Source organism: Chlorocebus sabaeus, chromosome 4 (genome assembly GCF_047675955.1).
Source record: "Chlorocebus sabaeus isolate Y175 chromosome 4, mChlSab1.0.hap1, whole genome shotgun sequence".
In the NCBI taxonomy this organism is placed as follows: Eukaryota; Metazoa; Chordata; class Mammalia; order Primates; family Cercopithecidae; genus Chlorocebus; species Chlorocebus sabaeus.
The window spans coordinates 78896420-78968508 of record NC_132907.1 but is presented as its reverse complement, the minus strand read 5'-3'; positions in this window follow the sequence as shown (position 1 = coordinate 78968508).

The window sequence follows — 72089 nt, the reverse complement described above, 5'->3', positions numbered from 1 at the left end:
CTTGAGGGACTGACATGCACATTTATAGTAAATCTGTACTCTCACCTTCCCAACAAGACAATTGGCTTTTTCACATGACTGTGACTTCAACTGGAGAAACTGACTTATTAGGACCCTTGCTGATTTTTTTGGACAGTTGCCTTGAGCTGAAATGAAAATCAAAAGGCAATGCTCTCCCACCAGTCAGAGAGAAGACTTACAGAAATCAATGGGGTTTTGATCCAAGTCTGTCTCTTGCATAGATATGGTTTTGCAAATCCATATCTATTGCAGTGGATCTGCAAAACCATAGTGGTTATATTCTCTGTTTCTGAATGCATACTTCATTTAAACAAAGTTAGCAACTAGCAGAATTTCCACACAGAGTCGGGGATACTATGCAAGAAAGTGACAAGAGAAAGTCCTACAACCACTACCAGAAAGTAAACAAAAGTTAGTAACACATTCCTGGAAGAATTGCAGAAATTAATATTACCATAAAAGCATTGAAAAATACCAGGGAAATGAGTACTATTCCATCCTCATTTAGTTTATCTAATTGACCTAGGGAAAAGACTGATAGATCTTGGAGAGTGAGTGGATCATTGTAAACTTTAGCAGATATTCACTCTAATTGCAGTAACTTCTGGCACCTGTTATTCAACTACTGACCCAGAGAATGGCTTCTCATATATACTAATTAATAAAGAAAATTAAAGGCAATTTTCTTTCACTCTATAGGAAGAGCAAAACAGATTAACTGATTTATCTCAGAGCTGTGTTAATTTTCTGGTATCTTTCATAATCTAATCCACAAAACCTTGACTGCTTCACTGACTCACAAAATGTTAAGGTTGTCACTGGGTTGATAACATCATGCAGATAATACCTGATAAGCAGATGTAGAAAATACTCTGGATGCCTTGCTGAGGAAAGATATAGGGCAATCATTCTATTAAAAGCCTCCCTGAACTTTCTAGTGGCATTATGGCCTCAGAACTTTGAGACATCACATTTTAATGTGAAAGACAATTTTCTTCACCTTTTACTCCCAAGTCCTAAGAAAGAAATGAAATACTTGGAAGCTTCTTTGAATTTTAAAGACAACCTATACTATATTTAAGTGTGCCGCTCTGACCCACATACTAAGCATTTCTTTCTTTTTTTTTCTTTTTTCATGAATGACTTTGTTTTTTACTTTACACAGTTTAAAATACAATATGAAATCATTTTTTCTTAAGGCTGCCAGCTTGCCCAGGCCTCTCTGTCAACTGCATCTTATGACCACAAATCTAAATGGAGCTTGAATTGTCTATGGTGCATACAGGAATGCTATACGGAGTCACTACTGACAAGCTCCCATGAGAGATTCACTGTGAAGACTTTAGAGCAAAGCCGTGCCCTCTTCTGCACATAACTTTTTCCTTTTCAGAAACAACTCCTGATACTGTACTGGGCCCTGCTAAGAATTAATCACCTGATCATGGGACATTACATGAAAACATGGCCATAAAAGGTGTATCTGATATATCAAGTCATAGTGATGGGACAGTATAGAAGCAGTTTTCTTCAAGTAGAAGTCCACCTACAAGATCAGACTTAAGTAGGTTCCAAAGGCTTAAGTAAATTTAGTATACAGATGACTCACACTCTCATGAAACCTATTCCTAATGGACTGCCATTCTCACTAAACACACTCTATCTTCATAGAGAGTTTCCTCTGACCATTGAATGAGGGAGAAAAATGATTGCTCTTGCTTTAAGTTGGTTCCACAGGATATGCTGGCACTCTTCACATTTGAATGGCTACAGCTTCACAGCTCTCTCAGCACATGACCTGCACACCAGGAGGAAGGAGAAATACTTTTAGGGGAAAGAACTGCCAGCATCTTGTTTTTCATTGTGCATAACAGGAGAATGACCAGAGATAAATTTCTATACTAATTTATGGGCAGTGTCTAACAGTTTGGCCAGTCAATTTTGGAAGAAATTATTCTAGAGGATAGATGACAAGAAGGTATAAGAATGGAGCTCTCAGAATGCAAAGAGAGTATGAAAATGTTTATTTCCCATGGGAATGCTAATCAAAGGTCACTCACTATGAATGTCAATCATCTTTTCTTAGCCACCTCAGTGCTTGCTTTACAGCCCCAGGAACTAAATAGTCATGGTAATAGGATTGAGGTTATCGCTGGGATCAAAAGCATAGGCTTCATCCAATCAAAGATGATTTGGCTGTGATCACTGCTGAGTGTTCAACATACCACCAGCAGAAGCCAACACTATGAACCCTTAACATGGTGCTATTTTCCAGAAGAACTAACCAACATCTGATACTAGGTTGATTGCATTGGAACTTTTTATAATAGAGGAGAGAGTTGTTTCTCCTCACTGGAATAGATGTTTCCTCTTGATATGGATTAACCTTCCCTTCTGTCAGTGCTTCTACCTGGACCCTTATCTGTAGAATTAATGATACTTTATTCACAATCATGATGATAATGAATTCATTACCCATGAATAAGGAATTAATTCCACAATAATAGAAGCTAGGCTGATAGGAAAATGGAATAGCCTATTGAAGACAGTTTTATTTTGGCTTGGAGACAATACTTTGCAGAAGCTAAACGAAATACCTATGCTTATGAATATGATACAGTGCTCTTTCTCCTATAATAGGAAATCACAGCTCTGAGAAACAAGGAGTGGAAGTGGGCATAACTCTTCTCAATATTTTCACTTAAAAAATGACCCTCAAAATCATGCTTCCTCTTCTCTAGCGTTGGTCTCTACAGACTCTGAGATCTTGGTTCCCAAGAAAGAAAAGATTCTACCAGAGGGCACGTAGAACTTGAAGATCAGATTGCAACCTGGCCACCTTAAACTTCCAATGCCATTGAAATAACAAAGAAGAGGGTTACTGTACTGACTGGGGTAGCTAATCCTAATTATCAAGAGGAAACATGGCTAATGCCATCAGGGAAAGAGAAGTATACCAAAAATGCTGGAGGATCGTCTGGGTGTGACTCATATGATTTCTAACACAGTTAATGAAACTCAGTTACCCAATAGAGGCAAGACTAATAATGGCTTGGAACACTCAGAAATGAAGCTTTGGATTTCTCTGCCAGGCAAAAGTATACATCCACCTGAGATGCTGACTAAGGACAAAATAAATATGAAATGGGTAATAGAAGTAAACTTTATGATCAGTTACAGAAGGAAGGACTTGAGTAACTATGCTTACATTCTTTCTTCATATTATATATATATATAATGTATTTACCTTAGCAAATTCTTTTTCTACTACCTTATATAAGGAGTATTGTTAGTCATTAAACGTATGTCTCTGTCTGCAAAATTATAGGACATTGGGTAGGGATTGTGACCAAGACAGAAAAAGAATGGATATCCAGAAATGAATACAGTGGCATTAGGATTATTGTGTCTTGCCTTTTGAGGGAGAGATTGAGCACAACTTTATTAGACTAAGGGATAGTTCTCATACGTTAGTTAAAAGTATATTATTATTATTGTTTGGAAATTTAAATATACAAGTATGGAGAGCTAAACTAGATATTGTGTCTTGATATGTAATATGATCCCTGCTTTTTTAAACTCTGTCTTGTTACATGGGGCTTGACAGTTTGGAAGCTACATTAAACAGATTTACTAGCCAGTAGGGAATCTGGTTTAAATTCTGCCAGTGAAAGGCATTTGTGTGAGGCTTGGAAGTGGAAGATATAGAGAGGCCATTATTCTCCAGGAGCAGCTGGGCATCTGCAGATGGCTGACGGGGGGTTCCGCCTGTGGCTTTCAGGTGTCCTCTTGCAAGGCTGTAGGCAGCATAAATCATTGGTGGAAGCTTATTAGGATCCTCCTACTTTCTTATTTTTTGGTACGCTTTTCAGCTTTCCTGACCTTGCAGTAATTGTCTAAGACTGCTTTTCTGTGTTACACCCTTTCCTGCTTAAAATACCCAGGGTGGTAGCTGGTTTTCTGACCAAATCCTGAGTGGTATCTAGACTGCATCTTTATTTCTATATTTGGCTACTTTGTAAGGTTGTGTGATGTGAACAGTGAAAATGTATGCCTATAAAATACTTCAAAATATATGCCTAAATAGGTGTTTATCTGCAGCATTCTCTTAAAATACAAAGATAGCCCATAAATGGAGTCCCTCTGTATCCGTGGAAGATTGGTTCCAAGACACCCCCATGGGTACTAAAATCTAAGGATGCTTGAATTGTTTATATAAAATGTATAGCATTTGCATATAATCTATGAACATCATCTTGTATACTTTAAATCATCTCTATGTACTTATAATATGTAATGCAGTATAAATGCTATATAGTAGTTACACTGTATTGTTAAGAAAATAATGGCAAGAAAAAAAGTCTGTATATGTACAATACAGTTTTATTTTTTTAATATTTTCAATCAGTGGTTGGTTGAATCCATGGATGCAGAATCTTTGGATACAGAGGGCTGATTGTATATGTAAATATACCATATGTTATGAAATATAGCTCAAGTGGTTCAGCTATAATCAAAACAGAATAGATTTAATTGGACCGCTCGAACACTCAGCCAACTCATATTTATTATGCTGGTGTTCCAAAATGTTACGCTGCTGAATTTTCTGCCAGTTTAACTTACTGTGACTTTGCCAACATAAATGGGAATAGAAGAAGAGGTTTAGTTGTGTGAAAATCATCACAGAGCCAACCATATGTTTATGCCTTTTCAAAACATTATTATTATAAATTTATTTCTATCTTACTTGAATTCCATACTCTTCTGCATTGCAAAAGAGGAAGGAAATGAGAGTGGTAGCTATTTTCAGCAGGGAAACCATATTTATTTTTTCTTTTAGTTAGACAAGTAAACTCTTCTAATGTGCTTTAGTCAAACTGCCTGGAAAAACTTGGTATTTCTAACGATGTGTCAATGTTGTTTGAGTGACACTATGTAGATTTAAAAGAACAGAAAAAAATATTTCCAGGGTAGAAACCAAATATCTCAAAATGAGGTAGATTCATTATGGAAAATTGAGAAAATATGTTAAAGAATGAATTGGTCAAGAAAATACCAAATGATTTATAATCAATCCATTCTATTTCTAGGCAATCTTTCTAAAACAACTTTTTAAAAGAAGAAGAAAAGCAATTTTGATGATTCTCATTTAGAGAATAAAGTCTAAGCTCCTTGGCATAGCACACAGACTTCCAGGCCACTCGTTCCTTCCATTCACCCTCCACCACTCCATGGATTGGCACACACCGCAGTGCTTCCATATGAGACTATTTGCTAACCCGGAATATGCCAAGTACTTAGCACTCTTGCTTGGGTAATACTTGGATCTGAATTCTTAGCAGTTTTAAAATATCTCTAGCTGTTTATATGTGTCTCTTCAGCTGGACTGAGTTCAATTAAGTATATTGATTATTTTTACATCTCTTTATCAAAGGTGCTTAGCAAATATAGATGGTAGATACCAATAAATTGTCGATACATGCCATGAATAAATGTATGGATAAATAATAGTTTTGATTTGAAAAGAATAGGAGGTGTTCTTTTGTTCAGGTTCTATGTTTTACAAAAGGAAACTGAGGCCTAGTTAACTCTATTTTGCTCCAAAGTACAGCAGTAGCACTGCTGGTACTGGAACAAGGGTGTCTCTGCTTTCCATTCAGAGATCTTTCTACTGTTTCATTCCTGGCTAATTTGGAAATTTGTTTGAAGGAATTGTGGTTCGTTTTCTAACTATTTGCTCTGTAATGCTCCTAACATCCTTGGGGACATCACTCACACTTTAAAAATAATTGAGGAAAAATACCTGTAACTTCAGACATTCGAAGAGCTACATTAGCCTTCTAGTTTTTCAGCTGGCTCCTTGCCTGCCTAGCATTTCATCTCTCATAAAACAGCAGGCCCATTGTGGCAATTATTTACAAAGCACAAGCCTCTATATTGGGTATAGACTCTATATTCTATTTCTATATTTGACTTTTCATTTTTGAGTTGTGGGGATTCTTTATAAATTCTGGCTATAAGTCTCTTGTCAGAGAAATAGATGATAGATAATTGATAGAGAAAGCGATAGATACTAATAGATAGCTATTTCCTACTAGAATATGACTTGTCTTTTTGTTATCTTCCTAGTAATTATTGAAAAATGGAAGTAATAAATTTGGATGAAGTCTCATTTATACATTTTTTTCTTGTGTAGCTCATTCTTTTTGTGTCCCTAAGAAATATTTGCCTACCCCAAGGTCATGAAGATTGTCTGTGATGTTTTCTCTGAGAACATTTACAGTTTTTCTCTGTAAAGTTTAGACCTATTTAATTCACATTAAATGAATTTTTTGAATGGTATGAGGCAGAGCTTGATCTTGTTTTTCTGTATACTCACTTACTTGTTGCAAAACTACTTTTGATATTTTCTTTTTTTTTTTTTTTTAGTAGATTTGACATTATTTTGAAAATCAATTCACCATATATATGTGGGCCTATGTCTAGACTATCTATTCTGACCCATTGATATATTGGTTTATCATCTTGCCAAACCCACTCTGTCTTGATTACTGTAGCTTTAAGTATTTTAAATCAGAAAGCTTACATCTTGCAATTGTGTTCATCTCTTTCAAGACAGATTTTGCTATTCTAGATCCTTTTCATTTCCATATGAATTTTAGAATCTGCTCACAAAATTATACAATGCAATACATTGGGTCTATAGATCAACTTCAGGACAATAAACATCTGGACAATATTGGTTTATGGTCCATGAATGTGAATATTTTTCTCCATTCATTTAACTCTTTATTTCCCTCAGCAATGCTTCATAGTTTTTAGTAGATATATTATGCATCTTCTAAATCTCTTCCTAAGTATTATATTTTTGCTGCTATATTTTTTAGTTGAGAAGACAAAATCCTAGTATTTTATTTCAAGATTTCTAAGTCTCAGTTGCATTCAAATAAATTGTAGAAAGAGTTTATTGTTGGACAGTGTTTAGATCTTGGAATGTAATTCTGCACTGATATAACCGTTAGAAAATGAAAGTTATTGATCCATGCTAGGCCATCCAAAATTAATTTGATATTACTGGAAAGAAATGAGTCATAGACCTATAAATTAATCTGTAGGCACATAAATAAATCTGTATTAATATTTGAATATTAATTCTAGAAATTAACTTCTAGAAGAAATTAACTTCTCACTCGATAGTTAATTTAGCTTTCCAAATTAATCATGTGTTGTTTAACTCTTAAGTATCTATACTGATTAAATGTGTGCTGCTTATTAGCTCTAACATATGACATATGGATGTCAAGCAGGACTGGTGATGACAACAGAGACTGCAGCTTGTTACTTAAGCCTACAGTTGGCAATATGACTTTTCTACAGAGGTGGAGTGACTAAAGGTAGCTATAATATCTGCAAAGGAAACCAGAGGAGACCAACTGGACAAAGAGGCAGTACAAACTTAGTTACCATGAGCTAGAATGCAACTGTGCGTTTCATCAAGAATGGGTAAGCGAAAATTATTTATTGCTTCCATTATTTACTCAAGCTAATAATGTATTTGTATTCCAAAGATCTTGCCAATGGTCACATTTCATTTTACCTAGTTAAATGTAAAAAATCAGTCCTAATATCAAAACCATTCATTTTTCAGAAGAAATAATATACTCAGTATACATATCAACACATAGCAATTACTTTTTATTCATCTTTTGTTTCCCTGAATGTGTAGGTGTTTGAGTTCCTGGTATTTCTTCTTTTACACCAGATAAGGACTGTTTGAAACTATTTCATCATCACTATTCACTCCAGTCATTCTGATTTTCACTGCTACAAAAATATTGGTGTACAAACTGCTGTGTGATCCTATCTTAGGAGAGTCAGAGTACTTGAAATCTTTTTTCTTTTTTGGTAAAATGCCTATCTAATTCTGAAGAACTGTACTTGAGATACTTTTTTCCTTTCTTTTCTAAGACCAATGAAGGAAAATCACAATCTATTCCTAGTTTAGCTACTTTCTTTATATTTTTTCTTGGTTTTAAAATCTCTTCTCCATTCTAAGCTTTTGTGTAAGTATCCATTTCTTCTACCGTTCCACTGATTGTATATTCAGACTCTGCAGCATACATCTGAAGATGATGATAAAGGCTAGTGGCCTGCCCCTCCTGGGAAGATACTGTAGCCCTCAACTCAGACCTGAGAAAAGAAGAAACCCTGTTTTCTTGTCTGCACCCACCTAGTGGGCTTTCAATCATTCTTAGCTGGAAGGAGTGAGTGAAGGTGTGGGTTGTGGTTCAAATGTCATGTACTCTCGGTTGTCTGCAGAGTTTTAGTAGATTTTCTTGAATTTTTTTTCATTTGCTGTATGCCTTTAGGACAAATTTCCAAGACCTCAAACAGTTTGTTTTTCCTAGTTTTTCACCAGTTATGCTTTTTTCTCTGGAAAGTGCATCCACGGAGCTCCTCATGCTACCTGCCCAGAACTAGAACTCTACAATCCACTTTTAATCCCATCTAGTACCTTTCAAATTTTTAAGTATTAAACTATTCATCCTAGAGTTTCAATTTTGTTCTTATTTATAGTTACCATTACTCTGGTGGTATTTCCTTTATGTTTTCTCATTATATTCATATTTTAAAAATTTTGAACATCATTATGATAAAAGATTTCACATACTGTCTGCTAAATCCAACATTGTGGTCATTTCATGGTCTGTTTGTATTGCCTGTTTTTTTCTCTTGGTTGTCAGTCACATTTTTAAGGTTTTCATTTGCATGCCTATTTTTTTCTGTATGCAAAACCTTATGAATATTTTGTTCTAGGATATCTGAAATAGGTAGTCTTTCTTTGAAAGGTGCTGAGTTTTGTTTTGACAACAATTAAATTACTGGAACATCCTCTGATCTTATCTGACTTGGTTTATGCTTTGTTAAAGGAGACTTACATTGAATTTGTCCTTTGCCCTAGAATGTCCCTTATTCCCAAAGCATCACTTCTCTTGGGTCTACATTGAATGTCTAAGTTGCCCCCCGTGGCATTACTGAAATTACTACATGTTAGAGCACTGCATGATCTCTGCATCTCTGTGGCTCTCATTCCAGAAGCCACTCTCTGCTAGGCATCATGTTATTTTGCACTGTGCATGCACAGCTTACTCCCAGTCAAGAGGTCAAAGGAAACCTCTGTGCAGATCCAAGGCTCTCTCTTTGCATTTTCTCCTCTTAACCATGCCAACACACAAGATTTCATCTGACTCAGCAGCAAGGGATTCTTATCTTTGCCTTCTCAACTTAGCAAAATGAATTTTTTTGGCTTATGCACTATTTCCCTGTGCAGTCATGAGGAAAGTATTCACAGTCTGAATGTTGAAGAAAATGTGGAATTAACTTTGCATATTTTTCTTTTCTCAAGAATCACTGTACTGTGACGCTCGTTGTCCAATGCCAGAAAATGGTTCTATGATATATTTGGATGTTATCATTGTTTATGTTGGGAATGCAAATCTGATAACACTTTCTCCTTCATAACTAGAAACAGAATTATTGCCTCCTCCTGACCGCTTTTAAAGATATATTAAAACTTATTTATAGATTCTTTAATATTTTCAATCTCGTTTACATCTATCTATATCTCACCTAGATGCCAGAAGTTTGCACTATTGTAGTCAATTAACTCTCATTTATAATGTCCTACCCTAATTGAGAAACCACAACACTTTGTGATTCAGTACTCAATAGTGTACAAGAGAATTCTAGCAGATGCTGCCATGGAGTCTAAAATTCTTCTCATTCTTCCTGTGTAAATCAGCAACTAGGCAAAGTTTGTCTCAACTTGACGCACAAGAGGAGATATCTATCTGAAAGGGACACAGGTTTCTGAGAATTTTAAAGAACATAACTTTACTTCAGGAAGTTGGAAATCTGAGAGTGAAGAGACAGTAAAATTATCCAAACAAGTTGTACAACCAAAGTTGGGCCATTAGAAGGGGAAAAATCCCCAACTGAAAGAGAATAAATTTAATGCAATGTAAACAAATAACAGCCAAATGTTTAGTTAGCATAGCATTGCTGCAATGGGGTAAGCTTTATTTATTATTTTGGTTTGACAAAGTATGTTGGAATTGATATTCTCCAGACATCCTAAATGCTAGGAAAATGTTATTAGTGATATAACATATGTGAATTGACCTAAAAAATTCTCTCACTTGTATACGTGTTAAACATATTGCTCAAAAAATGTCTAGTCAATATAATCACACTTCATGGTTAGAAAACATTTCAATATATAAGATTGCCATTAAATTTGAAATGGAAATGTTAAGCCTGCCAAAGTTAAGATCCCTTCCAAAGGAGTACTTCATCTGTGGCATCTTTCAAAGTGGTATAGACTAGCTGAAATGTCCTCTTTTTTTGGTGAATGTGGCAACTTTTACTATGAGTTTCTACTTTAGGCACTAGAATTCTCAGGTGAAAGGAGGAGGAGTTTTGCCTTGAACCAGTGTCTCCTAATGCAATGCTCTATCATGTGACTTTAAATTTCAATTGGTTGCCGGGCGCGGTGGCTCACGCCTACAATCCCAGCACTTCGGGAGGCCGAGGTGGGCAGATCACGAGTTCAGGAGATCGAGACTATCCTGGCTAACACGGTGAAACTCCGTCTCTACTAAAAATACAAAAATTAGCCGGGCGTGGTGGTGGGCGCCTGTGGTCCCAGCTACTCGGGAGGCTGATGCAGGAGAATGGTGTGAACCCAGGAGGCAGAGTTTGCAGTGAGCCTAGATCATGCCACTGCACTTCAGCCTGGGTGACAGAGTGAGACTCTGTCTCCAATAAATAAAGAAATAAATAAAAATAAATAAAAATAAATTTCAATTGGCAAACAGATTCCATCAGGTGATCATTTCTTTGCTCATGTGAGTTGGGTGGACCTAGAGGTAATGAAAACACATGCCTAGCTCTTATCATTTCAATGTTGTGGAAACTCCTCCGCTACATGTGATATCTAAAGCATAGAGTAGGCCATGCCTATAATCCCAGCACTTTAGGAGGCCGAGGCGGGCAGATCATTTGAGGTCGGTAATTTGAGACCAGCCTGGCTGACATGGTGAAACCCTGTCTCTGCTAAAAATAAAAAAAATTAGCCAGGTATGGTGATGGGCGCCTGTAATCCTAGCTACTCAGGAGGCTGAGGCAGGAGAATTGCTTGATTCCAGGAGGCAGAGGTTGAAGTGAACAGAGATCGTGCCATTGCACTGCAGCCTGGGTGACAGAGTGAGACTCCATCTCAAAACAAACAAACGAACAAACAAACAAAAGCAACCAACCAAACAAACAAAAACCAATAAAGCCTGGAGTATTCTTACTTAACTAATCAAACAGAAGTTATAATCACAGGCTAGAAAATTCCATAATGATATGATTGATCAACTCCTGCAAGTTACTTATATAATAAACCCAATATTTTAGGAAGTTATTTTCCAGATTGCCCAAGTGCTGCTCCTGTGTTAAAAGGATATGTATACCACTGCACTCCAGCATGAGCAACAGATTGAGACCTTGTTAAACAACAACAACAACAACAAAAGGATATATAGCTAATATTATCTGAGACTCCTCAATAAATACTTTCACTGGGTAAAAATTAAATAATTATGTGCTCAGCCTATGAAAGTAAAAAACTGAGAAGCATGCATTTGGTCAGTTTTTCTGTATGTTTTGCAAATATGTAGTTTAAAGTTACTATCTAATATGTCATTTAGTGCCCCTTAAAAAGGAATTCATCTTTTCTCTAATTTAGTTCCTGGGGAAAATGTAAGTTTCTACAAAGTGTTTGACTTTCTTTTCTTTTTCGGGCAATGAATAATAGAAAATTCCGTGTGTGTGTGTGTGTGTGTGTGTGTGTGTGTACGTTTCCTTATTTGCTTGTTTCACCATATACATGTCAGACAAATCAAGGGCCCAGGAGTGATATAGCTCATCTCATATGTCCGGTAGGATCATATGACTGGTAGGATCATATGACTGGTAGGATCATATGGCTATATTGATATTGTGGGAAGAGCAGCACACACAAATCAAAGAACTTGGGTTTAGGTTCTTGATTCTGCTTCTCCCAACTTGATATGTTGAATAAGTTACTTATTCCTCTGGGCTTTAATTTTGTCATCAGCAATGTGTGGCTGATTATACTGATCCCAAAGGATTACTAGAAATGCCAAAGGATCCACATCAGGGAAGTTAAATATTAAATGTCAAATATCAATAATATGCTATTATATAGTAAAAAACATATGCAATCCACATTGTACAATGTAAACTGTAAAAGGTTGAGGGATATTATTCACTGCTTCCTCTGACCTGCTTTCCGTTTCTTTTTATTCTATAGAATTGTAGAATTATAGGCTTGGAAAAGACATTAGAGTCATCCACCTCCATGGCCCAAAATATGTAGAACTTTTCAAAACTACTATATATAAAGAGTGATTGGAAACACAACATTTTCAGTGCTTTGAGTAATCCTGGTTTGTCCCAATACTTTAAAGTACATTCTCATTCATCTCTTCCCACCAAGGATCTTTTAAGAAGTCACAGTTTGTTTCCATAAGCACCAGAAGTTATGAGAGAATATCTGACCACAGCTGCTACCTGGGAACTTGTCATAGAGCCATCAACGTTACCGTTCAGCCCATGCAATTTCTAACTGAAATGAGAGGAAACAAGACAGAGACACTGATTGTAGCCTGCTCGGTGGATGTCAACATGAATGCCACCCCTTTAGCGATATCTCTTCTGACTCCCCTATTAAAGTATACTCTGGTACAAAGAAACCAGAGGACATAACAATTAGTTTCAAAGTGGGAGACAAAGTAAAATTCAAGAGACTCAAAAAGAGTCATTTAGAGTGGTTAGCAAAACAAAGATACAGCTAGAAATCATTCATGTTGTGTACATAACATCAAATATAAATATCAAAATATATTAAGATTGCAGAGACACACTGATAAAAACATTTTCTAGAGATGTTCAAGAGCATGAAAATAAATAAGAATATGAGATTGGAATATGGATATTTAAAGAGTAAAAGAGATAACCAAGGATGCAGCTTTTTATCCTGTGGAAATTACATATTTTCTTCAAATGTACATAATACAGTTATAAATGTTTTCGTATACTACAACACAAATAAAATTATAGTAGGAAACAATTCTACAAAGCACAAATGATATATACCATATATTCTGACTAGACATATATTAGACATATATTAAGACAAGAAATTCATAAAAATATTCACCAACTTAGAAATTTTTGCATGGCTTCTCCACTTAACAAATGTCTTTTTAAAGACATATTAAATCTATCATTTTTATTTTTAAAATATTACAGAAAAGCATTTCATTTAAAAGTATCAATATGTAAATATGACGGATGAATTGACCTAAAAGGTAATAAATTGGCCCTCATTAAATATTAGCATTAAAGAACCATGCCCCGAAAGCGAAGTTTAAAACTTTGATGTAGCATATTAGATCCTCCAAATTTTTTATTCCCTCTTCATTATTAGAATTAAATATCCATGTGACTTCTGAGTACCTCCTACTACAGCAGACAGCTTATATTTCCTTGCCCCATTGATCTTGAGCTTGCCCTGTGATTTTATATCCCAAATGGAATGCTAGTAGAAGTGAAATGAACAATGCTACTGCTAATCAGCGGTTCTATACATAAGGAATAGGTAGACACTGAGTATTAGGGCTGTTCATTATGCAGCATTATTGCAGCAACACCTGATGAGTATACAGTAATCCTCCCTTATCCTTGGGGGATATGTTTCTAGACTCCCCGGTGGATGCCAGAAACCAACAGATAGTGTGAAACCCGATTGCCATATATATATATATATATTCCATCAATTGGATGTACCTGTTCCATCAACTGGAACATGTCTCTTTCTGTTCATGTCTTCCACCCACAAACGCAATGCCTTTTCCATCTTAACTAAGCACTTAAAACACTGTAGCTATAACTTTTGCAGTTAGAGATGTCACAGCAAAACTAGCATGAATTTATTTTCCTTTCCTCACAATTTCACAGACAGAAGATTCATTCTTATGATAGATCTTAGTAACTTCAGCATACAATTTATTTCTTTTCTTATTAAGTGAAGAACTTCTGCTTTTTCATTTAAAGACAGCACTTTATGCCCTCTCTTTGTCATATTTTAACTGCCAGCATCACTGCTCTTGTACTTTGGGGCCATTAGTAAGTAAAATAGGGGTTAGTTGAATACAAAGCATTGCAATATTGTGACAATCTGATCACTGAGATAGCTATTAAGTGACTAACGGGGCAGGTAGCATGTACAGTGTTGGATATGCTAGACAAAGGGAGGAGCCACACCCCAGGCAGGATGGAACTAGAGGGCACAAGGTTTCATCATGTTACTCAGAGCAATATACAATTTAAAATTTCTGAATTATTTCTGGAATTTTCCATTTAATAGTTTTGGACCGTGATTGACCATGAATAACTGAAATCACAGAAAGTGATCTGTGGATAAGTGGGGAATGTTGTACTCAATCAAAGGTTTGTAGGAAATATAGCCAAGAGTGAATGTTTTAAATCATTGAACAAAAGCCTCTTTACTCCACAATTAAAAAAATAAACACCACAATTAATGAAGACATTTTAAAAGCAAATAAATAATTATATAAAATTTTTAAATAATGCAATCAAAATAAGTTACAAAATATGAGTTTGATTTTTACATATTAAGGAAACCGAAATTTAACATTTAAAATGCTTAATAGTGATAAAGGTGGTACTTGCAACATTCTACTACTGAAGTTTAAATTGGTTTAGAAATTTTATGAATCTTTAACAAACTTATAATCTTTGATTAAATAATTCATTTCCAAAGATGCTTCCTAAAGAAATGACAGAATATGAGTTACTTTTAAATAAGGCATATATAATATTATTTTATATGCCAGTGGGGCAAAGAAGAGAATTTAATGCCCTACCATAAGGAAATGCTTCAATGAGCATCGTGATATATATATAAAGAAATATCATTTTTGAAACATAAATAGTATTTTCAAAGAATTTGTGATGACATAATATATTTGTAATAAAAATTTAACAGCAAAATACAGATTTTTAAAATAAGAGTCTGGAAGAAAATGCTCTAAAATATTACCAGTGACTATTTACTTTCTGTCCTTCAATTTTCCCTTGACTGCTTTATAATTGGTTTCTTACCACACTTTGCTACACATCAATTTTTTTTTGTTATTTTAATTTTTATTTGAGATTCAGGGGTATTTGTGCAGGTTTGTTAAAGGGTACGTTTCATGGTGATTCTAACGATCCCATCACTCAGATAGTTAATATAGTACCCAATAGAAAGCTTTGTAAGTGAGAACATGCAATATTTGGTTTTCTGTTCCTGCATTAATTTGCTTAGGATGATGGCTCCAGCTGCATCCATATTGCAAAGGATATGACTTTGTTCTTTTTTATGGCTGTGTAGTATTCCATGGTGTATATGTACCGTATTTTCTTTACACTAGGTACTGATGGGTACCTAGGTTGATTATGTCTTTGCTATTGTTGATAGTGCTGCAATAAACATAAACACAGTCGTTTTTTGGAAGAATGATTTATTTTCCTTTGGGTCTATACTCAGTAATGGAATTGCTCGGTCAAATGATAGTTCTATTTTGAGTTCTTTGAGAAATTTCCAAACAGTTTTGCACAGGGCTGAACTAATTTACATTGTCGTTCACAGTGTGTGAGTGTTCTCTTTTCTCCACAGCCTCACCAATATCTGTTATTTTATCAAATTCCAAAGCTAGCAGAATAAAAGAAAAAACTAAAATCAGAGCAGTACTAAAGGAAATTGCCACCCCAAAACCATACAAAGGATCAACAAGATGAAAAGTTTCTTTTTTGAAAGGAAAAACAAGAACAATAGATAATTAACTAGATTAACAAAGAAAAAATGAGAGAAGATCCAAATAGGCACAATCAGAAATGACAAATGAAATATTACAACTCATCCCACAGAAGTGTAAAAGATCATCAGAGACTATTTCATGTTTTCACATTTCTATGTGAACAAACTAGGAAATCAACAAATGCATAAATTCCTGGAAACACACAACATCCCAAGATTGAATCAGGAAGAAATGGAAACCATGGACAGATCAGTAACAATTTCTGAAACTGAATCAAAAATATAAAACCTACCAACCAAAGAAAAAACAAAAGCCTGGGCCAGATGGATTGACAGCTGAATTCTACCAAACACACAAAGAAGAGATGGTGCCAATTCTACTGAAACTATTCCAAAAAATCAAGGAGGAGAGATTCCTCCCTAAGCCGTCCTATGAAACCAGTATCATTCTGATACCAAAACCCAGCAAAGGCACAACAACAACAACAACAACAACAACAACAAACTACAGGTCAATATCCCTGAAGAACACAAATGTAAAATCCTCAACAAAATACTAGCAAACTGAATCTAGCTGCACATCAAAAGTTAATTTACCACAATCAACTAGGCTTTATTCCTGGGATGCAAGGTTGGCTCAACATACAGAAATCAATAAATGTGATTCACTATGTAAACAGAATTAAAAACAAAAATCATTCAATGTTCTCTTGAAGTGCATTAATAACCAACTTTTCAGATATTAAGGATGCCATTTTTTGAGTCATTATGCTTTTTGAGCTTTTCAAAGCCTTTGACACTTTAAGCCTCAACAACCACTTCAAATATCTCAAAAGTTGTTTTATTGCTTTCTGGTAGTGTTTTCCCTTGGGCCTCTTGTCCCTATAATCGGTTTGTCCTTTTTCTTGATAGGCTTCTCTACCTCTGCTTAACTGTAGTGTTCCTACAAGTTTTGGTCCTTGGTCGTTTCTGTTTTCTCAATGCACAAATTTTCTCTTAGAAAATTATAGCTTAATATTTCTAACCTTCTAACAAAACACACTGGTTTCATTGGAGCCATCTGTTTACTTCTGGAGCCTAGGGTAGAATCAACTACACTTGAAGTACATTAACTGGAAGTGCTGTTCCCTAAAGGGAAACTGAGGAATTGTTATCAAAAGAAAGAGTCATTAATGTTTGATGTTGTGCTGATGGCAAACACAATGGATCTTCTCAATGGAGCATTCTTGTCTCCAGGTGTTCTCTACTTAAATTGTCCCCCCATATACACTCTGTCTTGCCTGGTGGCATCACATTCCTGCACACAACTTGTATAAGTCACAGTTGTAAGCAGAACAGGGGCCACAATCTAAAAGTTGAAGTTCAACGTACTTAGTGACTTGTTCCCTAACTACTTTTCCAGCCTTGTACCACCCTCACCCACCTGGACAGGCATACAAACCTTCACTTCAATGATGTTGGTAGTCCTTTCAGATCCCCTAACAGACCCTGCAACTCCCCTGGTCCCATTATTGCATTTGACATGCCTTCGGTCTTTTAGGGCCTCATTCAAATTCTCCCCTTAAATCATGCCCCTCCCATGGCTTGTATCACAGCCTCATGTTGTGTCAAACACTTATGTATTTACCAGATGCTGAGCCTCTGGAGGATGTAGGTAAAAATTCATCTCTGTATTCCCCAGAGTAACTTACACACCACCTTTCAAATAGTCAATAAATGTTTGTTGAAATTGTTGACTTGTAGAATTACACAGCCTTAGGCTGAAGAGCAGAAGTTGGGATTGGCACAGAGCTCAGTATTTTCAGCGTGTAATTTCTTCAGGCCTCTACAGGTGACTGAATCCTGACAAGCTGCTGGGCAGGAAAGGTGATTCAAATTACATATTTAAGGGAAGACGTAATTTAGCCCATGTGTTGGGATAAAATAAGCAAGCACTCAGAAACTTCACACAAATAAGAAAGAGGCCCAGTGTAAGCTACAGGGGCCCCGTTGAAGTGTTTTTAAAACACATTTCCCACTATTTGGGGGAGTTTCTCCAGTATTAGGAAAGAAAGAGTTCCTGGGCAGATTGGAACACAACTGATTAGTGGTTAGACTCTGAATAAGAGGTGCGGAAATTTTCCTACCTTGTAAGCATGTCTTTATTTGCATAATGTCCTAACAGCTTGGAGAATACCTGAGATACTTGTGACTTGTGAGGGAAACATGAAAGTAATCAGAATTTTTTTCTTTGGAGACAGTCTTGCTCTGTTCGCCAGGCTGGACTGCAGTGGTGTGATCTCTTCTCACTACAACCTCCACCTTACAGGTTCAAGTGATTCTCCTGCCTCAGCCTCCCAAATAGCTGAGATTACAGGTGTGCACCACCATGCCCTGCTAATTTTTTTTTTTTATTTTGATTAGAGATGGAGTCTCATCATGTTCCCCAGGGTGGTCTCAAACTCCTGAGCTCAAGCAATCTACCCACGTTGGCCTCCCAAAGTGCTAGGATTACAGGCATGAGCCACCCCACCTGACCAACAAATGTTTATATTAAGTGGTACTTAAAATGCTTGCCTTTTGCCTATGTCATTTTTACGTAAGCAAATACCCATAGCAATTAGCCTAGGGTGGTTAGAAAAGAGATACATTGTGATCATGAGGGTCACATACACATACACATATGGGGCAGTATCACTCTTTGAAGTAGTAGAAAGAGCATCAAACAGAGGGTGCTAATATGTGCTCTCTAGCTTGAGCATAGGACTAACTAGCTCTGTGGCTATGAAAGTATTTCCTACATGCTCTGAGCCTTTCAACATAATCTGAGAATCTAAGTCACAGCTGCAATTGCCTTTAAAGTCATCATAAACTTTTTGAGATCATATTATATGTAAGATATAAAAAAATACCAAAAAGGGGTTAGACGAATCTGATAATAGACAGTCAACAATGCTCTTCAATTATCTTGGGCTTCAGGGGCTCAGAACTTTCTATTATCTTGGGGTAGAGGACTAAAAAGAATACATATTATCCTGTCTTTTGGTTATGAAGCTCTTTTCTTGTTTTACTAGATAAAATAGCCTTCAGTTCTCATGTGAAGAAGCTATTGCACTTGTCCTGGCAAGAGATAATATTTCATTAGACTAGGGTAGAAAGAAGTGAGGGATAATCAAGTTTTGAATATGTTTTAGATATAGAGCAATATAATTCATAGAAACATAAGTTGTGGGATATTTCAGAAAGAGAAAAACCAACGGTGATTCCTAGATGTAGGCCTATAATAAACGGGTTGATGATGGTGCTATTTATTAATATGAGCAAAGATTAGGACCCAGGAAAATTTGAGCAGGAGTGGAGATAATGGCTTTTTTAACACATTAAGTTTGAGTTATCTTTTAAATATCCAAGTGGAAATACTGAGTAAACAATTGAATATACAAAGTCTAGGGATATACTTAGAGAAGAATGTGCTTTAAGAAGGGAAGTGTCAATAGTGTCCAATGTTGCTGAGGTTCAAATATGATGAGTATGTGGAATTCAACACAATTTCCATTTGAGAATTGTGGTCATAAATTCGAACTACATTCAGTAAATTTGACTTGTCACTTTCTTCACTAATATTTACTTACTCAGAAGCAGGTAACATGTAACAGGACAGGAAGTTTAGACAGGTTTGGGTTCCACTACCTGAGTGTATTAAAGGGAGAGAGGTAAAAAGGAGATTTTGCAAGAGTGTGGTTTCACTTGATGTAGCCAGCAATACACTTATACTGAACAAGCTACAACTACATTAACTCTTCTGTCCTATGTCATACTTCAGTCCACAGAGAGTGTAATTACCTTCTATTCCATGAGACGTCACACTGACCTAGTGCATACATGATATTATGCTGACTGGACCTTGAGAGCAGGAACTAAAGGCCACTCATCCTAAGACACATGATTGTCAGAGGGTAGGAAAAAAAGTTTCATAAAAATTCAAGGGTCTGCCTTTTTCAGCAAGAGTTCTAGGAATCTAGCACTATGTGGGGTATCAAGATATCTCTTTCAAGGTTAATGACAGGTCATTGCACCTGACCTTTCTAATATTAAGAAGGAGGCATAGGGCTTAATGGCCTTTTAAAATTTTATTAGCAACATATACCTCATTTGTATGTGTGTGGTGACCCATTTACTGAAGTTTCCAAAAAGCTACAAAGTTTGAGTGGAACACAGAATAAGGGAATGCACTATAATCTGTCCAGGTTGCTCTGAAAGTTTTTCTGCCACTATGTGTGTGACATGTAGGGATGTTGTATGAACATCCTTGAAAGGACGGTCCAGAGAAAGCTGGTCAGTGTTCTAATTACAGTGTGTAGAAATGAGAGACAATTGTCCCAACACAGTCCAGCAAAACAAAAGCAATATCTCACTACAAGGAAAAGGTCAGGCAGATTTTCTTGCTGCCCATTATAAAGTACTTGATTTTCCCGCCTTGAGATGTAAACTCATTGTATATGCAACATCTACCTGGGCCACTTCACGATACCTTAGTAGAACCTGGAGCTTAGGAAAATTGATACAAACAATTCATGCTGCTTGTTGTTCTGTGAGTAATAAATGTTTTCATCTTTGGTCCAGGAGACTCATGTCTTCTGCTGGTGCCCAAGAAACTATGGCAGGCTAATTTCTTAGCTTGGAAGTATGGTGTAATCTCAGACTCTTTACAGCTGCTAGAAATTTTTGGTGAGGAGGATGGGATGCTTACAAAAATGTGTCCTTCTGGAAGAGAAAGAATAGTCTTGTAGGCCTGGTTTGAGAATCTGAGAATACCCTCTATGATCCAGTAGAAAATGCCCTCACCCAAGCATGAAGTAATGGTCGCCCATTATCCTACCTGTTGCTGCATGTTTGGAGGCTGAGCTCAAGGAGTAGAATTAAAACAAGCCTCTTGAATAGTGATTTCAGTTTTGCGTGCTCTCTAAATGGCAGAGCAGGAGGTGACATTTATCATAACAATGTGGAAGCAAGTCCTGAGACCCCAGACAAACGGCCATGTGACTATAGCTACTGAATCAAGGAGTCCCTAAAGCAGAAATAAATGATGTCAGCAATGGGAATGAAGAGCTTTGGGTGGATCAGAAACATCGCCTGAGCCATAAACAGCCTCTACAAGAGAGAAAGTCAATGTGTGTGCTATATGGCTGGCATGGAGCTGCTTCCTTCCTCTCTACCACCAATCCCTCCCTCTCCTTTTACCCAATTTCAAATGCTTTAAGAGAAGGATGATTAGGGTGTGGCTGAAGACTGTTTCCAATGGCACTAAAGCCAGATGCAAACAGCTGAACATACATGAAAATTCTGTGAAGGGATGGAATGCTGTGGTTGAGACCTCTTGGACTAATTTAATATACTCTCGCTGTTGTTTCCACATCTGAATACATAAGAGCAATTGCTGTGTTGACGTGACTGTAAGTGCTTTAAGGGATTTTCCCAATCAGGAAGAAAAGTGCTGATGGTACAAAAGCTCTTGCCACTTGCCATCAGTGGGAACCAGGATTTAGAATGAGTGCCTCTCTCCTCTGATGTCTTGTTTGTCGGCAAGTCAGAAGCCTCAGTCTGAATTACACTGACTGTGATGTTATCACACCTCTACCAGCTGGGGTGGTTGATAAACCCTGACAAAATTCAGTCCTGCTTGCCAAGTTGTTTCTTAGAACAATGTGGATAAATTCAAAATGCTTAGTTCCTCTGGGAGTCAAAGAAAAACTGCTGTATCTTCAATGTCCCCAGCACCTAAAAGGAGGTCCAACACCTTATTTGATTCTTTAGGTATTGGACTACATGTGACTCACTTGGGCATTCAGCTTTCTCATTTATATCAGCTGCCCATAAATTAGCATGCTTTGAGTGGGAGCCAAACCAACCAATTGTAGAGAAAGTTATCCAGCAAGCTGTGGCATACTCTTTTTACCTTTGGGATCCCATAACCTCAATGATCCCTTTGAACTGTAAGTCTGTGTGACTGATGATTTTAACATCTGGCAAAGGAAAACAGCTTCCCCACAGGCACCTCTTGAAATTATGGATTCATTGCCTACCTGACACAGCTACCATATAGCCCTCTAAGAGTACTTATTAGCTAACTATGGGTGTCTTGTTAAAACCAAACTTCTGACCCATGGAAACCTTGTGACCCTCAAGCCTGATGCTCCCATTTGAGGATGGTTAACTTGGATTTCATGAGTAACCAGGTGGGAATGGCCCAACAAATATCACTTGTCAAATGGAAATGGAATGTTCAAGAACATAGTTGGCCTGCCCCAAGTTGGCCTGACTGACTGATGCCAAGTCAGATACTTGGGCATCTGACTTCAAGTAGGGCAGAATCTCAAAACTTGCACAGTTATTGACAGACAACAAATGAACACGCCATCTACTCTGAATGGAGACATTATCTTCATCTTCCAAAGTTGTTTATACATAAACATCATTTAAAAATAGTCAAAACCAAAAGCCATCAGCAACTATGCTCACAAGGTACCTAGAAATGCAAGCAACCCATACATAATTGCCGTCCAACAATATGCTGGCACTGGATAAACGTGGGCGGCTACATTTCACTTGAAGGACAGTGAAGGAAAATCCTCCTGGTGAGCAGAACTTTGAGAAGTATACATGATGGTTTATCTTCCTTAGAAGGAAAAAAACAAAGATTCAGATATATATTGATTCATGGGTAGTGGCTAACAGTTTGACTGATGGTTAGGGACTTGGAAGGAAGATGATTAGGAAAATGGCGTAAGAAGGTCTTGGGAGGAGCTATTTGGATAAACTTTTCAGAATGGACACATAATGAAGACATTTGTGTTCCATGTGAGTGCTCAACAAGGAGCAGAGTAAGATCTGAACAATCAGATAGACAAGACGTTTTGTTCTGTAGACATCAAGCAGCGTCTTTCCCTGGTGTCATATTCCATTTTGTGCTGCTGTAACAGAATACTAGAGAAACAGAATACCAGAGACTGGGTAATTTATAATGAGCCAAAATTTACTTGGCTCATGGTTCTGGAGGCTGGGAAGTCCAAGATCAAATCACTGGCATCTGGTGAAGAACTTCTTGCTGCATTATAACAAGGTGGAAGATGTCACATGGGGAGAGACAGAGGAAAGTGGACCAGATTCATCCTTTTACAAGGAACCTGTCCTGTGATAATAAGCCCATTGCTGAGATAACGTTAATCCATTCACAAGGGCAGAACCCTCATGACCTGATCACTTCTTGAAGGTCCCACCTCTCAATACTGTTGCATTGGAGATTAAGTTTCCAACACATAAACTTTTGGGGGCACATCCAATCCATAGAACCTGAGCTTCTGTGTCTTGGCCCAGTAGGTGCATAGACAATGTGTCCATGATAGCAGGGATAAAAGTTATGTATGGGATCAAACAGATTTATTTCCAGGGCTGATATCACTCTGGCACCTACTGAGTGCACCATTTTCCAACCACAGATAAGACACTAAGATATTGGTGGCACTACTCCCACAGGGTCATCAGTTAGACATTCTAATGGCAGGTTGATTCTATTGGATTGCTTCCATCAGTAAAAGGACAGCACTTAGTTCTCATCAGAATAGAGATTTTTATCTTTCCTGCCGGCAAAGCTTTTGTCCAAACCATTATCTATGGGCTCATAGAAGCCTTATTCATCATCATAATATTCTACAACATTGAATATGATCAAGAAACTCATTTCACAACAAATGAAAGGTGGCAATAAGCTCATGCACACGAAATTTCTACCATAGTGTGCACATTTTCATTTATCCATTGGCTGTTCATATATATGCTCTTGTAAAGTGTTTTTTGAAGTCTTTTGCTCACTTTTTAATAGTGTTGATCATTTTTATTATTGATTTATAGGAATTTTTATATAGTATGAATGCATTTTAAAATAATTACTATAATAGCATCTGCAATGATAATCTACTCCCAAAAGAGATTAAATTAGAAATTTACTTATTTGAATCTGAGACTGAAACTATATGTATATTTTATATGAGTTGGTGTATTAGTCCATTTTCACATTTCTATAAAAAATAGCTGAGACTAGATAATTTATAAAGAAAAGAGGTTTAATTGGCTCAGGGTTCTGCAAGCTGTACAGGAAGCATGGCATCATCAGCTTTTGGGGAGGCCTCAGGGAGCTTTTTCTCATGGCAGAAGGCAAAGCAGGAGGTAGCACCTCACATGGCCACAGCAGGAGGAAGACAGAGAGGGAGGAGAGATGCTACATACCTGTACTTATTTAATTACTTTTAAACTTTTATTTTAGGTTGGGGGTTTGTTAAACAGCCAGATCTCACTAGAACTCACCCACTATCATGACAGTCCCAAGGAGGAAATCCATCTTCATAATCCAATCACCTCCCAACAGGCCCTACCTCCAACAATGGGGATTGCAATGCAGCATGAGATTTGGGTGGGGACACAGAGCCAAAACCTATCAGTTGCTTATATCAATAAGGTCCAAAAGGGTTTTCTTCTGGTGAAATGTGCAGTGGAGAGGCTAGAGGAGGCGATTTGCTTGGTAAGGACAGAACCCAAAAAGTATATCTCAACCCTGCACTCTCACAGAGAAGGGGAGGAACAGATTAACTTCCTGGCTTTCATCTTAGCTTTCTCCAACCTCCAAAATGCTAACACATCTTATTGCCTATCTGAAGGCACTGAACTGGAACTCAGTTATCAATCATTTGGGATTTTAAAAGAAGACAAATTCAAATGCTTGTTTTCTTACTTGTCTTTAAGAACCTGAATTGGCAACTCTGAATCCAATGGCAGAATTGTGAATAAGATATTCCTTTCTTTAGTTGTTTAGAAGACAAAATAACAAAGGTAGTTTAGAGCAAATGTCTGTCTCCATTGTTCTTTTACTTGTATACAGTTTTCATAAGCTTTGGAGACTAGTGATAGAATTGGGAAAAGGGTGAGAAAACTGGGATAGATGGCAAAAATGCCCACTTATTTCATAGCTTTTCCAACAAGAGGTTGAGTATACTTCCCTTGCCTTTAAATCTGAACCAAAATGATGACTTCCTTTGACCAATTAAATGTAGCAGAAGTGAGATCATACAAGTTACAATCCAAGGCTTCATGAGGCCTTGAGTGTCCTCTTTTGAAATTCTGAGGCCACTATAGGAAAAAGCTTGGGCTAGTCCACCAGATGACGAAAGGCACACTGCCCAGTGATGCCTCTCGCTCTGAACCACCAATGCCAGTAGCCAGACATCCAGCAAAGCCATCCTAGATCATCCTGCAGTGATCAGCAAAGCCAGCCCAGATCAGAAGGATCACTCAGCTGATCCATGGAGTCATGGACAAATCAATGCTATTTTAAGCTGTTATGTGATGAGCTGGTTTATGATGCTAGAAAAGCTAACTGACACAGGGCCCTTTTTTAACAAACTTGGTGAATTGTAGAAGCCCGGAACTACATGACAACTGCAGACACACAAACATTGCAGCCATTCTGCAAATACGGAAGACCGATAACCAGGCTTTTATACTCTAAGATTTTATGAAAAATATATCCTGAAGTGGCCCATCTGCTTTAGAAAAGGTTATGGTAGACTTTTTGTTGTGGATTTCAAGAACTATCAAACAGTAAAATGGCATATTTTAAAACTGAAGAAGACAAAATAGCCTATGTCTGCTCAGGTAAATAATCCCAACATTATAGAAGCATTATAGAAATTTCCTTTGTTGATTGTATCATAGCAATATTTAACTGAATGCTTAAATGTTTAACTTAATACTTAAAGATACATTGTAAATAGTCACTTGCACAAGGCAAGAAAAAGTTGAACCAGGAAAGCCTGTAGTCCCAGCTACTCGGGAGGCTGAGGCAGGAGAATGGAGTGAACCTGGGAGGCGGAGCTTGTAGTGAGCCGAGATCGCACCACTGCACTCCAGCCTGGGTGACAGAGCAAGACTCCATCTCAAAAAAAAATATATACACACACACACACACACACACACACACACACACACACACACACACATATATCATTTAAAATGGTAGTTTTATTTCTTTTTCTCTTTTCTTTTTATTTATTTATTTATTTATTGAGATGGAGTCTTGCTCTGTCACCCAGGCTACAGTGCAGTGGTGCGATCTTGGCTCACTGCAACCTCCGCCTCCCATTTCAAGTGATTCTCCTGCCTCAGCCTCCTGAGTAGCTGGGATTACAGGCATCCGCCATCAAGCCCAGCTAATTTTTGTATTTTTAGTAGAGACGGCGTTTCACCATGTTGGCCAAGCTGGTCTCAAACTCCTGACCTCGGGTGGTCAGCCCACCTTGGCCTCCCAAAGTGCTGGTACTACATCGCTCCCAGCCGGTAGTTTTATTTCAATTACCTTTGTATTTCCAGTAAGAAGAAGATTTTTTAAAGTGAAATTTTTTTTCTTACATTTTGAGATATTGGAAACAGCTTCCTTAAAGGAAACCAAAATATCTAGAGTCCAAAGGCAACTTTTGTTTGAGTACTGGTTTGCCCACTTATTATGTAAGCTTGAACTAGTTCCTTTTAATTTTTCCACCTGTATATTGAGGTTCATGATATCTATTTAACAGAATTAGGTGAGGATTCAATACGATAACGTTCATTAAAGGAGATGACACATTGTAAATGCTTAACCAGTATTTACTACTACCTTGCAATTTTATAATTCTTAAATTCTTGTTTTTGAGTATGTCTGGACCAAGAAAAAAATGATGGATAAATATCAGAGCATCATTAAATTGATGATCACAAATTAAAGAAGCAAAGCACCTGAGTTCACATTTCTTTATATTATTTTTGTCACTAATAGTATTCCATTATAATAACCAAAATGTGACGTTTTTGTAAAATTCTTTTTTCCACAGTAATAATTATGTGTTTTTATTACTGTTCTTTAGATATAGTGCAATTACATGGCACTCTATATTTATGAAGGGGCTGTAATATCCTATATGTTCCTTGACTGTGTCTTCAGCACTTAGATATATGTAGGCCAGCTCTTATTACTCCATATTCTTAAGCAGGAAAGTGAGAAGCTATTAAATTAAATGACCTACTGAAGGTCACGTGATGATAGAAGAGTCTCAGTGTTCTGCTTGATCCCTTGCTATTGGTACAATAGGCTAATACAGGTTCACACTTGTGAATATGAGTGACGTGTTTTGTTAGCCATTTTAATCTGCTTTTAACTGGCACTTTTCTGCTTATTTTGGAACTTGTTTTGTTAAGGCTTCTTTAGACATAACCCAGAGATGACAGGTTTGGAGTCTGAACTCAAAATGGAAACACTGGGTGTGTAAAATTTATTTACTGTTAGCAAACCACAGCTTCCTGTTATTTGGCTTTCTTTAAAATGGCTTTTTTTTTTAATGTAAGGAAAGTAATTTTAAACACTCTTGGACAATTGATAATTTCTTGTATATTAGATAACTATGAAATAAACCAATTTTTAATGATCGAAGTGTAAATAAATCAAATACATATGGATACGATTTTCTTTAAAACACACATGGGTTTAAAAACAAAATAAAATTGCTCAGGGCCAAATACATCTGGAATTTTATTGAGCCCAAAACATTTGAAAAGTAGATTGTGACCTTCAACAGACTGTCACCGTGGCTCAATCTTAAACTTTTTTTGTTTTTTAATGTATCTGGTGGAACCTAGATCAAGAGTAAGTTACTCTCAAGGTGAGGTTAAGTGTACTGAAATGATGACTTCTCACCCTAAATGATGACTTCTCACCCTAAATGCCCTTTGGGCAGACCCACTCCAGCACCTGAAATTTCACCATCATAAGCGCTTTTTTTTTTTTTTGAGGCGGAGTCTCTCTCTGCCACCCAGGCTGGAGTGCAGTGGTGCGATCTGAGCTCACCGCAAGCTCTGCCTCCCGAGTTCGCGCCGTTCTCCTGCCTCAGCCTCCCGAGTAGCTGGGACTACAGGCGCCTGCCACCGTGCCTGGCTAATTTTTTGTATTTTCAGTAGAGACGGGGTTTCACCGTGTTAGCCAGGATGGTCTCGATCTCCTGACCTCGTGATCCGCCCGCCTCGGCCTCCCAAAGTGCAGGGATTACAGGCGTGAGCCACCGCGCCCGGCCAGCACTTTGTTTTTCTAAAGAGATTTATCACTTGGAAAAAACAGATCCCTGCTAAAAAAAGTGAATAATATCAGGAAAAAATAATAAAACAGTTAATATTTAAGTAGCCCTTTATAATTAACAAACCCTTCACTACGTAACTGCTTGAATGCTATTTTTACATGTAGCTTATAAGACATATTCAAGTATTGCATGTGAGGCTTGGAAAGGAAAGTGATTTGCCCAAGATGTTAGGGCTCAAGCCAGGACAAGAACCAAAGACTTCTATAACTAGGATTTCACTATGCCACACTTTCTCTTAGATAGCATGCCTTTGTTTGCCCTTGCCAACCCATTGGTTGGCTTAGCTTCTCAGCCTATTAGCTGCCACCTGGAAACACTTAGAATAAAGATCTTTAAAAATGAGACGTGCAAAAAACAACAGATGCTGGTAAGGCGGTGGAGAAAAGGGAATGCTTATGCACTATTGGTGGGAGTGTAAATTAACCCAGCCACTATGGAAAGCAGTCTGTAGCTTTCTCAAAGAACTTAAAACAGAGCTATCATTTTACCCAGTAATCCCACTAATGGGTATATATCCAAAGACAATAAATCATTCTACCAAAAGACACATGCACTTACACGTTCATTGCAGCACTACTCACAATAGCAAAGACATGAAATCAACCTGGGTGCCCATCAACAGTGGATTGAATAAAGAAGATGTGGTACCTATACACCATGGAATACTACATAGCCATAAAAAGAATAAAATTGTGTCCTTTGCAGCAGTATGGATAGAGTTGGAGGCCATAATCATAAGTAAATTAATGCAGAAACGGAAAACCAAATACTGCATGTTCTCACTTATAAGTGCAGGCTAAGAATTGAGCACATATGGAAATAAATATGGGAATAATAGACACTGGGGACTACTAGAGGGTGAAGGGAGAGGGGGGTTAAAAAACTACCTATCAGATACTATGCTCACTACCAGGGTGATGAGATCCATACTCCAAATCCAAGCATCGCACATTATTCCCATGTAACAAATTTGCACATACATCTAAAATACAAATTGAGTTTTTTTAAAAGGGGGGAATTATGTGGAAAGAAAAAGATTCAAATACAACATCAATATTTTTAAAATGGGTGGCAGAAAGAAACAGTCAAATAAAAAAGTGGGCCGTGAGTGCAACACTGGGGTGGGGTGGAAGAACGGGTGTTTTTTTGAGATGTAGAGTTTGAAGTCTTTTAGGATGTCTGAAAATGTCCCTTGGGTAGTTGGAAATAGAAAATTGGGAGCACAGGCCAGTGGCACAACGGATAACTCATCTGACTATGGATTAGAGGATTCTAGGAAATAGAAAGTTGGCTTTGGGGTGACAGGATTATTATAGTCACACGTCTGCCTGGAAGACAAGAGGTGAAATAGTGCCTCAAGACAATACTCTGAGATAAAGGCAAGGAAAACAAACTTCATATGCATAGACACTTCCTGCATCTCCTCTATCCTGTTCGTGTCTTGCTTTACTGCTCTTGCAAGTTTGAAACTCACAGAGAAATTGTTTTGCAAGAGTTGCCCTCCTCTGGGCATAAATGACTATACTTAAAGCATAAAATTACCATAATTTGAGTGTGCCACCTACTTTCTGATAGCTCTGACTGATATGTGTTTATATTGCTTAAGGGAAATAACTTCATATTTGTTGTAGATAGCTGGTATTCTGTTTCTTAAGCCATGAAGGACGCTTTGGTCTATAGAAAGTGTAATCCCTGTGCTACCTCCTGCCTTATACATAGGATAAAATACTTAAAGTCACAAATAAGAAGAGTTACTGTTTTCCCATCAGTAAGCAAGCTGATTCACAGCAACATATATACATATAGGTATGCTGGCCGGATTCAGGTCTTATAATAAAATTATTTAATAAAACCACATGTTGGGTTATTTTAAATTCACAGGACAGAGACATCCTCAAACATCATGTATGGGATTGGGATAATGGGCTAGTTATTCTAAGGATACATAGATTAATTAATACAAACATATTTATTAGAGGGTGTTTTAGATTTAACTGTGCCACCTCTCCCACCCCCACAGACAAAAAAGTATGTTGCAGCATCAATCCCCAGTGCATCAGAATGGGACTTTCTTTGGAAGTAGAGTCTTTCAGAGGTAAGCAAATAAAAGTGAGGTCATTAGGGTGAGCCCTGACTTAGTATGGGTTAAATATTGATATTGTGTAAGAATCCAAGGTCCTTATAAAAAGGATATGCACAGAGAAAGATGATGTGAAGATGCAGAGGGAGAAAACAGCTCTGTGACCAGAGTGATGCAGCTACAGGCCAAGGAACACCAGGGACTGCCTGCAAATACCAGAAGCTGGAAGTGGCAAGGAAGGATGCTCCCCTAGAGTTGTTAGAGAGAGCATGACTCTGCTGAAGCCTTGGTTTTGAGCTTCAAGCCTCCAGAATCATAGGTCAGTAAATTTCTGTTCTTTTTCAGGCTACCCCTGCATTCTTAAGAAACTAATGCAGAGAGACACTGTGTTTCTGGGGCAAGGTGAGATGAAAGAGAAGAGTAGATGAATCTGGAAAGATGGGTATTGTAAAATAGAAAGGCAGTAATGGAGACGAACTCTGACAGCAATTGAAGGTCCAGTCCTGCCTACCAGAAACAAGTGGGACCCGCGGATTCTTGATGGGCCTCAGAAGCAGGAGTTCAAAGATCTTTAGTGAGTTCTCAGCATTCATGTGAGTGTTAGTTCTATTTCCCACCTCTGCCCGCCTTCAGTGGCCCACTGGCTCCCCTGCCTTCTGCTCTACATCTTTCTCTTTCTTCTCCCTCAAAGTTCCACTTCCTCTTAGATTTTTCTTCTATCTCACTGAAGACTGTAGCTGGTCCTTACTGATCACCCCTTTAACTAATTGCTTCTCTATGTATCTTTTAAGCCTTAGTTCCTATTCATAATTTCCTGTGTTTCTCTTTATTTCACAACTATTTTGCAAGAGTGACATAATGATTGGACTAGCATCCCTCTTTAGCTAGATTTTTTTTTTCTGTAGTCCTTGGAAAATGGATACCATCAATATATAGCATTATAGTATATACTAAACACCTGTGAAGCTTCTTATCAAACTAGGCTGAGCCATGTATTAAGCACAAGGATCTCCTTCCTCCAAATTAAAGGCAGGTCAATAGGCCTAAGCAATACGTACCATGACTCATCTCTCTTGATTTGAGGGCTTACCCTGAAAAGTCAAAGGGATGCCTTTTTCTATGTGTGCATCCTCTTGTATGTATCTGAAGAATGAGACAAAGGAGAGAAGCAAGGGAAAAACAGGATTCATTTAAAAATCATGTTTAATAGGATACTCATGTGGAGGAAAGAACTTTTAGCCTTTCTTAAGCACCATGGACATAAATAAGAGCTTGTCTTTGTGGCACAGTGAGTTGACAGAAGGAGCTCTGGGGCTAATGTGTGTTATTAATACACCTTACATTTCATTCTTTTTGGGATGGCTTCTCTCTCTCTGTCTCTGTCATCTTTTTTGTTCTGGCGCATATTCCGTAAATATTATGTATTATTGTAGAAAGATGATCAAGCATTGATCCATGTGCATTTCACATTCTATTTTCACAGAATTGATTCTTGTTTATTCAAGGGCATTCATTGCCCTTGGGATTTATTTAAACAGACATTTAAATTGAAAAAAATAATTATTAAGCTTTGATTTTCAAAAGAGGCATTTAGAGACATTTCTGGGGCATCAGCCATGAGAGACAACATTTTTTAGATAAAATAACAGTTTTTAAAAATAAAAATGTCCTAGAAGTAACAAAGCAAAGCAAAGAGGCAGAGATAAGAAGCTTCACCTGTGAGTTGCAGGGCACATGAAGAGTTGGACCATCCTGGCTGGAAAAGGAGGTTAGATTTGCCTGTGGCAACCAGAGTGAGGAGCAGAAGAGGCAGGAGAAGGAAAGTCAGTGGAATCTTCTTGATGTGGAAAAAACATCAAGGTCATGCTCAGCCTCTGAATAAGTGAAAGTGTCCTTTAACAGCACCCAGCACTCTAGTACTCTCTTTCTCTTTGTCACCTACTGATGCCATCCTATGGACAGCTGCCAGCATATTCCCTACAGACCATCAAGCAGAAATTATGTACATGTGCTTTATATGACTCCTGAGTCCCTCCTCAATACCCCTTCTCACTGGCCCAGCTGACTTGCAAGCTCCTTGAAACAGAAAGACTATTGGGAATGGTATGAAAAAGAAAGCCCCCTAACCTTGTAGCTGGAGTCCAAGCTCTCTCTATGAGTCAGCACACGAGGTACTCTTGTACGGTATTAGGTTAACTAGTCACCTGTATTTTGTTATCACAAATTACATAACACTATGCAGTCCCAACACACTTATCAGACTTTTATTTAATATATATCAACATGAGAGAAATCACTCAACACCAGTAGCATTAAATGTATTAAATATATTGTCAAGATTTAAAATTAGACACTACAAATTCTCTTCTCTTGTCAAGTCAGTCTTTAGTTCCAGAGATAAACTTTTGAGTACGTACAGGACTATCTTTCCTCTCCCATATTTTTCACTTAGGTTTCTCAGTCCCACCTGAGGTCTCACGGGGTCGCAGGTAAGTAAGTGCTCATTGGACAAACATGGCCTGAAAATGGCCACTAGAGCCAAGGTACTCCTGGAGCGTATTTAAAGTATAGAGGCCACAACAAATCCTAGAAACAAATATGACTAGAGTATAATGTGCAGTAGAAGCACCAATTATTTTGGCAGCAGCTTCCCCAAAACCCAGTGTTGCCCAAACCCAATACCTGACTTGCAATTTTCTTATTTGCTGTTCTGAATGATGAGCTCAAGAAAACATGCTGAACCCCTGGCATAAGCAAATGTTTACTGTATCAGGCAGAATTGGCAGACAATGTAAATGTTCACCTTGTAGGTCTAGTCCCAAAATGTTTCCCTTCAAATGAGCTGACTGTGTATGGAAGTGATTTTATAACACGGTAAATTATAATTGGTAGCCATGCAAATTATTCTTGTGCATAAACATGCAAATTCTGTTCTGTCTAGTGGATGTTCAATTGAGTTCCCTCCTCTCTGTGGAAGAAGCTAGTTTTGCCTCTACTTACATGTTCATTTCAGCCAGCATTTCTTTACTTCATATAACTGTGTGCTTTTTTTTTTTTTTTTTTGTCTCTCCTTCGAAGTGGTTATAACACCTGCCTGGTTCCCTCATTGGTTAATGACTTAAAATCTTTAACACATCTTCATTTTATGTTTTGTATGAAACTTCAAATGCTTATCATGCTGGTCCATGCATGATAGCAACATTGACATACCACTTACTATAGATTAGTTTCTGTTCCGAGCGTTTTTACATAGACTAACTTAGTTAATTCTCACAAATCTCCAATAAGTAGGTACTACAATGATTCCCATTCCACAGGTGAGGAAACTGAGACACAGAGAGATTACATGTCATTCCTAGGATCACAGTCAGTAAGTGCCAAAGACAAGATTTGAAACCCAGCTTGACAGTTTCAAGAGCTGATGGTTTTAATTCTTCTCTGTCTCATATGAGGAGTCTAGAAACCATCACTTTGTAGCTTAAAATTAAGGACGTTATGTTTCTGTATTTGTTTGTGTGTGCAGAAGAATGTCTACTAAATTGGTCAATTCTGCCCTTTCTCAGTAAATGACTTCTAAAACTTTCTAGTTTTCTTGAAAATATTAGAATTAACAATGGTGGTTTCTCTAGTTTTCAATTCTTTACTGGAGCTCTTTTCTTACTTAATGTTTATTAAATAAATTACTATGTCTTAGTGTCTTAGTATTTTCTCTTTGACCCTGCCTTCCTGGAACTAGACTACCGAGCTGGATGTTGGCTATGATTGGGCAAATAATTTCCACTGTTACTTTTAAGCAAGGTGATATATATATCACCTTGTGTATCTATATGTGGAACTTCTTCAAATAAGGTTTTTGATCTTGGTTTTCCTAGAATCCATGAATCATATGTACCCTATAAAACCTTATTTCAGATTAATCTAAACATCATTCTCTGCTCCTACAGCTAAATTTCTGAACGCTGATTGGAAAAATCATTTGCTTGGCTGCAAAATGCTACTAACAATTTAAACTACTCCGTCCATGTTAGAATCCAAGGCTTTTTAGGCCCATGCTATTGCCGTTACTTTCCAAGTGTGGTTTCAGTGATGATAATGAGAATAGCCCATAGGCTCCTCCAAAAATGTTCACTTTTGCTTACTTTTTGAATTGTCCAGTCAATTGCTAGCCTTCACTACTCTAATAACAGCACAACTTCCCCTTTCACGCTGTCCCTTTCCTTGTAGCCACTGAAAAGAAACTTGGTTGCTTCTGGAGTAAAAGCCAGCAGAAGATGAAGAATTGGATAAAGGACAAAACATGAATTTTGGAGCATATGGGTGTATTCTGGATATTTATCCTTTATCAGATCTACTATTTGCAAATATTTTTCCCATTCTGTAAGTTGCTTTTTTACTCTCTTGATAAGTGTCCTCTGATGCACACAATTTTTAATTTTGATTTTTTCATGTCTTGTTAGAAAAATTTTGCCAAATCCAATGTTTTGAAGATTTCCCTGTATGTTTTATTCTAAGAGTTTCAGAGTTTTGGTCCCAAATTTAGGCCTTTGATCCATTTTGAGTTAATTTTTGTTATATAGTAAAAACGGTTCAATTTAATTCTTTTCTATGGCGATATCCAGTTTTCCCAAAACCATTTATTGAAAAGTCTGTCCTTTCCCCATTGAATGGTCTTGGCACACTTGCTGAAAACCAATTGACCACTTGAGCTCATTTTTTAAAAAGAGTTTACAACTTCTGAGAAGAATAGAGATCTTTTTAAAAAAAAAAATTATGCGCCAAAAAGGATTGAATTCACAGTGTTAGTTATACAGAATTGATAAGTATCCAGACAGACCCTGGATCTAATTTTTGGGATCAAGATTTTAAAGGTATGAATTGAGCTTTCATAGTTTTAAAAATGTTAGTATGCATTAGTGTGCTCAGGCTGTCATAACACAATGCCCTAGACTGGGTGGCTTAAACAGCAGAAATCAAATTTTTGCAGAGTTCTGGATATTGGAAGTCCAAGATCAAATTGCCAGCATCTGGTGAGGGCTCTGTCCTTGGGATACAAATGGTCACTTTCCTATGGTATCCTCACCAGTAGAGAGAGACAGCAAGCAAGCTCTGGTGTCTCATCCTCTTATTATCTAGGCACAAGCCTTACAGGATTAGGGCTTACCCTATTACCTCATTTGACCTTAATTACCTCCTCATAGGTTCTGTATCCACACATAATCACATTGGGGGTTAAGGATTCAACATCTACGTTTCAGGATGACACAGGCATTCAGTTTATAACAAACAAACAAAGTAGGGAGTTCATCCCTTTGGGTCTTCATGCTAGCTTGTACACAAGAAAGAAGAACAGTTTTCCTACTGCTGTGAAATACAGTGTCAGGTACCTTAGAACCAAGAAACTTAGTGCTGGCAGAGGCCACAGGGATGATCCAGTGTACTCATCCCATTGAACTAGGTGAGGAAACTACACCTGAGAGGTGATGGACTTTGTGCAATACAAGGTCATGCAGCCAATAAGTCAGACTCGTTTTGAACCAGTTTTATAACTCTTAATTTATTGCTCTTTCCAGACTGAAAACATTTAAAATTCCACATCCTCTTTTTCGCCTTGTTAGAAATCTTGTTAAATTCTCTTTGCCCTAATGGCATGTAACATGTTCAGGCAGGAAGAAGGAGTCTTTGTGTTTCATGAAATCATGATTTTTTTACATGAGTATTTCTCACAGATAGAATAGGAGCAGTCTGGTCAATTTATCTTCTTCTTTGTTGGCAAGAGTTTGAGACTCTTGGCTTTCAACTGCATGTAGACGGGTATCAGAGTTGCTATCATAATCAAGAAAAAAAATGATTGAATGTTGCCAGTGCAAAGAAATGGTGGAGAACATTTTGTTTCATGAAACCTTGAAAAGTCATTTTTTCATAATGCTGAGTTGCTGGAGCGTTCATTCGTTCTGTTGAATAAAAGCACATCTCTACTTATTAGCTGGAAGGCTTGAGTTCTGTTAAGGTTTTGCATCTAGGACTCACGTGGAGGAAGGAGTTCAACTCTAGTCAGTTTCCTCCGTGGTGCACATTTTGGGGTCCTGAGCAGATATAGAAAGTAATAGGGCTTTAATGCCATGTTATTATGGAACCCATTTGACAAAGCAAATGAAAGATGTATTTCTCAGTATTTCATCTTCATGTCTACTGAAAAATATATATATATATATGAATATTCTAGCTAAGACTCTACCCAATTTGAGGCAAGTTCACGAGCCCTCTGTTAGCTGGTGTAGATGAGATTGTCTGTTTTTCCTTGACATTCAACAATTCCACTCTTTTAATCTTTCTGGCATGCAACAATTCCGAATCTCTGCAGCTAGGCTATGTATGGCTGATGTCATTCCCACACATGGGTGAAGCCCACTCCGCATACATTATGGAAAGCAGCTCGTGTTAGTATTTAAACACTGCAACTTGTCTCCCTGCCAAGGGAAGTTCAGGGCCTCTAATAAGCCCCATGTGTGGGGGAAACTTGTTTGGATTTTGGAATTTGCCAGTTTCTGTAAAGGAATGTCCTATGAAAATACAGTTCTGTATTGGTCACCATGGCATCACTTTGTCACAGTTCAAGTGCATTTGAGAGTTTAATATTCTTTGAGGAATGTCTTCTTTTTTTACATTTATATAATATTGTACCCTACTAGAAAGGCAGTGAGCAACTCATCTTCGTCTGCTAAGGATCGCAGCCTTAGAACCCCTCTGGGTCTCAGCTTCTTCACCTAAATCCTGCAGGAGTTTTAGGTCTGATGTTTTATGGTTTGCTAGCAATCAAGTGCTCCCACTACTTGTTAATCTTTACTTTAAATTTTTTCAATTCTTAGTTGCTTACTCTGCCTCATCCACCTTCAGCTCTTGATAAACCATGCCCATCTCTTCTTTTACCACTTTTACTTTGAATTTCTTCCTGTCTATGGAGAAAGCCATTGCACCTGGCTGATGGTTCCATTAATGATGCACATTCCCTCTTCTCTGAGCCCCATTACTCTTTGGAATTCATGACTTCTATTATATATTCTGAAGAAGCCCCTTTCAGGTCACAAATGACCATGCTCAGCCTACAAGTTTTCCAGGGGAAAACCAAGCAGGCTATCAAATCCCCCTTCCTCACCACCACAGGTTGGCGAAGATCTTATAGAATAGAGAGGCATAAAGCTAACGCAGCATAGCACAGATAGTTTGAAGTCAATTCTAGACAATACAGTGATGGAGGTATTTTGCAGAAAGCACACACTGGAAGAAAGCAAACCTCTAGATTATAATATTTTACTACTCTTCTAAAGAGGAAGGATTTAAGTTAATATTAGCACCACATATATTATTTGGTATTTGTGGTAGATACATTTATTATCAAATTGCCAATTTAGTAAACATGCTGCATATTTAAGTTTAGGAATTCCCAATTAATCTTAGTTTTTTTTTAAAAAATATAGATTAGAAATTTGTTTTTAATATCAACAGTTAATTCTTATTCAGAAGTTATAAAGATCCAGGCACCATACTAACTAAATGCCTTATACTTCTTGGAGGTAATGATTAAAGAATAGGGAAAAGTAAAAATTACCCTATTCTTCTAGTTTTGTCAATGCCATGACCATTAAGCCACCAGAGCACATAGAAACATGAGGACATTTTGAAAAAAGATGATGAATTCTGTTTTGAGCATTGTATTAGTCTGTTTTCACACTGCTTTAAAGAACTACCTGAGACTGAGTAATTTATAAAGAAAAGAGATTTAATTGACTTGTAGTTCCAAATGGTTGGGGAGGCCTTTGGACATTTACAATCATGATGGAAGGCAAAGGGGGAAACAAGGCATGTCTTACATGATGGCAGGAGAGAGAGAGAGAGAGAAATTGCCACACACTTTTAAACCATCAGATCTTGTGAGAACTCATTATCATGAGAACAGCATGGAGGAAACCACCCCAGTGATCCAATCACCTCCCACTAGGTCCCTCCCTCACATGTGGGGATTATAATTAGGGATGAGATTTGTGTGGGGACACAGAACCAAACTGTATCAAGCATATTAAGATTGAGGTCTTGGTGGTACAAAGAGATGGAGATATCTAGGCAGTCATCATAGTTAGTCTGAAACTTGAAGAAGAGGCTAAGGCTATATATTTGAAAGTGATTGACATACAAACATAAATTAGCTGAAAACTGGTATTAGGATAGGTCATTCAGAGTAGGCCTGATAGAAAATAAAATGAAGAAAATCTAAGATGGAACCCTAAAGAAAGCAACATTTAAGAAGAATCTTTGGGTCACTTCCAAGATGGCTGAATAGGAACAGCTCTGGTCTGCAGCTCCCAGTGAGACTGACACAGAAGACGGGTGACTTCTGCGTTTCCAACTGAGGTACTGGTTTGTCTCACTGGAACTGGTTGGACAGTGGGTGCAGCCCACGGAGGTGAGCTGAAGCAGGGTGGGGCATCGCCTCACCTGGGAAGTGCAAATAGTCTGAATATTCTCTTTCCTAGCCAAGGGAAGCTGTGACAGGCTGTACCTGGAAAAACAGAAAACTCCCACCCAAATACTGCCCTTTTTGACAGTTTTAGCAACCAGCAGACCAGGAGATTCCCTCCCATATCTGGCTCAGTGGGTCCCATGCCCACGGAGCCTTGCTCACTGCTAGTGCAGCAGTCTGAGATTGACCTGCGAGGCTGCAGCCTGGTGTGGGGAGGGGTGTCCACCATTGCAGAGGCTTGAGTAGGTAAACAAAATGGCCAGGAAACTCAAACTTGGTGGAGCCCACCACAGCTCAGCAAGACCTACTGCCTCTATAGACTCTACCTCTGTGGGCAGGGCATAGCTGAACAAAATACAGCAGACAACTTCTGCAGACTTAAACGTCCCTGTCTGACAGCTCTGAAGAGAGCAGTGGTTCTTCCAGCATGGTGGTCAAGCTGTCAGAATGAAAAGATTGTCTCCTCAAGTGAGTCCCTGACCCCTGTGTTGCCTGACTGGGAGATACCTCCCAGTAGGGGCTGAAAGACACCTCATACAGGAGGGTGCTCCTCTGGGGCAAAGCTTCCAGAGGAAGGATCAGGAAGCAATATTTTCTATTCTGCAATATTTGCTGTTCTACAGCTTCCACTGGTGATACCCAGGCAAACAGGGTCTGGAGTGGAACTCCAGCAAACTCCAACAGACCTGCAGCTGAGAGGCCTGACTGTTAGAAGGAAAACTAACAAACAGAAAGGAATGGCATCAACATCAACAAAAAGGACATCCACACCAAAACCCCATCTGTAGGTCACCAACATCAAAGACCAAAGGTAGATAAAATCAAAAAGATGGGGACAAATGAGAGTAGAAAAGCTGAAAATTCCAAAAACAGAACACTTCTTCTCCAAAGGATTGCAGCTTTGTGTCAGCAACAGAACAAAACTGGACAAAGAATGACTTTGACGAGTTGACAGAAGTAGGGTTCAGAAGGTCAGTAATAGCAAACTTTCTGAGCTAAATGAGCATGTTTTAACCTTTTGCAAGGAAGCTAAAAACCATGAAAAAAGGTTAGACAAATGGCTAACTAGAATAAACCGTGTAGAGAAGACCTTAAATGACCTGATGGAGCTGAAAACCACAGCACGAGAACTTGGTGATGCACGCACAAGCTTCAATAGCTGATTTGATCAAGTGGAAGAAAGAATATCAGTGATTGAAGATCAAATTAATGAAATAAAGTGAGAAGACAAGGTTAGAGAAAAAAGAAACAAAGCCTCCAGGAAATATGGGACTATGTGTAAAGACCAAATCTACATTTGATCGGTGTAACTGAAAGTGCTGGGCGAATGGAACAAAGTTGGAAAACACTCTTCAGAATATTATCTGGGAGAACTCCCCCAACCTAGCAAAGCAGGCAAACATTCAAATTCAGGAAATACAGAGAACACCACAAAGATACTCCTTGAGAAGAGGAACCCCAAGACACATAATCGTCAGATTCACCAAGGTTGAAATGAAGGAAAAAATGTTAAAGGCAGGCAGAGAGAAATGTCTGGCTACCCACAAAGTGAAGCCCATCAGACTAACAGTGGATCTATCTGCAGAAACTCTGCAAGCCAGAAGAGAGTGGGGACCAATATTCAACATCCTTAAAGAAAAGAATTTTCAACCCAGAATTTCATATCCAGCCAAACTAAACTTCATAAGTGAAAGAGAAATACAATCCTTTACAGACAAGCAAATGCTGACAGATTTTGTCACCAACAGTCCTGCCTTACAAGAGCTCCTGAAGGAAGCACTAAACATGGAAAGGAACAACAAGCACCAGCCACTTGCAAAAACATGCAAAATTGTAAAGACTATTGATGCTATGAAGAAACTGCATCAAATAATGGGCAAAAAACAAGATAACATCATAAAGACATGATCAAATTCACATAAAACAATATTAACCTTAAATGTAAATGGGCTAAATGCCCCAATTAAAAGACACAGACTGACAAATTGGATAAAGAGTCAAGACCCATCAGTGTGTTGTATTCAGGAGACCCATCTCACATGCAGAGACACACATAGGCTCAAAATAAAGGGATGGTGGAAGATCTACCAAGCAAGTGGAAAGCAAAAAAAAAAAAAAAAAAAAGCATGGGTTGCAATACTAGTCTCTGATAAAACAGACTTTAAATCAACAAAGATTAAAAGAGACAAAGAAGGCCATTACATAATTGTAAAAGGATCAATTCAACAAGAAAAGCTAACTGTCCTAAATATACATGCATGCAATACAGGAGCACCCAGATTCATAAAGCAAGTCCTTACAGACCTACAAAGAGACTTAGACTCCCACACAATAACAATGGGAGACTTTAACACTCCACTGTCAATATTAGACAGATCAACAAGACAGAAGGTTAACAAGGATATCCAGGATTTGAACTCAGCTCTGCACCAAGCAGACCTAATAGACATCTACAGAACTCTCCACCCTAAATCGACAGAAAAAACATTCTAATCAGCACCACATCGCACTTATTCTAAAATGACCACATAGTTGGAAGTAAAACACTCCTTAGAAATGTAAAAGAACAGAAATCACAACAAACTGTCTCTCAGACTACCGTGCAATCAAATTAGAGTTCAGGATTAAGAAATTCACTCAAAACCACATAACTACATGTCAACTGAACAACCTGCTCCTGAATGACAGCTGGGTAAATAACAAAATGAAGGCAGAAATAAAGATATTCTTTGAAACCAATGAGAACAGAGACACAACATACCAGAATCTCTGGGACACATTTAAAGCAGTGTGTAGAGGGAAATGTATAGCACTAAAGGCCCTCAAGATAAAGCAAGAAATATCTAAAATCAACACCCTTAACATCATAATTAAAAGAACTAGAGAAGCAAGAGCAAACAAATTCAAAAGCTATCAGAAGGCAAGAAATAAGATCAGAGCAGAACTAAAGGAGATAGAAACACAAAAACCCTTCAAAAAATCAAAGAATCCAGGAGCTGGTTTTTTGAAAAGATCAGCAAACTAGATAGACCACTAGGAAGACTAATAAAGAAGAAACAAGAGAAGAATCAAATAGATGCAATAAAAATGATAAAGGAGATATCACCACTGATCTCACAGAAATACAAACTACCATCAGAGAATACTGTAAACACATATACTCAAATAAACTAGCAAATCTAGAAGAAATGGATAAATTCCTGGACAAATACACCCTCCCAAGACTAAACCAGGAAGAAGTTGAATTTCTGAATAGACCAGTAACAGGTTCTGAAATTGAGGCACTAATTAATATCCTACCAACCAAAAAAAGTCCAGGACCAGACAGATTCACAGTCGAATTCTACCAGAGGTACAAAGAGGAGCTGGTACCATTCCTTAGGAAACTATTCCAACCAATAGAAAAAGAAAGAACCCTCCCTAACTAATTTTATGAGGCTAGCATCATCTTGATACCAAAGCCTGTCAGAGACACACACACAAAAAAAGAGAATTTTAAACCAATATCCCTGATGAACATCGATGAAAAAATCCTCAATAAAATACTGGCAAACTGAATCCAGCAGCACATCAAAAAGCTTATCCACCACGATCAAGTCAGTTTTATCCCTAGGATGCAAGGCTGGTTCAACATATGCAAATCAATAAATGTAATCTATCACATAAACAGAACCAATGACAAAAACCACATGATTATCTGAATAGATGCAGAAAATGTCTCCAACAAAATTCAACATCTCTTCATGCTAAAAACTCTAAATAAACTATTTATTGATGGAACGTATCTCAAAATAATAAGAGCTATTTATCACAAACCCACAGTTAGTATCATACTGAATGGGCAAAAACTGGAAGCATTCCTTTTGAAAACCGTCACAAGACAAGGACGACCTTTCTCACTACTCCTCTTCAACATAATGTTGGAAGTTCTGGCCAGGGCAATCAGGAAAGAGAAATAAATAAAGGGCATTCAATTAGGAAAAGAGGAAGCCAAATTGTCCCTCTTTGCAGATGACATGATTGTATATTTAGAAAACCCCATCATCTCAGCCCAAACTCTCCTTAAGCTGATAAGCAACTTTTGCAAAGTCTCAGGAAACAAAACCAATGTGCAAAAATCACAAGCATTCTTATACAACAGTAACAGACAAACAGAGAGCCAAATCATAAGTGAACTCCCATTCACAATTGCTACAAAGAGAATAAAATACCTAGGAATCCAACTTACAAGGGATGAGAAGGACCTCTTCAAGGAGAACTACAATCCACTGCTCAGTGAAATAAAAGAGTACACAAATAATTGGAAGAACATTCCATGCTCATGGATAGGAAGAATCAATATTGTGAAAATGGCCATACTGCCCAAGGTAATTTAAAGATTCAATGCCATCCCCATCAAGCTACCAATGACTTTCTTCAAAGAATTGGAAAAAACTACTCTAAAGTTCATATGGAACCAAAAAAGAGTCTGCATTGCCAAGACAATCCTAAGCCAAAAGAACAAAGCTGGAGGCATCACGCTACCTGACTTCAAACTATACTACAAGGCTACAGTAACCAAAACAGCATGGTACTGGTACCAAAACAGAGATATAGACCAATGGAACAGAACAGAGGCCTGAGAAATAACATCACACATCTACAACCATCTGATCTTTGACAAACCTGACAAAAATAAGAAATGGGGAAAGGAGTCCCTATTTAATCAATGGTGCTGGGAAAACTGGCTAGCCATATGTAGAAAGTTGAAACTGGATCCCTTCCTTACACCTTATACAAAAATTAACTCAAGATAGATTAAAGACTTAAATGTAAGACCTAAAACCATAAAAACCCTAGAAGAAAACCTAGGCCATACCATTCAGGACCTAGGCATGGGCAAAGACTTCATGACTAAAACATCAAAAGCAATGACAACAAAAGTCAAAATAGACAAATGGTATCTAATTAAACTAAAGAGCTTCTGCACAGCAAAAGAAACTATCATCAGAGTGAACAGGCAACCCACAGAACGGGAGAAAATTTTTGCAAACTACCCATCTAACAAAGTGCTAATATCCAGAATCTACAAAGAACTTAAACAAATTTACAAGAAACACACAAACAACCGCATCAAAAAGTGGGCAACAGATATGAACAGACAGTTCTCAACAGAAGACATTTATGCAGCCAACAGACACACGAAAAAATGCTCATCATTATTGGTCATCAGATAAATGCAAATCAAAACCACAATGAGATACCATCTCATGTGGTGATTATTAAAATGTCAGGAAACAACAAATGCTGGAGAGGATGTTGAGAAATAGGAATGCTTTTACACTGTTGGTGGGACTGTAAACTAGTTCAACCATTGTGGAAGACAGTGTGGCAATTCCTCAAGGATCTACAACTAGAAATACCATTTGACCCAGTGATCCCATTACTGGGTATATACGCAAAGGATTATAAATCATGCTACTATTAAGACACATGCACATGTATGTTTATTGTGGTATCATTCACAATAGCAAAAACTTGGAACCAACCCAAATGTCCATCAATGATTGATTGGATTCAGAGAATGTGGCACATATACACCATTGAATACTACACAGCCATAAAAAATGATGAGTTCATGTCCTTTGCAGGGACATGGATGAAGCTGGAAACCATCATTCTCAGCAAACTATCACAAGGACAGAAAATCAAACACTGCATGTTCTCACTCACAGGTGGGAATTGAACAATGAGAACACATGGACACAGGGTGGGGAACGTCACACATTGGGGCCTGTCAGGAGGTGGGGGACTGGGGGAGGGATAGCATTAGGAGAAATACCTAATGTAAATGATGAGTTGATGGGTGCAGCAAACCAACATGGCACATGTATAACTCTGTAACAAACTTCACATTGTGCAGATGTACCCTAGTATAATAATTATACTTATTATTATTAAGTATAATAATAATTAAAAAGAAGAGTCTGTGAGAGAGGCAAAGAGAACTAGCTGAGAGAGATATCTAGAGAAACGAACATCCTGTCATGCACTTAAGAGACGGGGAAAGGTTCTGCTATGTAAAGTGCTTTGGAATGGTCCCAAAACCAAATCTGCTGGTATTTTGAATTGGGCCATTGGGTTACTGCAGGGAGAACACTGTTAGCAAAGAAGAAGATTCCATTTCACAAGTGGTTTAGGGATGAATGAGGAGTAATCAGAGGGACGTAGGAAATGAAAAACACTATTAAGAACATTTGGATGCAAGGTAAACTCTGAATGATAGCTAGAGAAACAAGGGACAGATTTTACTTTTAAGAAAAGAGAAACTTTGAGTATTTGTGGATTGAGGCAAATTTTTCATTCGATGATAACCAGATCTAGGATGTGGTGAGTGATAGAATGTACAGTGAGAGATGGTTGGAATTAAAGATACAAAGCTAGATTTCTAGGTGCACATGCTACTTGGTATTGTTATTCAGTGTTAGAAAGAGAGGAAGATGGTAGATATGGTCTTAAACTATTCAATGTACCAATGGAATTGACCAGAGGATCAGTGAGTGACAGTGAAGAAGTATAGAGCATAGTTTTAGCTAGAGGGCCTGAGCTTCAGAGAAATAGGAGCTTTTGAATGAAGGTGTACAGATAACTATATGGAAGAGATCGAAGACTGCAAAAGAAATGACAACCCCAACTCCTGCCCCCATCTTTTGTGCAGATTGGTCCCTGTCCATTAGGGAAGAATCACAGGAACATTTCATTCCTCATCTAATCATTTGGAATTCACTTATAAAGTATTTTCAGGTTTATAGAAAAAAATTCACAAGATCACAATGTGCTTTGGGACAGCTTAAACTGAAGACTTTCTGTCTTGTGGACCAAAGCAAGTATTTTTTATTTTCTAGTCACTCATTCTGAATAAGAAAAATATGAATGGTCTACATTTCTAATTAAGGCTCTAAGAATGTCTACTATACATTTTATTTTCCCTGGAACCTTTCTGACAAGGTTAAGAGAGGCTGTGGTAATTGCCAGCACATTGCGGATTCAATTTGGTTTGAGGAGAGAATTTTAAAACCCAAGCTCAGCAGGCCAAACCTCACAAAAGGTTTAAATTTCGAAATAAAGGCCCAGGCCTGCAGTCATCTCATTAATACTCGTGGACTCTGCTTGTGTATGTATCTCAGCGACAAGCCCTATGCAATCAACTATAAGCTTCTACCAGTAACCTTTGTGTCTGGATATTTTACTTGAGGGGAAAAATAATAAGAGGCTGCTGGTTTTAGAAAAGTCAATAAAGCAGGTACTTCCAAAGGAAGAACTGATGGTGAACTTGTGAGGCACAGGGCCATTCTTGGAACTGACATGTCCCCAGGGTTACAGGACAAAACAGCTCAGGAGAGAGAATTCTCCCATGGTAATTTTGCATGAATTACACGGCACCTTAAGTGTTTCTAGGACACCCAAGAAAAAGAATTATTCATGCCTCCTTGATCATTTCAGCCTAACAGCATAAACCAGTATAAAAGAAGGGCTGCAGTGCAACGCTGTTGGGCCTGGAATGATCTGCAGAGCATTTTTTCCCTCAGGAGACTCTCTAAGGGGAGTTGGGGATGGGGAAAGTTGCTGCAGGTTAATTGTGAAGCGGTTCCAAGAATTAGAATTGGCATGCAGGCAGAAGGTATTAAAGGAGACAAAGTGTAGATGGGGAGATGCCTGGGTTAGGGAGGGGGAAAGGAGGAGAGTATAAAAGCCAGGATGTTGCAAAGGGTTTACTTAGCTGCCAGGAGCTCTGAAAGTGAGAAAATGGTGCATTACCAAGGTAGAAAATCACTTAGCTACCAAGAGCAAAGAAAGCATGCAACTCAAAACCGAAAGGAGTTTTGCTGATGGAGGTGTGAGGCCAACTCTGGTACCCAGTCAAAGCGTCATTGTGCGTGGTGAATAAACATGAAGTCTTTTTGTGTGAATTGCTGACTTTATCATTGCTTTTAGGCAAATCTATCTTTGTGTTTTGACTCTTTCACTTTGTTTAAGCCTCTTTTACTAATACTTGATGTTCAATAGACTAGCCTGTAAAATAATATGCGCCGAGATTATCTATTCTTTGGAATGGTCCACAACTATTTTAGATTTCTAAGAACTGTGTCTTTTAGATTATATTTTGAGTGTTTCCAAAATAATTGTCTTTCTCTGTAAAACTCTAAAAGCTACTAAAAATAAAACATGTGAGAATCAATTACACTGAGAACTACATCAAACAGCTTCTGTTTGGAGAACTCTTTAGAGAAAGTGAGGAAAAAAGGAATTTTCATAGATATTCATTAATATTCATAGAATAAAAAAAGTGTAAATTTTTCATGCACATTTTTCCCGGAAAAATACTATGGTAGCAAAACAGGGAATTTTTAACCTCACCTTTGACTTTTTAAAAACAAAATCAAACAAAAAGATGACACCGTGTGCTTCTGCCTACTTGCTTTGTTTGGGTTTTCCCCCCTAAAATAACCTCTCTTCCCTTTTCTATGCATCCTAGGCCCTTTGAGCTCACTGACTTTTCCCCTCCTCTGTGAAGCTGCTGTTTGCCATCCTGCCTGTGGCGATTCAGCACTCTTCTACCATTTATTTTCTTGTATAGTAATTTAATGTTTCATAAATGTGTTTTGTTTTCATAGGTAGGAAAAGCCCTTTGTGGAAAGAGAACCCTTCAAGATGATGATTATTTTTTATTTGCCTCTGAATTCTCCTCTCCATTCAGCTTTGCAAATTGGTGTTAGGGATGTATAGTCAATTGGTATTTATTGATTAAATAAAAAAATGCAGTAGCTGGAATGCTAACATAATTTCTTTAACAAAAAGTATATAAACCAAAGTTTATTCTCTGCCAAGACATATGTTTCTATCTACATGATTCATTTTATTGCGTCAGGTTTAAAAGTCATAATTTCCTCTCCCCCGCAGGAAGGCATTGAATAAGAGAGATTTTAGAAAATCTTATAAGCATATGGTGTAACATGCTTGTCTCCTGTGCTGTAAATATTGGGAAAGATTCATGGCATTCACATTGCCACAGAAGTACAACACTGTACTGGTTTCCCCACAAAGAAAAATGAGTGAGTTTGGAACTTGTCAGGTTAGTGAACACACATTTCACTTTGCAAATTTCACCTGTCCATCACTTCATACAATATTGTGCAGGGTCTTCCTTTCCTAAGTATATACTTGAAAGATTATCAAGAAGGAAGATATTGCCATAACCCCAAAATACTGAAACATGCTCTTTGATATTTTTCTCTTTTTGAGGTCACCCATCTTCCAATTATGTCAATGTCTCCACCACTGTTGGCTCTTAGCTGATGGGCAAATGTTATACACTGTTCAAAATAAAAATGTAAAACTTATGCAAATCTATTTTAGTGAGAATTGCAAATCTTGCAAACGATTCAGGATTTCATAAAGTCAATGAAAGTGATGTTGGGGAAATATGATACCACACAGAAAAATAAATTCTACTTTAAACGTCTAAATTTTAAGTCAAGAAACTTAAGTTAGAAAGAAAATATATAAGAAAATTCTTTCCTAATTTGGAGGTGGCAAAGGTTTCAGTAAGACAGAGAATCAAGAATCCACAAAAATAAGAACTAAGATCTTTAATCACACTGGAAGAAAAGAAAATATCACGATTCAATTAAGGATACAAAAAAATAAAAACCAGTAGGGCAGGCTAGGAGAGAGGATGAGTTATTAAAGGTTAACTTTATCTGATTCTAACACATTTATGCAGTGTTTATGGAGAAAGGCTATTTCCTCCCTTTTCATTGTCTAGAGAGAAAGACCCTAAGAGATTCGCTTACAAATTATAAGAGGTATCTGCAAGAAGAGAGATATATTTAGTTCCTGAGTTAAATGAGTACTTGGTCATTACGCTTATTAACCTTCACTGGTGTTATTCCTGCAGGGGACTGTGCATTAGAGAGCAATGGCACAAAAGCCTGACCAGGTGGAGAAGAAATGGGGTTATCTTTCTAGGTTCCTGATCTTGAGAGACATGGAAAATGGATCCTGCAAATTGTTGGTGGATACAGAGCCAGAGATCAAGATGCTAGAGAGAACCTGGATTTAGGAATCCTGATGCAATATGAGTCGCTATCAGAGACTAATTAAAATCTCTGGAGTGATTCATTCAAGTTTGAAACAATGGCTGTTTGAAGTAGACGTTTGAGTACTGCTGGATAATTTTAATAGTGAATAACTCAAATCCTCAGAAAATAAAAATTGGTTAAAAGAATGAGCTTACTTGAGTTGTTGAAGCTAATTTCTCTGTGACCACCAACTCTTTCTGTCTGATAATTGTGCAGGGGAATGCATGAAGAATTATTTTTGACACTCTTATCTTAGACCGTCACCCTAAGCCTGGAATGTATATCAGAAATATGGCCAACACACTGAGACAGGAGATAGGTGAGGTCATGTTGTCTATACAGGAAATAATGATGCATCGGAAACTGAAAGTATTTTCAAACGACAGAACAGCTACCCAGGAAGAAAAGACATTTGAACCTTGGCTGACCCATCCTAACAGAAATCTGCAAGAGTAGTGGTGAGTGGAATGTGAGGATGATAGGCACTAGTGGAAGGCTTTAAAGAGTGTGCAGCGGAGGTCATCAAGTTTCTCGAGATAGGCAATACCTATGTAGCTCTAGCCACATAATACACTGGCTAAGTATTTTAAGAATTGCAAAGAATAAGAAAGAAGGCAACAGCCTCTCAAAAGCGTGGCTCCAGAACGTTTTAGAAAACATTGCTCTCACATGGCAGGATACATATTATCAGTTATTGGACTACTCTCAGTGAAAGATTGTTATGCAAATTTAGGCACAAGACTAATTCTTGAGCTTCCCAGAGCTGAAAGAAATGCTTAGATCATTATCCGGAACTTGAGATAGAGCCAACTCGGCTGTGACAGCAGCTCTGAGCATTGTTCAGTGATGAACTTGAAAAGATCCGTAATTAGAAGACTCAGTGTCCTAACATAAAAAGTGTTTCTGAGATAACTGCTGAGGATTTAGGGCAACAAAAATGCCCATGTTGTTGTTTTGCTTCTGAGGAAGATGGTTACTTCCCTGTAGCCTACACCTAGGAGACTCTACTGCTAATGATGGAAAAAGAAGGTAATCCTGAAAACCTCACACAATGAGAGGGATTCAGGTGAAGGGGCTTTGATTTTCCAAATGATTAGGCTCAGCGGTGTTAAGGACCTCTTATTACACAGCCCACAGGAAGCTGAAGAAGGGGGTGTGGTAGACTGAGTGATATGGTTTGGCTGTACCCCCACCCAAATCTCATCTTGAATTGTAGCTCCTGTAATTCCCATGTGTTGTGGGAGGAGCCCAGCGAAAAACAGTTGAATCATGGGGGCAGTTTCCCCTACATTTTCTCATGGTATTGAATAAGCCTTATAAGCTCTGATAGTTTTATAAGGGGAAACCCCTTTCCCTTGATTCTCATTTTCTTTCTTGCCTGCAGCCATGTAAGACACGCTTTTCGTATTCTTGCATGATTGTGAGGACTCCCCAGCCACATGGAACTGTGACTCCATCAAACCTCTTTCTCTTTTTAAATTACCCAGTCTCAGGTATGTATTTATCAGCAGTGTGAAAACAGACTAGTACACAGAGTAATCATCCCATAGCTGTCTGTCTTCATTGGAGAGTCTCCAGAACTTGTCAACATAATGGGACTTTACAGACGTGACCAAGTTAAGGATCTTAAGATGGAAAGGTGATCTTTGTGGGCCCAATGTCATCACAAGTGTCCTTATAAGAGGGAGGCAGGAGGGTCCAAGTCAGCGTGGTGTGAGAACAGAAGCAGAAGTCACAGTGAAGCAGGACGTTGGACCAAGGAATATGAACAGCCTCTAGATGCTGGAAAAGACGGAGAAACGATCTTCTCTGAGAATTTCCAGGAAGAAGGCAGCTCTGCTGACTCATTTAGGACTTCCGACCTCCAGAACCATAAGTTAATAACTTTGTGTTGTTTTAGGCAGCTAGGTTTGGGGTCCTTTGTTATAGCAGCAGTCGGAAGCTAATGCAGGTGGACAAGACTAAAATCCCCACTGAGTGATCAGAACTTGTCAGTGAGAGAGGCTGACCACCTCCACACTGGCCACCCTGTGCTAGGCCCCCTCAGAGTGAATTCAAAGTTAACTTCACTGCTGATGCCTTGAGTTCCACAGCAGGGGTCAGGCCCCCACACAGGAGCAAGAGCTGCCTATTTCAAGGTGATGTCATTGGGCCTGTTGCTTGGAGGCTGATTCTGACTTTGGTTAAGAAGAGAAGACAGCTAGAGGCTCACACTGCAGACAAGCCCTCTCTGTTGGATACACCTGAATCCTTAAATTGGGAGATCTGAGCTCAAGGAAGCAGTTCACTCTTAGGTTTCCCTGGGTTCATCAACAAATTTCTCAGTATCAGGGAAATCCAAGAAGGAATTAGGACCCTTCAGACTTGAAGAAGGCAGAATTGGAGTTGAAGAGGCTGCAGAGGAGGATTTGTCACCATGAAGAGAGAGGTCTAGAGGTCTAGCGCTGCAAAGTCACCTGGAGAGGCACCTTGGGAAATGCCAGATACAAGACCAGACATTCCTGTGCCTTTGAGAGGTGACCTGTACCGGTGGTGAAGGACCTTCTGGTGAGCAAACAACCTGGTCACATATGGTAACTGTGAACCAAGAGTGGCCTCTGGACAAGTCACACCCAGTTCCCCAGGTTCACCAAAAGCCCAGCTCTCATCTTACCACCACTGAGTTTCCAAATTCTGCTCCATGTTCTACCAAATTTAGCTCTAGGTTGAAGCTTATTAATCCTATTCTGCAAAATATAGCTCCTTAAAAGACAGCATCGTTGACTTCCCTTTAAGACCTCACCCTCACACCAAAGTGCATCCCAAAACCCTGGCCGTCTCCCTGGACAGTCTTGGAATAGGCTTGGGGGGATGCTGTATGTGGATGGGTCTGAGGAAATAGGGAGAATGAGAAGTCTTTGGGAATGAGTTATGTGGGAGGGGCAGTGGGGAATCAGTAAAATTTGAGCTACGTGATATCTGCTGTGCTCATAAGATCTTTAGTGTCAACTCTAATACTCATGACTGGACTATGCATTTCAGTTTCCCTTTGAGAGGTACACTAAACTGCTGCACCTTGGCCACTTGAGGTTTACTGCAATGTCTGCATGATACAAGTATTCAAATGTAGAGTGTAGCTTTTTTTTGTGTTTTTTTTTTTTTTTTTTTTTTTTGAGACGGAGTCTCGCTTTGTCGCCCAGGCTGGAGTGCGGTGGCTGGATCTCAGCTCACTGCAAGCTCCGCCTCCCGGGTTCACGCCATTCTCCTGCGAGTGTAGCTTTAAAAGCACATTTGTCAGCCCCTTTAAAAATAAAAGAAATGTTGGCAAACATTTCACTTTTTTTAAAGTCATATTTAAGCAACCCGAGTGTTCATCAACAGATGAATGGATTAAAAAAAAAAAAAACCGTGGCATACACATAAAATGGAATATTATTCAACCATAAAAGAGAAAGAAATCTTGCCATTTGCCACAACAGAAATGAACCTGGAGGACATTATGCTAAGTGAAATAAGCCAAACACAGAAAGACACATACTGCGTGAGCTCCCTTTTCTGTGGAATCTAGAATAGGCAAACTCATAGAAGCAGAGAGTAGGATAGTAGTTGCCAAAGTCAGGGAGGTGGGGGACATAAGGAGATGTTGATCAAAGGGTACAAACTTGCAGTTATAAGATAAATACATTCTTGGGATATAATATACAACATGGTGCTAAAGTTAATACTATTTACTTAATACTAATTATAAAGTTAATATTATTTACTTAAAAATTTCTAAAAGAGTAAATCTTAAATAACCTCATCATATGCAGTCACAAAATGGTAATTATGTGTGATGACTGACATGTTGATTAATTTGATTATGGTAATCACTATACATTATATACATATATCAAATCATCACATTATACACCTTGAATATATAGTATTTTTGTCAATTATACTTCAATGAAGCTGGGAAAATGTAGTGTTTAAATTCCCAAGTCTTTATTTATTTAACTGAATTGAATAAATACCTAGTGAACGCTCAAAAAAGGATTTTGTTTCATTTTTTTTTTTCTTGATTTGTTTTAAGTTGATCACAGCCAGGCTGTTCACTTGGGCTGTGCATTTACATCCCCCCACTGCATTTCCACAGCCAAGGCCATTTTAAAGTTGAGAAACCAAGACTTGGGTCAAAGTCACTTTGTGCTTTCCATTGCATATATGTATCGACCTTCTGTAGAGCAGCCTAATGGTCTAGCCAGCCATTCCTCATTTCCTGTTTTCAAATTACAATACTCACATATGTTTTGGGAGCCTCAGCACACCTATATTAAGACTTGAATGAAGTATTTTCTGTGTAAAGCAACCATCATTAATATTTGCAGTAGAAAGAAGCAGCCACACAAAGTGTGGTATGTCAAATTTACCAGCCCTCCAGAGGCCAGTTTCCTCGCAGCAAATCCTAGTGCGTATTATCACCAAAATGCTGGTGCCTATGTTTCTAAAGCATATAAAGACAGGCAGAGTACTCCTCAAAGAAAAAGAATAGAGCAAACTCAGAAAAATTCTGAAATAAAAATGTAATGGAATGAAATCCAAGGCAACCAAAAAAAGGAAGAAAGGAAAAGGAAATTCACTCCTCAGAATTCAGTAATAAAATACCAATGAAAACATAAATATATGTAAAAAGTATGCTGTTCTTCCTAAATACTCAAAGCAATGGATTCCAACCATAGCTAAAAAGCATTGGTTCCTAATAGAGGCAGGACTCAAGTTTTACAGAATGATTAATCTGATTGTTAAACATACTTGCTTACAAAACCAAAAGTGGAGTGAAAACACACAGTGGCTTGCATCCCACAGAATGGGCCAATTGAGATATATAAACTACAAGAGGCTGGGTTTAAATAAATGATGGTTAAGTCAAGCAGACAAAATGCAAGGCATTCCAAGTTTTTCTTGGGAGGAGACCTCAATTGATCCAAGTGGCCTCCCAGGTCAAGCAGTTGCATCTTAGTTTATAACCACTGAGGAGGAAAGCCTCCCAAAATAATGCTGACAGAAAGGGAAAGGGAAAGTTTATAAAAGAAAAATGTAACATGACATGGCCAGTTAATTTGTTGCTGCCCTGTTCTTCACATCATCTACACCACAGCCAGCTGGCAGCCAAAGCCCTCGGACCATCTCTAGATGAAAAAATCAGGACAACCTGGAAGCTTCTACCAAGCAAAGAGTTTTTAATACTCTTCTGTGTGTGAAAGAGACATTGGTGGATGCTCTCTTGAGGGGAGGGTGGTTGTGAGACACAGTTCATCCCTTAAAAGAAGCTAGAAAAGCAGACATGTGCATATGCGCGCGCGAGCGCACAAACACACACACACACACACACATCTTTACTACAAAGCAGAGCCCATTCAGAGCCACGGAAGAAAAGACAAGTGCCCTGTGAGTTCAGGAAATTCTCAGTATCCTCAAGCAAAAGTAGTTTTACCCTCTTTTAAATTCCCATAGCATTTTGTGCCTTAGATCTTTTTATTAAGAGGAGAAATAACAGCAATGGCCTCATGTAATAAGAGGATGAATGTGTGAAATGCATGTGTATGAAGAATACCAAAAATAGATTCAGATGTAAATGTAGTCAATTTTAACAAAACATGTATGGAGTGTCCACTATCTGTCAGGCACTGCCCCAGGCACTGCGCACAAAATGAATTTTCTTGTGCTCACTGTGATATGGTCTTCTAAAATGTAACTTGGAAAATCATTTAGAGGCCAGGCACGGTGGCTCATACCTGTATTCCCAGCACTTTGGGATGCCGAGGTGGCTGGATCACTTGAGGTCAGGAGTTCGAGACCAGCCTGGCCAACATGGTGAAACCTCATCTTTACTAAAAATACAAAAATTAGCCAGGCATGGTGGCAGGCACCTTAGTCCCAGCTACTCAGGAGGCTGGGGCAGGAGAATCGCTCGAACCTGGGAGGCAGATGTTGCGGTGAGCCAAGATCACGCTACTGCACTCCAGCCAGGGTGACAGAATAAGACTTTGTCTCAAAAAAATCCCCAGTTAGAAATGAAAATATGCATATAAGTAGGTGACAGGGATGGCAGTGGTGACCTGTCTGGTGCAATTGCTGTGAAGACACCAGCTGCAGCGGGGGAGGCGCAGCTGGGGTTGTGCACTTAGCAGAGCTGGTGGAGGCCAGGAACAGGTAGGAGCCCTGTCCCCTACTGGGCTGGGAGACAGGAGCCCCATGCTTCTGAGTGAGGGGCAGCCATGCAGCTGCCACTCTGGACCCAGGCATTCCTGTGCTCTGGGAGGCCTGGGAAGTTTGGCTGCCCCTGCGGGCTTGGAAGTTCTTGCTCCTGATCCCTGGCCTCTACCTGCTCCTGGCACCTGGTCTGATTTTCGAGTAAAGTTGAAGCCAAGTCCAGGTGCTGCCATGACCTGGGCAGGTGTGCACGTGCTTGGGGCTGCACTGACACCCCCAACTCCACCTCGGATCCCTCTGAAGCTTTGCACCAAGGAGCTCAGGAATGATGCCAGGAGTGGGGCTGAGGGCGGCCTGGCACAGGCCTGCAGGCACTCCTCTGCACGAACAACCTGGGCTCCATGGATGGCATGTTGATGGTGGCAGGAGGCAGACAGGGTCCTGAGCAGAAAGGGGCCAGTTTCTAGTGAAACCCCGCCTTCAAGCCAGGGACAGCCTGAAGTCTGGGGACTGGGTGCAGTCTGGCCCAGAGTGAGAATAGTGCTTTTTTCGAGGCTTACTCATGGCTACCCATGGACCAATCAGCACACACTTCCTCCCTTCTGAGCCCATAAAACCTCCAGACTCAGCCAGACTTGGACAGATATTGGGACTATCAGCCATGGGGAGGAGTCACTTATTGCAGGTATCCTGAGAGTTGTTCTGTCATTCAGTGAAGTTCCTCTCTGCCTTGCTCACCCTCCAGTTGTCTTTGTACCTCGTTCTTCATGGATGTGGAACAAGAACTTTGGATCTGCTGAATAGCAGGATGAAAGAGCTGTAACACAGACAGAGCTGAAACACACACCCTCACTTGCCACATTACAGGCAACAAGGAGAAAAGAGCTGTGACCCTTTGGGAAGTCCAGACCTAGGGGCTCACCAAGCCACTATTGTGATACCCTCTTTGGGGCTCTGCAATTCATGGCATCTCCAGGCTTCTGGGCATCACTGCATTCCCCTTGTCCAGACATAGGTGCCTGCAGTGGAAGCTGCAGGCAGTACATCTGATCCAGCCACAGCCTCGCAGGGAGCTGGCATCTGTGACAACACCTGGAGCTGTCCAACCCACCGCAGCAGCCTGGCTGTGCGTAGTGGCTGGACTTTGTGCTCACTTGTCCACACACCCCTCGCTATTCCACACCGGCATTGCCCTTGGCAGGCATGGGATCTGGGCTGGTAGTGAGAGCCGAGAGCAGCCTGTCAGGTTGAGTGAGCAGAAATGTACCCAGTGGGTGCAAGCAATACTCAGGCAGAAGGTGCCAGCAGCCACAAAGGTTTCTGGCTGGCAAAGTGACACCCCCAGGGCCTTATGACATTTTGAGGGGCTCATCTGGGATCACAAGAGGATAAGTTTCGGAGTTCCTAAACTCTACAATAGACAAAATGAAAGAAAAATATTGGACCTCTGTCAGCCAGTTAAGAGACTAGCATGGCTGCTAGACTTAATACATGGAGGACGGGCTTACTAGAGAGGATACTGTCGATCCCCCATCATCCTTGGGTGTTGGGAATGTTGGCTTTGTTCCAATCCAGTTTCCCTTCATGGAGGTCCAGCTACCATGTGGGATCAGACTGTCCTGGAACAACTACAGGTATCTGACTGAGGCTATACTTCGGTGTTATCCAAAGGCACTTATATTAACTCCAGTCACCAACCACCCATTAGGGTGTCAGCACTAGGACCCCCAGTCTTTCCTATCTCCCTCCCTCTCTCCCTTTCTTCCTTCTTTCCTTTTTTTCTTTTGTTTTTCTCTTTTCTTCTCTTTTCTCTTTTCTTTTCTTTCTTTCTTGACTGCCATGGCTGCTATCATCTTCTTTACATACAATATTAAGGATGTTGTTGCAAACTGCAGAGATATTACTGAGTAGAATGAGCATTTGGCTTAGTCATCAGGAGTGTAAATCAGAACAATGTGGTTTCTGTCTATTCTTAGAAGTGAGGAGGATGTAACATTGAGAGATTTCTTTCCCCTGTTGAGGAAACCTATTAGCATAGCACAAGAGGCCACTTCCCCCAGGCATCTTCACCTCCTCTGCACTTAAGTTGTTTTTTCCCTTTCCTCCACCTTATCAGGAGTCAACATAGTACCATGGAGGAGCTTTTCTACACAAGGGATAAATGTTTTCTTTTGGAAGGCATCTTACTAGGCCAGGTCCTCAATTCCCAGTACTCCCTTTCTCTCTCTTGTTTGAGGAGGACCTGGTCCCACGGCTTCACTTGCTTATGATAGGGAAACAACAGAGAAGCTACCCCCTCCTGGATGCAATCTGGTGAGGCCTTCCTGAGACTAATTTAATAGGTTCATACACCCTCATGAGGCACCTTTTTGTCTCAAGCTTTGATTTGAAACCCTAGAAAGGAAAACTAGATCTGAGAGACCAAGAGGCAGATGACAGCAGAAGTCTAAGGGCACAGTGCAGGTGAGCATGACTAATTCCTGCATATTAGTTCCCTTGTTTCACTGAAGAAGGTCATGCTCACATCTATGGCATAGATGTGGCCTAGGGAACCCAAAGATTACTGACAATGGGAGGATAGACAGTGAGTGGGAGAGTGCAAATATTCCTACCAACTAGGTCTCCCCACTACATAGGTGAAAGTCACACTTGCATCCATAGGCAGCACCTGCAAAGATTGACGGGACTTGAGAATATAAGGATGGAAGAAAGACATGGCACACCTTTTTTTCTCTCCCTCACACACCCTGAATATTTGCTGGAAAAAGAAAGGAACAAAGTGACACCTATTCCCCCTCTTTCCAGATGGGTAACCAATCATCTCCAGCCTGCACTCCTCTCAAGTGCATCCTGAATCACTGGAACTCCTTTGAAACTCAGACTCTGGAGAAAAAAAAAAAAAGAAAAAGCTTTTTCACTTTTTCCTCCTCTGTCCTCTCTTCACAGGTGGGTAATTGCATCTCCATACCATAGGTCATTCCTCTCAGAGGCATCCCCCAAACTGGGAAAAGTTTAATTTCCCTAAACTTTAAACTGCTTGGCAATCCTTCAAGAAGGACAACTTTCCTTTGTCTGTTTCCCCTTCAAAGGACTCCAGGGTTGATAGGGCTCCATAGCTTGGGGAAAGGGAACCCAGAAGCCTGACATACCAGCAAAAGGGTAAAAATTCTTACTAGTTGGACTTCTGGCTTCTCTCTCTCTATGCAAACTGGCTGTAGAAATGAAAAAAAAAATTACTATATTTTCTGCCCCTCCATGAGTTCAAAAGCTAGAAGTATCAGCCATTTGGCATGGCTAAGGTTAAGTAGTAAGATATTTAAAAGTACTTCTTTAAAAAGGAGCACTATGGTTACCAGCTTAATTAAAAGTGATGTCCAAGCTATAAATATATTTAAATGCCCTTTATGTCTTTTCTCTTTATGGGTCTTGCTTAAAAAAAGGATTTTTCTTCTCAGTTGATTGAATTATTTTTCTCCATTTTGTCTTGCCACTCTTAATGCACACATGAAAATCCTTAAGATAACTTCTGATGGCCCGGGACTCCTTGGGAAAAACAGAGGAAGTGACACTGACCCCATTTTGAGAAAACCCTCTGTTTTCTTCATGGAACTCTAGGAATTAGAGGTAGAAATATTCCTCTTAAAATCTGTTTTTGTCTTCCAGCTGTACCTGGTTATTAGACCCTAAAAACTACATGTTTTCCTAGCCCTGTTTCTTTAAGGGCTTCACTCTCAGGCCAGTAATCCAATTAGGAGATTGGCAAATGAAAAATCTTGCAACTACTGGACCTTCTGTCTGTGTAGTTATATATTTATATATGTGTTATGTGGTCAGACCTTGGCCAGTAATCTAATTAGGAGACTGGCAAATGAAAAATCTTACAACTACTGGATCTTCTGTCTGTGTAGTTATATAGTTATATATGTGTTACGTGGTCAGACCTTGCCCAGTAATCTAATTAGGAGATTGGCAAATGAAAAATCTTACAACTACTGGATCTTCTGTTTGTGTAGTTTTATAGTTACATATGTGTTATGTGGTCAGACCTTGCACTTGCTTGCCCACACACCCCTCACCACTCCACACCTGGCTTGCCTTTGGATCTAGGCCAGTAGTGTGAGTTGAGCATGCCAGGCTGAGTGGGCAGAATAAGCCCAGTGGGCATGAGCAATATTCAGGCAGAAGGTGCCCCTGGCCACAGAGGCTTTTGGCTGGCAAAATAACAAGCCAAGGATCCCATAACAACAGTATCTATTCTCTAAAGAGAAAACAGAGTTGCCTTTCTATCAGGGGTAAGACCTTCCTATACCATGTAGGTCACCAGGACCATGATTCCAGCTGAGTTCCCCATCCTCCTAAAAATCTAAAAAATCAGGAATGGTGGCCTGATATGAAGGTTCTGTATTTGAAAATGTTTAAGAGAGATTGCCAATTTATCTACCACCATAGGGCTTCATAGATAAGCTTTGCTATTACTGGGAGTCTATCATGGTTGGGAGTTCAACAAATCCATGGGACAGCCAAGTAATATTGAATGACTTATTATCAAACTCAGTTTCGTTGACTACATATGTCAACCACCATTAATATCTGAAGTCATGTCTAAATGGAGAATGGGTGAGCACACCTGCAGGAGTATGAGTCTATGAGAAACTATTTTAGTTTCCTGGAGATGATGTAGCAAATTATCAACAAACTTCTGTTGTTGACTTAATACAACAGAAACTTTTTCTCTCACAGTTCTGAATCCCAGAAGTATGAAGTCAAGATATTGGCAGGACATCCCTCTATCCAGAGGCTCTAGGGGAAAATACTGCTTTGCCTCTTTCGCCTTCTGGTGGCTGCTGGCATTCCTTGGCTTGTGGCTGCATCTGTCTTCACATGGCCCTCTCTCCTCTGTGTGTCTCTGATCTTCCATCTCTTATAAGATCTTTGTTGTTGGATTTTGAGCCCACCTGGATAATCCAGGATGATCTCATCTTGAGGTTATCATGTAATTACACCTGCAAGATGTACTTTTTTTCCAAATAAGGTCACATTCACAGCTTCCAGAGGTTAGGCTATGAACATACTTTTTTGTGGGGTGGGGATCATCATTCAACCCTCTACAGGGAGCTTTGTGGAGAATAACATATTCAATAGGAAGGGAGAATTCAGGCATCTAAGTTGATCCCAAAGACAATGGGTCAGAGATATAGGGTATGTAATAGCAACAGGCTATGTATGGATTTAATTAATCCCAGTCCCTCTAGTGCTGGATCGTTGGAATTTCTGTAATCATCTTTGAAAATCTCATTAAAATGAAAAGACTAAAGAGCATGTCCACCCTCAGGATGCTGATGCTTTGAGTCTGCTGGTTCATAGCTTAGAAATAGAGTAGGGGAAACTGACAATATCTCTCTATTATGAGGTTCTAGCTCAGATACTGACATATAGAAATAATAGCTGAATACATTAATGAATAATCAAAACCCAGATCCTAAGCTCAGTACCATCTTTAGGCAGCAATAGGAACCAGAGTTGTTTTAGAGCCATTGGAAAGGAATAAATGACTGGATGAGTGGAAAGTTTCTGAAACCTGCCATTATTAACGTCAAGTTTCCTGGAGTCTTCTATTCATGAAGAGCCAAGTTCTGTACCTTACTTCATAGAAATGTCCCAGTGTGATATACTATCATCATATTTTGGCGATGAGGTCACAGCATTGGAAGCCAGATGACAAGGGAACTAGTCACATGCATTTCTAGTCATGCCACCTTGAGAAAGCAAGTTGTCTCCCACCAGCCTCACTGGTCAACGAATGTGCTTTAAGGCATGTCCACAGCAAATGCACCTGAAATCTCCTACCTGCCAGTTTTAGCAGCAGAGCCACGGCACTGCCCTTCCCGTGGTGTGTCTCAGAGTTTTCTGGGTCCTGAGTGTCTTGAGATCAGAGTCTGTTCTAGCTCTAGCCTAACTGCTTCTAACTGGAGTAGGGTGCAGGCAATTTAGTAGGCTTTATACTAATCAGTTGTGTCTTATATGCCAAGTTCTCCCCAACCTTTACAGTGGGCCAAGGGGTTGGGACATTTGTTCTCTTGCAGTGCTCATGGTGAGCACTGACACTGCTGACCCTCAGATGGGAGCAAAACTCTACAGTAGATGTTGGGTCTTCTTTTTTGTTTGCCTCCCTATTGCAACACCCTGTGGTAGCATTTCTTTCTTCAACCCACCTGCATAGCCACATTCCTACATGCAAGTGGGACAAGGTATCAGAAGTGTTGCCAACAAGAGACCTATCATCACTTCCTTTTGCTTTTCCGTGGCAATTCTCCTTGGCACTTTAGAGTTTTCCAATTACGTCTTAAGGATACAAAGGGTCAGTTGAGCCCCTTTCCTATAGGTAGTGCATCACTCATTCTGTATCTCTGGCACATGATGGTATGGTGATACCTGTTGTTTAAACAGTAACATACTTCCACGTTGGTTAGTCTATGTGGCTTCTACCTTGTGTTTCTCAAGGTCCCGTCTCTAGCTCCTCTGTCTCCTCCCTTGTCCCCTGACCTCTCCATTTTTAGTAGCTAAAATTTAGTGTCCAGCACAGGAGGCATCCAGAACCCTGCTCCAGCTGTGTGGTTAATGTCTATTCTGCCTGTTCAGTGCCTGGCCCACACCAGCTGTTAATTTCTTGAATATCACCTCTGCATCTGTGACCTCTGGGCACTTTCCTCTCCCCAGCTTCCAAGGAGAGCTATTCAGTGTGGTTTCCTGGGACCTGCTTTGCTGAAGAAGAGAGAGAGAGGGAAAAAAAAACAATTTAAATCGCTCTTGGGCCCCTGCTACTTTCATTTAAGTTATCGATCTCAGATTCTTGATCTCAGATTCTACATCTGCAAATTACAAGAGTTAACCTATGATCTCTAACCACCTGCCCCCAGCTCTGAAATCCTGTGATTTCATATTATTTTGAGAATAAGAGAACATTAGTCCTAAACGAAGTTAAGGAATGCTGGCTCAACAATCAATTAAGCTGGTGTCTATTGACTGCCACACTATAGCCTTGGACCCTGTGGGCAACAGAATTCTGAACTTGTAGGTATGAAACCGATCTGGGATGCTGCCATTCTGTGGACTGTTCCAAAGAACAAGAATAAAGTAGCTGATTCAGAAGACACCTCTAATTTACACCATTCACCATTCCATTCCCTTAAGAGAGGTTATGAAGTCAGAGCCAGATAATCTCAATTAAAAAAAAAAAAAAGTACAAACAGGCAGAGAATGTCCCTGAATGAGACTATACTGACGGTTATTTGGCAATTTCTAGGCTTGTCTCTTTTTACTGCTTTCTCTTTTTTTTGCCCATAGCCTAAATTACTAGAACACAATGTGTCTATGTGACAAGTAAAAAGAGGCTTTCGTCAGATAGAAAATAAGTAAAGGACTTGGAAAATCCCCAGGCAACTCTCCTCACTTCTGTAGCAGTTCTAGCTTGCACCAAGGCTTTTTGTGTGCTGACTCTAAAATGTCAACTGCTCATGGAAATGGGAAACCTGTTATCATGGCTCATGGTTGCTGTTTCCATTTATAGGGCTATTACTGAGATGCCAGGGATCCAAAAATTTCCATAGTTTAACTCATACAGAGTGACATGGAAAACAGAAAGAAGAAAACCTTGTAATAAAAACAAGTGGTTTTCCTATATAATCCTGTCCTCTTAATTTCACAGTTCCCTAACTCCTGCACAAAGCAGGGTAGCTGGGAAAGATGAGTACATTGGTATAATTTACTGTACAGAGCTTCCAACCTTTAGCTGTTGTGTTGATTTTTCATTTTAAAAAAAGAACAAGAGGGATGTATCAGTATCATGTCATTGCTAACAGGGGTTTCACACACAGCTGGTTCCTAAGTTGGTATTTGACAAAACAGCTAACTGACTCAAAATATTCACAGAATCTACTTGCAGCTGGTTCTCAAGTCAGTATATTACAGACAGCTAATTGACTCAAAATATTTGCAGAATCATATTTATGTTAATTTAATATATGAATAACAGTCAATGGGCTAAATTCTTAACATCATTAATACTTTAAGAAACAACTGAGTAGACTTAGAGGGATTTGACGACTTGGGCTGTATGTTAAAATAAAGTTTATTTTTGTACTGGGTATTTCATGCTTTGTTAAACAAACTAGCCTGGTTTTCCCAGGACTTCTGTTAGTGCCTGAATTTCTGGGTTCTCTTGAGCAAGGGTGTTGTAAGAATTACTGCATGTACAACAATGCTGGCAGCTGCCAAGTGTTCAACAGTCATCAAAAGAACAAATAAGATGCTTATCCATATTTAAAACTGGATACCAAATAACACAGACCAGATGAAAGTGGCACTTTATGGAACAAAGCACAAGAGCATCTGGGATGTTTTCTCTATTTTCAGTCGGCTCATTTTAGGGAGGCGTGAGCTGAGACTAAAGAATTTCAGAACAAAGATGACAAAATTATTATAAACCAGTATGTATTCTGTATATTTTGCTTCAAATCTATGACATTCAGCTAATATTTCTACAGTGTCAATGGGTAAGATGCCATTTTTATTTCCTTGCTAGGCAAATCTTGGTGCTATTCCCAAAGCGTAGAGTATGATATTTCAGGTTTCAGATGTCTGGTTATCTTTCATCTCTTTCCAGTCTAGGGTAGAGTAGTGTTTGACTTGCAAAGGGTTAAATCAAATCATAGAAATTCCCTGGTGGTAATCCTGTAGAACTGAGCTCAGACTCACTCAGGAAAGAAATGGGTGTGTCTTCTTGTTTCGAGGATAAGTGCATAGGACACTCCCCACAGGGTGAAAAGGGAAGTGGCATATGATTTGTTTTTATTTTTAATTGATAGATAATAATTGTATATATTTATGGGGTATACTATGTTTTGACATATGTGTGTATTGTGCAATGATTATATCAAGCTAATTAACATATCCATTGCCTCGCCTACTTACCATTTTTTTGCGGTGAGAACATTTAAAATCTTTGTCAGCAATTTTGAAATGCACAATACATTGTTCTAAACCACAGTCATCATGTTGTGCAATAGGTCAGTAAAATGTATTCCTCTTATCTAACTGAAAATCTGTACCTTTCGACCGTCTCCTCTGTCTCTATTTCCCTGGCCCCTCCTCTACCAGTACATTAAGGTTTTCTAGAGGGACAGGACTAATAGGATAGATGTATATGTGAAGGGGAGTTTATTAAGGAGTATTGACTCACACAATCCCAAGGTAAAGTCCCACAGTAGGCCATCTGCAAGCTGAGGAGCTAGGAGCCAGTCCAAGTCCCAAAACCTCAAAAGTAGGGAAGCTGACAGTGCAGCCTTCAGTTTGTGGCCAAAAGCCCAAGAGCCCCTGGCAAACCACTGGTGTCGGTCCAAGAGTCCAAAAGTTGAAGAGCTTGGAGTCCGATGTTTGAGGGCAGGAAGCATCCAGCATGGGAGAAAGATGAAGGCTTGAAGGCTCACGAAATCAGCTTATCCCACCTTCTTCTGCCTGCTTTATTCTATGCACGGTGGCAGTTGATGAGATAGTGCCCATCCACACTGAGGGTGGGTCTGCCTCTCCCAGTTCACTCACTCAGATGTTAATCTCCTTTGGCAACACCCTCACAGGCACACCCAGGAACAATACTTTACATCCTTCAATCCAATGAAGTTGACACTTAACATTAACCATCACAGCCAGCCTCTGGTAACCATCATTCTACCCTCTATTTCCAGGAATTCAACTTTTTTAGGTTCTAAAAATAAGGGACAGCATGCAATTTTTGTCTTTCTGTGCATGGGTTATTTTGCTTAGCATAGTATCCTCTGTGTTGCCACAAATAATTGAATTTCCTTCTTTTAAAAGGCTGTATAGTATTTCATTGTGTTTATGTATATTATATTGTCTTTATCCATTGATCTGTTGATGGACACTTAGGCTGTTTCCACGCCTCAGCTATCGTGAATAATGCTGCAGTAAACATGGGAATACAGATATCTCTTCAACAGACTGATTTTAATTTCTTTGGATACATACCCATGAGTGAGGTTGTTGGATTACATGGTAATTCTACTGAGAACATACAATTGGGAAAAGACAGTTTCTTTGATAAATATTTTTGAGAAAACTGGATATCCACAAGCAGAAGAATGAAACTAGACCCTTATATTATACACAAAATGAACTGAAAATGGATTAAATACTTAAATGGAAGACCTGAAACTGTTAAATTACTAAAATAAAACATAGGGAGAAGTTTCTATGACATTGGTCTGAACAATAATTTCTTGGATATTTCAAAAGCATGGGCAACAAAAGCAAAAATAGGCAAACAGGATTGCATCCAGCGAAAAAGCTCTGGAGAGCCAAGGAGACAATTAGCAGAAGGAAGGGATGATCCACAGAATGGAAAAAAACCATACACTTATTTGTAAACTGTACATCTAATAAGGGGCTAATATATGAAATATACAAGGAATTCAAACAACTCAGTAGAAAGAAAGGGACTTCCATTCCTGAGTTACTTCTCTTAGAATAATGTTCTCCAAGTGGGAGCTAAGCTATGAGGATGCAAAGGCATAAGAATGATACAATGGACTTTGGGGACACGGGGGAAAGTGTGAGAGAAGGGTGAGGGATAAAGACTATACGTTGAGTACACCACTCAGGTGATTGGTGCACCAAAATCTCAGAATCACCACTAAAGAACTTATTCATATAACCAAACACCAATTGTTACCCAAGTACCTATTGAAATAAAAAATTAAAAAACACTGTTAAGAAAATGATAAGCCAAAGACTGGGAGAAAATATTTGCAAAACATGTATCTGCCAAAGGAGGACATATACAAACTCTATAAGAAGAGTTTTAAAAGAAAGAAAGACAGAAGGAAGAAGGAAGAAAGGGAGGGAGGGAGGGAGGGAGGAAGGAAGGAAGGAAGGAAGGAAGGAAGGAAGGAAGGAAGGAAGGAAGGAAGGAAGGAGGGAAGGAACGAAAGAACGAAGGAAGGAAGGAAAAGTTAAAAATGGGCAAAGGGCCTGAACAGATATTTCTCAATAGAAGACATATGAATGCCTACAGGTATGTGAAAGAATTCTCAACATCACTAATCAACAGGGGGATGCAAATTAAAATGATAATGAGTTATCATGCCATACCTGCCAGGATAGTTATTATCAAAAAGTCAAAAGATAACTAGTGTTAGTAAAATTGTGGAGAAAAAAGGAACCCCAGTATACTGTTGGTGGGAAAGTAAATTAATGTAGCTATTCTAGAAGTACCATCTTTTGAATGAACTCTCTCAGCCATCCAAAGCTTGGGACAAAAGGACAGGTAAGTATTATTTGAGGAGAAAACCTGAGAACTATTTGAAGCCTGGAGCTAGGCTGACAAAGTGGTCTTCAGTGTTAGGTGATTGGACACGTGTGGAGCAGAGAATTCTAAAGAGCAAAAGAGGCACCAGGAAATTTTAGTGACACACTTTGTTTTAGGTCTGATTTTCCAGACGTAGCCCCTGGTGGAGGCACATTATGACTTTCATGACCCCCAGACACCCTGATTCATAATCAGTTAGTGAAACATACTGCTTTTCTGCAAAAGCCAAGATATGTTGAACCAACTGGAAACAGAAAGGGCAGTAAGAAGCAAGAAACAAATAAGAAAGAAAATGAGAAAGAAGGCTGGCACCCATAGTGTGGCAGAGGAGGTGGCCTGGGATGGGTGAAGTACAGCTGACCCTATGGTTTAGGGGCACCTGGAAGTATTGATGCACAGTGGATCCTGTGATACTGGTGAGAATTTCAAGTGGGTGATGCACAGTAATATGGTTTGGATCTGTGTCCCCACCAAATCTCATGTTGACACGTAATCCCCAGTGTTGGAGATGGGGCCTGGTGGGAGGTGTTTTGGTCATGGGGGTGGATCCCTCATGGCTTGGTACTGTCCTCTGGATAAAGAGTGTGTTCTTGCAAGATCTGGTTGTTAAAAAAGGGTGTGGCACCTCTACTTCCTTGCTCCTGCTTTCACCATGTGACATACCTGCTCCTGCTTCACCTTCTGCCATGAGTAAAAGCTCCCTGCAGCCTCCCCAGAAGGCGAGCAGACGCTGGTGCCATGCTTCCTGCACTGCCCGCAGAGCTGTGACCCAATGAAGCCTCTTTTCTTTATAAATTACTGAGTGTCAGGTATTTCTTTATAGCAATGCAAGAATGGCCTAAACAGTAAACGCTATGACGACAAGGATCAAAAGAGGTCCACCCGAAATGTAGAATTCAGAGAGGATTTTTAATGGATCATGCAGCCATCTGCACTTTAATATCACAGTCTCATTTTAGATATGGATGTTGGTATTCAGGAAGGAATGGGCAGCAGGAATTGGTATCTTCTTCTGCGTCGGAGGATTCCTCAGGGCAGGTTTCACTGGAAAGCCATGGTAATTCACTGCAGTACGCATGCTCTAGCCTGGTGCCCAGTCCACGGTACATGTGTCAGGATCTGAATCCAGCACTGTCTTAACAAACTGAATGACTGTGAACTGTAATAGTGAACTGCAGTCTGTCTGGTAGCTCAGGTCATCTCAGAACACCCACATGTGTGAGGACAGAGTATGCATCTAGGTCAGAAAACTTACCCATCAAGAGATGGCCAGTTAGTGGGGGTTTAGGAGGAAAAATCCAAGTTTCCTCTTCCAAGAGCTTTCCTTCCCTGGTTTCCTTTAGTTTTTGTTTGTTTAAGAAAATGTCTTGGTTTACAGATAGTTAGAAATTCACCTACTTGTAAGAGTAATATCTATAATATTTTAAATATGGATAATTATTACACAGCATTTTATAATAATTATATTATATAATGCCCATATGTTATGTACATTAATATATTACTATATTAATATTGATCTAGTATTTTTAATGGAACTGGTAAAACTGTTCTATTGATTTTAAATATAGAGAAAGTAAGCTGCCTGATAGAAGTGTCTTTGGGTGTTTGATTCTCTGCTATATCCTATTGGTTAGAATAGTGCTAGGGACATAATAGGTGTGGAAGAATATATGTAGCTGAATGAACATAGAGATATCTTTCAAGAGACTGTGCTTTGTACAAAATTATATTGATTAATTTCTCAATTCAAATTATTGGCCAAAGCAGATCTGGTAGCTAAAGACAGTGTAAACTTGTGAAAAAATAAGTTAAAGAAAGGGGGAAATGGAAGGAAAAAACAATGCACTAGTATTTTTCCATGACTTTGAAGTGTCTGCTATTGTTTAGACCAAATATTCTATTCCTGTGCTAAAACCAACCCATTAAAAGAAATCATTTGCTCTGGGCTAAAATGATTGAGAAATATGAATTCTAAAGTATATGTACTTTCTAAAATTTCAAGATACCAAGTCAGGGTTGAAAATATTCAGCTTCCTATATCCTCAAACTTTCTTCTCTTTGTTTAGTGTAGCTTTTTGCTGTATAAATATGCTGAGAAAAATCAGATAAAATGTTAATTACTTAGGCAATATAGTACTAAAGAAAACAAGTGATCACTTACCACTATATGGCTAAAATAGAGATGAAGTAGACATAACCTTACATTTAAAACTGATTTGTTTTATAGTAAGTCATTCATTCTACAGATATTTCCTGAGCAACTACTACATGCCATATAGTATTCCAGGTGTTAGGGATGAAACAGTGTACAAAACTGATAAGAATTCTTGCCATTATGAAGTTTATATTCCGCAAAATTGTTTTTTCATAGTTTTATCATAGATTTAAAAAATATTCAGTAAAGTTACTATCTTCTAGAACAGGAGTCACCAACCTTTTTCTGAAAAGGGACAGGTAATAAATATAGTAGGCTTTGGGGGGCACGCTTTTCACTCACCCCCAGGCTAAGTAAGTGTTGAATGCAGGGCAACCCCCTCTCAACAGCTTCTCCCAAGAAACAGCCAGCCAGAATGGAGTCATTTGCTATGCAATCTTCTGTCACTGCACGTGCTCAACACACCACCCCACATCCAGTTCTTTCTAGCCTTGTTAATCCTCTTTATGAAAGACAAGCCCTGTCAGCCTCATCCTTGAGACACGTCAAGATTTTATGGCTGGACATTCTCCATATTGCAATAGTGTCTCTCCCTCATGACAATTTTGTTTTTGAACAAAGTCTCTCCTTACCTAAGTCCAGTTTTGGTTTTTAATTGAGAGTTTGCTGACTTCACAAAAGGGAAATTAGAATACTTCCTTTCTCAACCTACAGCTGCAACCTCCACATCTAACTGACATGTCAGAGCCTTCTCTGACCCATGGAAGGGAAAACTCGGCTCCCAAGAAACTGAGCAAAGCTGTAAAAAGAAATGAGAATGTGCCCAAAGCGATCTTTCCCTCAGCTTTATAGATGTTAGTAACATTCCTTACGGACACTTATGCAACAACAATTTGCACAGGATCATGGTACTCTTAAGTTGCAGCATCATTTTGAGAGCAATCATTTATACTTTAAATAAAAAATAATTTTAAGGGTAGACAAGATTTTCTCTTTAAAAGCCAAACATCATCCAGCTTTTCAAAGTACAAATAAAAGCCACTGAAGCATTCTATAGGTTTCAATTTTAATAAGACAAATGTTGATATATATGTAAAAAAAAAAAAAAAAAAAAAAAAAAAACTTCTTGGGATCTTCAATAAATTTTAAGAGTAAAGGGTTCTTGAGGACAAAAAAGTAAGAGTAAACCACTGTTGTAATCAAAACTTGAGTTGATTGTCTCCGGGCCTCATTGATCGATTTTTTTTGATAGACCCTATAAAGAGTCATTCCCCGTCTGGGCTCTAGGAGACACTCACTGCCTAGGTTTGCATCCTTGTAGCTCAGGAAGCTGGTGATAGCTACCTGAGGGATTTAACCAAAGTCAGCTTGCTTCTTCTTTTGCAGACATCACATTGACATTGTGAGGTTTTTGCCCGTTTTTTTAATTATTATTTTTCCAATTATTTTTTATTTTTCTCTTTTTTTTTCTAATTTTGGTCTGTATTTTATTTCTCTCCATTTTTATTTTTTCTTTTCTTTTTTCTTATTCTTTCATTATTCTTCCCATTTTACTTCTTATATTTTCTTTTTTTCCATGCTTTTTCTTTTTTGCCTTTTGTCTTTTATTTTTATTTCCTTGATTTTTTATTTCTTCTCTTTTGTCTTCTTATTCTCCCCTTTTATTTCTGATTTATCTTTTTCTTTTCTTCTCATTCATTTTTTTCCTTTTCTTTATGTTTTTCTCATTTTCCTCTTACTTCTTCACCATCTGGCACCACCTGCACTAGAAATCCTTGTGCGCCTCACTCCCACAGTGCTGTGAGTGCAGGCGCCTCACCCCATCCCCCGGGTAACTGAGGGATGCCAGGGTCCAGCACAGCCTCACAACAAGTCCTTGTCACCTCTCCAGGTCCCTCAAAATCTGAGCAATCGTGGTACCTAAGGCGGAATCAGTTTCCTCATGGGTGAGTCCATTTGCAGCTGCTTCTTGCTGGACAGCTCTGACAGGCAGGGCACCAGCAGAATTAGCCCCTTAGGCTAAAATTCCCCAGGGCTACCTTCCCTCTCTGCGTGGCTCCAGCCTCTGTCTCTGACCACCGGGGATCCCTGGAGTGTCCTCAGCTAGGTCATCTCTAAGTTGGTCTACAATCTGCCTTGCAGGTATGCCAGAAGAAACCTGGATGAACCTGAAAGTGAAGGCTAAGGGCAGATGCTCAGGCCTCTCATGGTGGCAGCAGAGGGGATAATAGAAAAAGAGGGTTTCCCAGAAGCCAGACCACACTCATTAGGCTTCCGATGGAGACCGAAGACCACCCACTCCACAGGGCCCCAGGAGATGAGGCAGGAGACTGGCAGGTTCTGAGCAACGCCAGCACAAGTGCGCGTCGCAGGAGAGGTGGTCCCAGTCAGCCAGCCAGAGCACCGGGCGTGGAGGCATCTCACTGCCGCGCAGTGTCCCAGCAGACCTCAGGCAGCTCCCTGGCCTTGGACATGCTTGCTTCCAAATTAGCCAGGCGGCTGCCAGGAGCTGGAAGCAGCAGCGGGAAAGAGCACCTTAGCCCCACCTGGGCAAGACTGCAGAGACTGGCCTGAACGTGATGTCTTCCTTGCTGGCCCTTCTCCTCTTCCTTGCCCTTCTGTGATTTTTTTCTTCCATGTTGTAAGGGAAAGGAGATGGGTCTTTCTCCCACACATCCACCCGTGTCCAGAAACTCCCTCTCCCGTTCTCCCCCACAGGAGGCGCAGGACGGGGAAGGATGGGCAGGGCTCTCCCTTGGTACTAAAATGGGAGAGTTCCCTCAGCCCCCTCACAGGACGTGCGGCAAGGGTGTGGCTCGCCCAGCAGCTCACACCCCCAGGGGGAGCGTGCAGAGGAGCAGGTGCAGAGGTTGGGGTGAGTGCTTTGGGCTCCGGCCTGGCACAGTAGTGTCTAGGGGTGGGTGCCTGCAACCCTGGTATTACAAAGCTCTTTCAGCATTGCTGTCTGCAGACGGCTTGAGTGTTAACTCAATGGACCGCCTGCCTTATCACAAGGGCGGAGTGTGATAGCCTTCTGTATCTCAAGCCCTTGCCCAGTGTCCCAGAAGAATCAGATCACAGGTGGGCTGAAGGGATGACTGCAAGGTTTTATTGAGTGGTGGAAGCGGCTCTCAGCGAGATGATGGGGAGCCGAAGGTGGACGGGTGGGGCAGATAATCTTCCCCTGGAGTTCCGTCTTTCTCCACGTTCCGAGCTTCTTCTCTCCTTCTCTGCTGTTCCGCCCTGCCTCTCCCTGCCACTCTTTGCCACCCTGCTGCTCTCTGCTCCTCTTCACCATTCTCTGCCACTTTCTTCCTCTGCTCCTCTTGATGTTCCACCACTTAGGTGTGTGCCTGCTAAGGTCTTGGGTTTATATGAGCACAGGACTAGAGGCATGGCAGACCAGAGAGGTCTTAGAAAATGCAACATTTGGGGCAAAAAACAGGAGTGCCCGTTTTCACTTAGGTCCGCGGGCGCAGGCCCCAGGGTGGAGCCCTCAC